This window comes from Beta vulgaris, chromosome 1, assembly GCF_026745355.1.
Source record: "Beta vulgaris subsp. vulgaris cultivar EL10 chromosome 1, EL10.2, whole genome shotgun sequence".
In the NCBI taxonomy this organism is placed as follows: Eukaryota; Viridiplantae; Streptophyta; class Magnoliopsida; order Caryophyllales; family Amaranthaceae; genus Beta; species Beta vulgaris.
The window spans coordinates 6,069,887-6,130,834 of record NC_079202.1 but is presented as its reverse complement, the minus strand read 5'-3'; the positions used below and the strand labels follow the sequence as shown (position 1 = coordinate 6,130,834).

At 33.5% G+C, this 60,948-nt stretch overlaps 5 protein-coding genes across 5 annotated transcripts; 4 read left to right on the top strand and 1 right to left on the bottom strand.

The window, feature by feature from the left end:
* The first annotated feature begins 577 nt into the window (after positions 1-577).
* On the top strand, positions 578-3,920 carry LOC104905108 (gibberellin-regulated protein 1). Its single transcript, XM_010693554.4, has 3 exons — positions 578-739; positions 1,210-1,249; positions 3,502-3,920. Exons 1-3 carry the CDS (start codon positions 662-664, stop codon positions 3,681-3,683), a joined length of 300 nt encoding a protein of 99 aa, XP_010691856.1. The 5' UTR covers positions 578-661; the 3' UTR covers positions 3,684-3,920.
* A 1,937-nt stretch (positions 3,921-5,857) lies between these two features.
* On the top strand, positions 5,858-9,426 carry LOC125498749 (uncharacterized). Its single transcript, XM_048647020.2, has 2 exons — positions 5,858-6,307; positions 7,902-9,426. The coding sequence occupies exons 1-2, from the start codon at positions 6,166-6,168 to the stop codon at positions 8,711-8,713; spliced, it is 954 nt and encodes a 317-aa protein (XP_048502977.1). The 5' UTR covers positions 5,858-6,165; the 3' UTR covers positions 8,714-9,426.
* A 7,063-nt stretch (positions 9,427-16,489) lies between these two features.
* Positions 16,490-17,770, bottom strand: LOC104903473 (protein FAR1-RELATED SEQUENCE 9-like). Its single transcript, XM_057390865.1, has 2 exons — positions 17,178-17,770; positions 16,490-16,772 (listed from the first exon to the last, which is right to left on the bottom strand). The coding sequence occupies exons 1-2, from the start codon at positions 17,768-17,770 to the stop codon at positions 16,490-16,492; spliced, it is 876 nt and encodes a 291-aa protein (XP_057246848.1).
* Positions 17,771-24,995: 7,225 nt separating this feature from the next.
* LOC104905107 (gibberellin-regulated protein 1-like) lies at positions 24,996-29,233 on the top strand. Its single transcript, XM_048647029.2, has 3 exons — positions 24,996-25,203; positions 26,851-26,890; positions 28,852-29,233. The coding sequence occupies exons 1-3, from the start codon at positions 25,126-25,128 to the stop codon at positions 29,031-29,033; spliced, it is 300 nt and encodes a 99-aa protein (XP_048502986.1). The 5' UTR covers positions 24,996-25,125; the 3' UTR covers positions 29,034-29,233.
* Positions 29,234-50,426: 21,193 nt separating this feature from the next.
* On the top strand, positions 50,427-55,762 carry LOC104905106 (poly(ADP-ribose) glycohydrolase 1). The gene is made up of 9 exons (XM_010693552.4): positions 50,427-51,070; positions 51,715-51,818; positions 52,240-52,420; positions 52,545-52,649; positions 52,833-52,951; positions 53,279-53,422; positions 54,308-54,467; positions 54,842-54,904; positions 55,429-55,762. The coding sequence occupies exons 1-9, from the start codon at positions 50,603-50,605 to the stop codon at positions 55,585-55,587; spliced, it is 1,503 nt and encodes a 500-aa protein (XP_010691854.1). The 5' UTR covers positions 50,427-50,602; the 3' UTR covers positions 55,588-55,762.
* Positions 55,763-60,948: the final 5,186 nt, after the last annotated feature.

Genomic DNA, 60,948 nt, shown 5'->3' with positions numbered 1-60,948 from the left:
TAAAGCATCCCCAAAAAAAAAAAGTGCATTTGCATATATTTGCATGATTTATATTATTCATTTACTAAGATGAGGAGACTGTATCGAACTAGAACTCTGCATCCGCATGAATCACTTCGGTCCAACTATATTCTATATACGTAAGGCGTCTACAAGAATAAGAAAGAGGATAAAGAGAATAAATGAATACTAATCATCTTCAAAGTGTTTAGAGTGGAGTTTGCTTTCACATTCTCATGATTGTATTATAAAATATAAACTTATACCTGGCAAAGCAAATAATCACTCATGCCTTGACTCTTTTTTATGCCCACACTTATAGCTAAACACCAGAAGTTGGTAGAGCTAGGCTGCTTTCTTTCATTTAAGAACCTCCTAAAACCTATCTATCCAACCCCCAAAAGTTTTTTTTTTTCTTCAACACTCTAGCATATATGCCACTTCCTTTACTTTTCACCCACTAATATGCATTGTTTTTTCTTTTGTTTTATATATTATGGTGTGCTATCATATGGCAGCTGTATCCTTCCTTTGCATGAGAATAAGCATCTTTTTGTGCACTATAAATACACCCCGCCCAACATTTCTTTTCTTCACTGCAACTTAAACACACCAATTTAGAAGCTCTTAAACACAAAAACAATTTACTTAATTGCTAGCTATGGCCATTCCGAAGCTTTTCATTGCTACTCTTGTCGTCTCTTTTCTCCTCCTTCATGTGGCTGAAGCTCAAGAAGTGGTTAGTTACTAATTACTATAGTCCTAGTCTCCAATAATCTATAGAAGTACATATAAGTGACATGTTACGTACGTAGTTATTAGTTATTACATTAATGCTAACAAAATCTTGTATGAACTGATAGTACAATTAGATTAATCGTATTAAAGTTGTCAATTTATTTAACGACTAAACTTGGCTAAACACATGTAAGTATTGTTTTGTGAAAATTTGTCGTCCAAATCACATAAATTTTAGATGTTAGACAAAGCGAGTATTTTCTTCAACAATTGACATTTTTAATGGAACCAAAACGGCCAAAAGGAACAAAAACCTGCTAAAACTATATTTGATAGATATTATCATATTTTATTCATAGATTGCCTTTTAGTACAATTTAGACTCTGTATTCATTAACAACAATGTTAATTTATTATTTGAACTGAATTTGCTTAACTAAACCTGTTCTTTTTTCCCCCTTTGACATGCAGATCGAGAGCAGTGGCCCAAAGAGGTCTCTACTTGGTATAAGTAAGTTTTGGAATGCTAATAATTATATAATACTTTTTTCTTTCATATTTAATGTTTTTACTTGGAATATTTTATTAGAGAAATCAAACCATGAGTTTTGATCAATTTATATACAACAAAATATGCTCATCTCAAATTTTTTTTTTTTTAAGTAACATTAATTCATTGATTCAAAGTCATATGACATCTACAATAAAAGTCAAAACTAAAGAAATAGATATCAAATGAAATAAATACAATTCTAATATGATAAAACCACGATCGTTGAGTAGATCTAACACTTCTGAAAACCCTTGTCTTTCACATCGATGTCTGATGCAGCCTTCTGCAAGGGGGTCTATCGATCTTTTGTGGTTTTGAAGTAGAACCGGATTCAATTCAAGTGATTGTAAACGAAGTCTTGACATCTGTTGCAACTCCGCACAAATTTCGATCAACAAATCAACATCTTGAAATACACAAAAACCCCAAAAACAAATTCTCTAAGCTCTCACATGAAGAGAGATAAAACCCAATATATGGGTAGACATAACCCAATATATGGGTAGCAAAACTCTCCATTAGAGAGAGACTAAAATTTATTGGAAACATAAACATAAAAAACTAGTAATATATGCTCATCACAAATTGTATTAGATTCATTTCGACGTATATTTTTATAATATTAATTAAATACTTATAATATTTAATGATAATATCTTAAGATATTGTTGCTTAAATATGTGCCTTGAAAACTGTTAAAAAGCAAACAAAATTAACAATAAATAACATAAGGAGTATATAATATTGACAATGTCATATTTATTTATTTTCAATGAAATTGACACCTTTTTGTCTAAAACTAAATACTTTAGTAATGTATGTTTAAAATAATCTTCATATTACTCAAAATGGCCTTTACAATTATTTAAACTTGAGTATGTCTTGTAAGAGACCGTCTACTTTTAGATTAAATTAGGCATTGGTAAGTCCAATATTAAAAACAGAACTAGCTAGCTAGTCCAATAACGACTAAGTTAATTTTCTTTGGTCACTACTTTAATCCATTTAGTGACTAGGTCTAGTTTTATATTAAAATTAGACCGTCTTTTTTAATAATTTTTGTTTAAACTTTTATTTGAATACTACTTACAGTGAACTCAAATACTACTAGATAGCTAGACATGTTAGTGTAAGCTAATAAAGAAAAGCTAGTCCCGTTGTGATGTTAGATTTTATAACTAATCAATATATATATATATAAAAGAGGAACTTTTCGGGAGCATAGAGCGCGCCACCTAGGATTGCCACGTCATCTTATTAATTTAGAGATAATAAAATTTAGAGTTTGAGAGATAATAAAATTTAGAGTTTGAGAGATAAGAGTTTATTCACTCTACGGCTATGACAAAACCAAAAAAATTTATCTTTTAGGGATCTATTATAACTAGGAATCTATTATAAGTACTACTATACTATGTATTCACTCTACGGCTATGATTCACATATAAAATCACAAAATAAAATAAAAAAACCTGATTCTTGAGATTTGCCTAAACCATACGATAACATCTAATGAACTGCTGCAAATCTACTAAAGTAGCCAACATTTTCAATGACAACTTCTTTGCATTTGTGGCAACTCAATATCTACTTTATTTTATTTTTAAACTTTTATTATAGTGATATACTGATATGTTAGTTGACAATACCGGTCAATATGCGTTCACTTATTAGAGATTGAAACAACCATTGCAATACTAACTTTATATCAACTTTTTATAAATTTTATTAATAGATAATTAAAGATATTAAAGATAATCTAAAAATTAGGGTATAATGACAAATATTTTATCAATTCTTTTTCTACTATAATAATGGGTTTGGGCTGAAATTAAGAAAATGAAAAAAATGTGTAATTTAGCATAGAGGTACTCCTTTAATTAACAAGTGTAGGGAATAAGTAAATCCTTAATAAAATAAGCGTAATTTTATGAGGCAATTTGATGAATAATTAATGATGATTTTACTAACATAAAGTAAAGGTAATACAAAACCAATAATGTTAACAAAAAATTACAAAAAAAAAATATAAAAAACAACCCGTGCAACGCACGGGCTTCAAAACTAGTAAAAAATAAATTTCAAAAGTTTTTGTTAATTTTATACACGTGTTTCTCATTTGCGATAAATAAAAAGGTCGGGGTAATTTATATTATTAATAGAAGTTCCTGCAAAAAAAACTTATTAATAGAACAATATATAATGTGTAGATTGTGGAGCAGCATGCGTGGCCAGGTGTCGGTTAAGCCGTCGGCCAAATCTATGCCACAGGGCATGCGGGACCTGCTGTGCTCGTTGTGGTTGTGTTCCACCGGGTACTTCTGGTAACCAAGAACTATGCGCTTGCTACTACAACCAGACTACCCATGGAGGAAAACGCAAGTGCCCTTAAGTTGGTTATAAAATGTTACACAAATCTTATGTAATTTAATAGTAATATTACTTTCCGAAATTTGAATTTTGGTTATCTTTATACTGTGCTTTTATATTTGGTTGGGTGAATAACTATGTATGTACTTTAATTTTATTGTATATTCACTTTGTGAACTATAATAAAAAAAATGTGTTACATTTTGGCCTTCTCAAAATCCTAGGCTGATTTTATATGATTTTTATATTTTATATTGGAGGTGAAACATCTACATCTAATTGAGTTTCCTTAAATTTTCTAATTTTTCAATCTTAGCTTGATTTACCTTGTATGTATATATGATGGGCATAGTTCATTGGTCATTCAATGAAATAGCAGTGCTATAGCTACCAAATATTAGTCATTCATTCTCTTCAAAAAGAAGATTTAAGTTCTCATTTAGATCACTCACTTTGATATCTATCTAATAAAATTAGTATTTGCTTATATATATTTGACACAAAGATATAATGAACTCGTTTTTGACGGAGAGTGAAAAATAAATGTTCCCTTCATATAAAATGACATATAATTATGTAAGTAGCGAGGTAATTAACAACTAACAAACGACTGCAAAGTTGTGAAATCAAGGACGGGGAGGGTATATTTGGAATTTCGGATCCCTTACACCTAACAACAGGGTCAATTAGCCTTCCCCAGTTATCACTTATCCGTTACCACTTAAAGACGCTTCGAGAGGCTAGAATATTGAATTGAATGTTACTCGCAATATTAGTAGTGATGATGTTGAATTGAACGTTAATTGTAATGCTGGAAGTGATGCGATTAATTTGAATGTTAATCGAAATTCTGGAAGGAATGAGGTTGATTTGAATGTCCATTCTGGAAATGATGAGGTCAAGATCGATCTAGCTGATATACAAGAGGAGGTTGATTTTTGAAATTCCGTTGTTATGTGTTATGTGATTAGATCAAATCATCCAATTCAAGTAATGGAAGGATTTATCCGTAGAATTTGGAAGAATTCAAATGTTTATAAGGTAGCATTGCTTAAAAAGGGTATATACATAGTTCGATTTTTATCCATGGATATTATAGATAAAAAAAAGTGCAGGGACATTATTGTTTTGGTAGCAAGCCTTTGATGGTGAAGCCTTGGAATGCTGATATGGATGTAGAGAAGAAGGAATTTAAATCTCTACCAATATGGCCTAGGTTTAATTGAAGCTTGGATTCGAATATTGGGGAGAAAAATCTTTATTTAAGATTTTGGAGCCATTAAGAAGGCCTATGTAGAGAGATGAAGTAACTTCAAAGAGAGATAAGGTGCAATATGCAAGAGTGCTTGTGGAGTTTTAACTCTCACAAAGCTTCCCTGGTCATATTTTCTTTGTGAATGAGCATGGAGAAAATGAAAGACCTTAGTCTCTTAAGTTGTTTTATATATAGGTATTGGTGTCCCCGACGTGGCCATGATCTCTTTCTGTCACAGACCCGATATGTTGGAGAAATATTGGAACCAGCATGCATGTCAAATTGTAGTCCATCTCTCAGACCTGTTGATAACAACTCCAAACTCGTTGGCACGCGAGATGAACCATGTGATGAACCTGCTAAATACAGACAACTTCCAGGAGCTTTACATTATCTCACCTTCACTCGCCCTAACATTTCTTATGTCGTGCAAAACTTTTGTCTTCACATGCATGATCCACGGAATGCCCATATGCATGCTCTTGAACGCATCTTATGTTATATTCAGAGCACCATTGTGTTTGGTTTATATCTATACAAGGCTCCTATTAGCAAGTTAGTCTCTTATACTAATGTAGATTGGGGTGGATTCCCCGACACTCACCGCTCGACTTCAGGTTATTGTATATTCTCTGGTGACAACCTCATTTCACGGTCCTTGAAACGACAACCTACCTTGTCCAAATCCAGTGTCGAGGCTGAATGTAGGGGAGTAGCTAATGTTATCTTTGAGTCCTACTGGATTCACAACCTACTGCTCGAGCTTCATTATTATCCAATCAGTATCGCCAATCTTGTCTATTGCGACAATGTTAGTGCCATATACTTATCCGAGAATCCAGTTCAGCATCAATGTACCGAACATATTGAAATGGATATTCATTTCGTACGTGAGAAGGTTTCCCGTGGACAAGTTCGTGTCCTCCATGTTCCATCCAGGTACCAAATTGCCAATATTTTTACTAAAAAAACTAATATGAACCCGGTGCACACTAACTTAGTGTGCACCCGATCCATATCACGTGAGTTTATTGCCTTTTCAGTTTTTCGCGCGCATATCTTCTAATATTTTCTCTCTCCTCAGATTTGTTCAGAAACTGTCTTGTTTCATCTTTTCTCTTGTCATAACCTCCTCCCACTAACTTCTGCCCTAAGTTCTTCAGTTTCTCTCTCTTAAAGTTCAGTTTTGTGTAATCTCTCTCTGCCATAATTTTTTCATTTTGAGTTCTGGTAAAATTTGAATTTAGCGATGGGAAAGAAGACGCTTGGTAACGGAAATGCTGCAAAACGTAGAGGTTTGCGTTCATCGCTTGGTCTTGGCGATGGTGCAAAAGTTTCGGAGGTTACTGGTGCAAAAGTTCCGGAGGTTACTGGAACTTCTCACACTGATGGTAATTATGTTGTTGATTTTAGTTTTTACTATAATTTCTTATAATTTTTGTAGTTTTGATGTTTTGTAGTTCAATTACTCATCGTTGATTTTTTGTGCGATTTTTATTGTATGTTTGGATGATAAATTTCTGTTGATTTTTGTTCAATTTTGGAGTTATGCTTTTTTTTAGGTTTATTTTTAAATTAATATTTTGTGATATTTCTTTTACAGTGTATATTGACATCAGTTTATGTGTTTTTGATATTATATAGTGTATGTTAAAATGATATAGTGTATGTTAAAGTGATGTAGTGTATGCTACAATGATATAGTGTATGTTTAAGTGATGTAGTGTATGTCATAGTGTATGTTACAACGATATAGTGTATGTTTCAGTGATATAATGTATGTTTCAGTGATATAGTGTATGTTTGAGTGATATAGTGTGTATATGTTAAAATGATATAGTGTATATTGATATGATATAGTGTATGTTATAGTGATATAGTGTATGTTACAATGATATAGTGTATGTTTCAGTGATATATTGTATGTTATCTGTGATATAGTGATGTTAGAATGATATAGTGTATGTTTAAATGATATAGTGTATGCTTAAATGATATAGTGTATGTTTCAGTGATATAGTGTATGTTTCAGTGATATAGTCTATGTTATAGTGATATAGTGTATGTTTAAGTGATATAGTGTATGTTACAATGATATAGTGTATGTTTAAGTGATATAGTGTATTTTGATATGATATAGTGTATGTTATAGTGATATAGTTTATGTTTCAGTGATATAGTGTATGTTTCAGTGATATAGTGTTTGTTAAAGTGATATAGTGTATGGTATAATGATATAGTGTATGTTAAAATGCTAAAGTGTATGTCATAATGATATAGTGTATGTTAGAATGATATAGTGTATGTTAAAATGATATAGTGTATGCTTAAATGATATAGTGTATGTTTCAGTGATATAGTGTATGTTATAGTGATATAGTGTATGTTTCAGTGATATAGTCTATGTTATAGTGATATAGTGTATGTTTAAGTGATATAGTGTATGTTTCAATGATATAGTGTATGTTTAAGTGATATAGTGTATTTTGATATGATATAGTGTATGTTATAGTTATATAGTTTATGTTTCAGTGATATAGTGTATGTTTCAGTGATATAGTGTTTGTTAAAGTGATATAGTGTATGGTATAATGATATAGTGTATGTTAAAATGTTATTGTGTATGTCATAATGATATAGTGTATGTTAAAATGATATAGTGTATGTTATAATGATATAGTGTATGCTTAAATGATATAGTGTATGTTTCAGTGATATAGTGTATGTTACAATGATATAGTGTATGTTTAAGTGATATAGTGTATTTTGATATTATATAGTGTATGTTATAGTGATATAGCTTATGTTTCAGTGATATAGTGTATGTTTCAGTGATATAGTGTTTGTTAAAGTGATATAGTGTATGGTATAATGATGTAGTATATGTTAGAATGCTATAGTGTATGTCATAATGATATAGTGTATGTTAAAATGATATAGTGTATGTTATAATGATATAGTGTATGTTACAATTATTTATTGTAGAGCACATTGGAGAGCAGGATAGAAGAAGTGATCCTGGTGTTAGTGAAGGAACTAATGTTGGTAAAATGATTGTAATACGAGAAGTACCAAAAGTCATGAAGAGGGTAAGAGATGCAAGTCTGAATCAAACCTTGCTATCTATGAAGAAGAAGAAAATATCCAGTGTTCCTCAAGAAAATACATTAAACCCGTTCAGAACTAATTGCTGTGGTAAAAGGCTTTGTGAGTTGAATGAAGCTTTTACTTCTGAGCAGAAAAAAGCTGTTACTGAAATAGGTTTTGGTTCTTTGTTGCATTTGAAGATTACGAGGACTAACAATGCTTTGAGTGCATGGTTGGTGGATAGGTTCGATGGTGGTTCGGGGATGTTTAAGGTGGGTTATGGGAAAGAGTTCAAAGTGAACCAATATGATGTTTATGATGTCTTTCAGTTCCCTATGGTCGAAGGACAGGATGTGCTGGATGTCTCTAGGGGACCTAATGCGGATAATCCGCATTTTGATTTAAAAGCAAGTTGGAGGGAGTATTTTAAAGTTGATCGGGAGAAAGGTCAGATTGGTTTGAGTGCTGTATATTCTGAGCTAAAGAAGTTAGTGGATGGTGGGGAGGTGTTTAAAAAGCTTTATGTTTTATTTGCCTTTTCCTCTTTTTTAGCTCCAGTTACAAATAACACGCTTGATTTGCGACTTGTTCTAGCTGTACATGAGGTTCAGAAAATTCCTCATTACAATTGGTGTAAATATATTTTGGGTAGATTGATGTATGCAAATGTTCTGTTCAAGAACTCGATGTGGTCTAATGGTACGAAATAGGAGAGTACCAAGACTATTAAGGATGGCTAACATGATCATTCTTATTCTAGATGTAGTATCACCTATTCTACCTAACAAGATCCGTTGGATATGGCTTATATCTTGGTTTAGGATCAAGTGTTACAAGTTTTATTAAAGTACTAATCTTAATTACAACAAAGGAGAGCTTCATGGATTAAAGATTAGTGCTAGTTCGATCATGCTAAGTAACAAAGGAGGAGAAACTAAGTGAAGAAGCAAGCAGCTGCCCAAGGGTGTTGGTGAGGTGTGTGCTTGAGGTGCTTATGTTTAATTAGTGTTAGTTTAGTCCTAAACATGCTTTACTTGCACTAATTGTAATAGTTAAACACTTAGCTCCTAAAATCAGTTTTTGTAACACTTAACATGTATTTCGGTTTTCCTTTACTTAGCTTAGGATGTAATTGTGTGCCAAGTTGGTTGTCCAAGTGTATGCTGCAGCAATCATGAGTTTCCTTGAAGGGAGGAGTCTTTACTTAAAGGAAATCATCTTATTGGACCTCTAAAAGAAGCTACACATTCAAGGGAAGCTAGGAGGAGCTACGGCAGCCCCTTAGAGAAGCTTTGGCTTTCTTTTGCTTTGTTTAATCCCCTTAGTGTGTATTAGCTTAGTTTTTGCTATAGTAAGTGTTTTAGCTATGTACTATATATATGTAACTTGGAACATGAATGAAAAGAAGATTGGAATGTTGAAAAATGAGCTATGTGCTTATTGAAAATTTGGAAGGTTAAATCCAAAATTTCTTCTTGTGGTTAAGGAGTGAACTTAATCTCAAAACCCTTAAGTTAAGTGAGTGAAGCTTAATTTGAGAGAGAGTTAGGATAATTAGTGAGTGAAGCTAATTAAAATACTCTCAAATCCATCCTAAATCATGTTTAAGGTGAGTGAAGCCTTTAACTTGTTTTAGAACCCTTAAGCAATCATAAGTGAGTAAAGCTTGTGAAAACTTAAGCAAACTACTAGCTTTAAGAGTGGAGATTCTTTTAGCTTATATAGTTCATACTATCCTAAACACCATTCTTCATTGAGTTGTGTTTATCAAACAATTCTTTTAGTGTTAAGAGCTTTTCTTTCTACTAAAAGTCTATATCCATTGTTCGTTCGTTTTCCGCTGCTTTGTGTTATTGGTTCTTCTAATCACACACGTGAGAGGAGTTCAATTTCGCATCAAGTGGTATCAGAGCTAAGGCATCTGAGTCCTCTTGGCACTTAGACGTTCTTGGAGAAGAAGAAAAACAAAAAAAAAGAAGCAGAAGAAGCAACCCGTAAAAGACAGATTTTTGAGGTAACTTTGAACGCGAGGTTCTCACATCTCAGATCGAATTTTTGGGTGATTCTTTTTTTGAAAGTGGTTATTTTTATGTCTAGTTTGTGTCTGTAAAATTTCATAACTTTTGGTGATCATTTGATAGCAGAATCAGTGCGTTTTTCTTAAGTGGTCCAAAACCGGATTAATCTGGACCAGTTGTAAGAAAATTGAAACTGCAATCAATTGGCTTGAAATTTTCATGTGAAATTTTTGTATAAGGTTGGGGACATATATTTCTACGTTCTCACAAAATTTCATTCAATTTGAAGTTGATTTGATTAGGTTTTGAAATTCGAAGTTATAGTCCAATTCTGGGCAGTTTCTAGGCAGATTTTTTTTTCTTTCTTCCGTTTGTATTCATTGTCATAGTAGTTCATTGTGACCTTCTATAAGTTGTATTGTTGTTAATATGGATGCACTAGTTGAAGCTTTTGTACGAATGCAAGAAGCTACTCAAAAGGTGTCTCTATTAATGGAACAAATGCAAGAAGATAAGAAACAAAAACTTCACAAGGAGAAGGTGTCTCTATTAATAGAGAAGCTTCAATCAGAAGGAGAAAGTGAAGTTAGTGATGATCAAGAAGAAGAACACACAAGTGTGTGTGAATTGGATGCAAAAACAAATGAGGGGGTGGAGGTAGAAAATCTTGATTTGAGGGAAGTCTTCTTGGAGGTTGTTGTCATAGAACAACTACCACCAACCCTACCACCACAAAATGATGCAACACCAATTCTAAAGAGCATGGAGGTGAACAAGAAAGACTATGCACAACCTTCAAGCTCCAAGCACAGAATTCGAGGTCGAATTCTTTTGAAGAAAGGGAGAATGGTACGAAATAGGAGAGTACCAAGACTATTAAGGATGGCTAACATGATCATTCTTATTCTAGATGTAGTATCACCTATTCTACCTAACAAGATCCGTTGGATATGGCTTATATCTTGGTTTAGGATCAAGTGTTACAAGTTTTATTAAAGTACTAATCTTAATTACAACAAAGGAGAGCTTCATGGATTAAAGATTAGTGCTAGTTCGATCATGCTAAGTAACAAAGGAGGAGAAACTAAGTGAAGAAGCAAGCAGCTGCCCAAGGGTGTTGGTGAGGTGTGTGCTTGAGGTGCTTATGTTTAATTAGTGTTAGTTTAGTCCTAAACATGCTTTACTTGCACTAATTGTAATAGTTAAACACTTAGCTCCTAAAATCAGTTTTTGTAACACTTAACATGTATTTCGGTTTTCCTTTACTTAGCTTAGGATGTAATTGTGTGCCAAGTTGGTTGTCCAAGTGTATGCTGCAGCAATCATGAGTTTCCTTGAAGGGAGGAGTCTTTACTTAAAGGAAATCATCTTATTGGACCTCTAAAAGAAGCTACACATTCAAGGGAAGCTAGGAGGAGCTACGGCAGCCCCTTAGAGAAGCTTTGGCTTTCTTTTGCTTTGTTTAATCCCCTTAGTGTGTATTAGCTTAGTTTTTGCTATAGTAAGTGTTTTAGCTATGTACTATATATATGTAACTTGGAACATGAATGAAAAGAAGATTGGAATGTTGAAAAATGAGCTATGTGCTTATTGAAAATTTGGAAGGTTAAATCCAAAATTTCTTCTTGTGGTTAAGGAGTGAACTTAATCTCAAAACCCTTAAGTTAAGTGAGTGAAGCTTAATTTGAGAGAGAGTTAGGATAATTAGTGAGTGAAGCTAATTAAAATACTCTCAAATCCATCCTAAATCATGTTTAAGGTGAGTGAAGCCTTTAACTTGTTTTAGAACCCTTAAGCAATCATAAGTGAGTAAAGCTTGTGAAAACTTAAGCAAACTACTAGCTTTAAGAGTGGAGATTCTTTTAGCTTATAGTTCATACTATCCTAAACACCATTCTTCATTGAGTTGTGTTTATCAAACAATTCTTTTAGTGTTAAGAGCTTTTCTTTCTACTAAAAGTCTATATCCATTGTTCGTTCGTTTTCCGCTGCTTTGTGTTATTGGTTCTTCTAATCACACACGTGAGAGGAGTTCAATTTCGCATCATCTAAAGCTGGCCGTGCGCATTATAGTGGTTGTATAATATTGTTGCAGTTGATTTACTTCCATCACCTACAAATTGGTGATGGGGTGCCTCCAACTCAACTCCCTCTTTTGGCTCTTTGGGATAATGAGTCAATTTCAAAGAGAGTTCGTCGTGAAGTACTTTGTGATAAGTTTGGGAGTGGTTTACTCGATGAAACTTATCCAATCAGTGCAAAGTTTTACTTCACTGAAGATGGACAAATTGATTTCAACCGGATGAAGCCGGTTCAAAGGAAAATTGAAGTTCAGTATGTACCACGTCCTGTATTGAGTGATGATACAGGAAGTGGTGGAAGTAGTGGTGGTGATGCAACAAACAAGGCTGCGCCCAAGAGGAAGGTGAAGGGCAAGCTTTATATTCAGTTTGAGCTTCCGCCAGGAAGTCAGACTGATGAAGAAATAACTGCTCAAGCTAGAGATGTAAGTTCAATTTTCTGATATAGTAGAGTTTTGACTGATATAGCCTGGTTATATGTGATATAGTGTATATTGGTATGATATAGTGTATGTTAATATCATATAGTGTATGTTAAAATGATATAGTGTATATTGATATGATATAGTATATGTTAAAATGATATAGTGTGTGTTAAAATGATATAGTGTATGTTAAAAAGATATAGTGTATGTTCAAATGATATAGTGTATGTTAGAGTGATATAGTGTATGTTACAGTGATATAGTGTATGTGAAAGTGATATAGTGTATGTTAAAATAATATAGTGTATATTGATATGATATAGTGTATGTTACAGTGATATAGTGTATTTTACAATGATATAGTGTATCTTTAAGTGATATAGTGTATGTTATAATGATATAGTGTATGTTAGAATGATATAGTGTATGTTTAAGTGATATAGTGTATATAGAAATGATATAGTGTATATTGAAATGATATAGTGTATGTTAAAATGATATAGTGTATGTTAAAGTAATATAGTGTATGTTAAAATGATATAGTGTATATATGTTAAAATGATATAGTGTATATATGTTAAAATGATATAGTGTATATATGTTAAAATGATATAGTGTATGGTGAAATGATATAGTGTATATTAAAATGATATAGTGTATGTTACAATAATATAGTGTATGTTACAATAATGTGCGTTTTGATATATTGTTTTTGGCTATGATTTTAACAGGAGCTTCATGCTATGTGGTTGCTGTGGAAGAGGGATCTGGATGCTGTCTCTCATTGTCATATAGATGCGTTGAAGAGTTGGAAGGCCTCTCATATGGTTGGCGATCCTCCTTCTGAAAATCCTTCCCAAGATGATTTGGACAAAATATTGTCAAGTTCAATTTATCAAAAGTACTTTGATGAGATTGTATCAATTGCAGAAGTTGTGAAGGATTTGCCAACTGGTTGGGAAGAAGTGTCTAATCCTTCTACTACTGCATTCCCTAGCTTTGTAGTCACTCAGGTGACTCAGAGAACTAATGATGTGATCAACAACGTTGTGAATAGTGTTTTTAATGAGGCAGCTGAAAATATAATTATTGAGGAAAACACATGGACTGCTTTCCAGAATGCTTTGTCTAGGGGTCCAGCCAAGTCAACTCTAAGGCTGGATGAATATGCAGTTGGGGGTCCATTCACTCATCTTTCTAAGATGATGAAAGATTTTGAACATGTGATGCAAGATCTTCCAATATTTTTAAGGGAGGCTGTTGATTACTGTTCTGAAAATCAACATCCTTTAGATGGGAGGTAAATTATTAACTGAAATTTGTTTAATGTATTGTTTTTATTGAAAATATTCTTACAATTTGTGTTGCTTGTTGCAGTGAAGAGATCTTTAAGCTGGATGAGTCTTCTTCTCTATACCTAGGAGTGAGATTTGGACGATTGGTACTGAGACTGAGATGTTCGAATCAGTTTTAGACAATTGGTCAAGAATGTTGAATATTAATGAACCCTGTCCTCGAAAAAAGTTTTACTTTACTTCTTCTCAGAGTGTAAGAACTTTATTGTAATATATTTTATGTTGTTTATTTGTTTATCTTTGCATGCATTATTCATCATGATATGAGTTCTTATGTTGCAGGCTGCATTATTCAATGTGTTTGAAGATGAAAATGATGCTAAACGCATTGATGATTTGATCTCATGCTGGAAGTTTCAAATTCAAGAGTTGAATCACATAAAAAAATTGGATGCTACTGTTGAATTGGTGAGACAAATTCTGTTTTTGAAATTATGATATAGTGTATGTTAAAATGATATAGTGTATGTTAAAGTAATATAGTGTATGTCAAAATGATATAGTGTATGTTGATATGATATAGTGTATCTTTAAGTGATATAGTGTATATTGAAATGATATAGTGTATGTTAAAATGATATAGTGTATGTTAAAGTAATATAGTGTATGTCAAAATGATATAGTGTATGTTGATATGATATAGTGTATGTTAAAATGATATAGTGTACATTGATATGATATAGTGTTATGTTAAAATGATATAGTGTATATTGATATGATATAGTGTATGTTTAAATGATATAGTGTATATTGATATGATATAGTGTATATTAAAAAGATATAGTGTATGTTTGTATATGATATAGTGTAGTTTATACTTGTTTTAATTTTGTAGGTTTTTTTCCCTGTTTTGGTGAAAGGAGGTAATCATTTTGTCCTGTTTGTGCTGGACACAAAGAAAAAGACTGTTTTCTATGTTGATAATAAGATTTGGGATGATGATGAAAAATATAAGAAAAGGATGGAGACTCTCCGTTCAATCATTGCTGATGGAGTTTCAAGTCTTTTCCAATGTTATAAAATCCCACAATCTCAAGGTGATGATATGGGTTTATGGAGTATGACAGAAGTGAAAGGAAGCTGGAAAAAAGGTGCATATGATTTGGATTGTGGTGTCTACATACTTGTCCTTATGCTACTTTTTGAAGGCTCTGAAGAGTTTGAATGCCCATATTTGAATGATGTAAGTTTAATATAATTATTTTTTAGTGAGTTATCTAATCTTTTTCTTATATATTGTTTCTTACTTATTTAATTTATTTTCAGGAGAATATTAGGAAAGCAACAAGAGTCTCTTTGTGTGGTTGCATGATTTTTTCTGATCTGAATAAGAATAGAAGTCAGCTTGTGGAAAACGTGATATCATTCAGATCAAAGAGATCAGAGACTGTTGCTTTAATTGAAAACAATGAAAGAAGAAAGCTGAAGAGAGTGAGAGGATAGAACAGGATTTGAGAAATGCAATGCAGGAGGAGAAGAAGAAGAAACAAGTTGAGGATGCAAAGAAGAAGAAGGCATCAAAGAAAAAGATAACTGTCAAATTAGGAAAGTAAAACTATATTGATGTATTTCACTAATTTTACAAACAATGTTACTAATCTAGTACTAGGTTGGTGTTGATATAATAGGTTTACAAACAATGTAATTATGTAGTCTTGAATGATTTTAGAAATAGTGTTAGTAATCTAACAGTAGTTTGTAGTGAATAGTGTGGTTTTCAATGATATAGTGTTATTCTACATGATATAGTGTATATTTTATATACAGTGTTATTCTATACATATCATTCTATATGATACTGTGCGTGAAAATGATATAGTGTATGTTAAAATGATATAGTGTATGTTAGAATGATATAGTGTATGTTACAATGATATAGTGTATCTTAGAATGATAGTGTATGTTAAAATGATATAGTGTATGTCAAAATGATATAGTGTATGTTACAGTGATATAGTGATATAGTGTATGTTCAGTGATACAGTGAATGTTGAGTGATATAGTGTATATTAATATGATATAGTGTATATTGATATGATATAGTGTATGTTATAGTGATATAGTGTATGTTACAATGATATAGTGTATAATGATATGATTAGTGTATGTTACAGTGATATAGTGTAATTAAAATATATAGTGATATGTTAAAGTGATATATTGTATGTTGATATGATATAGTGTATGTTAAAATGATATAGTGTACATTGATATGATATAGTGTATGTTAAAATGATATAGTGTATGTTTAAATGATATAGTGTATGTTTAAATGATATAGTGTATAAGAAAATGATATAGTGTATGTTACAGTGATATAGTGTATGTTAAAATGATATAGTGTATGTTATAGTGATATAGCGTATGTTACAGTGATATAGTGTATGTTAAAGTGATATATGTGTGTTATAATCATATAGTGTTTGTTAAAATGATATAGTGTATGTTACAGTATAATTCATAAATATATCAAATGATTGAAAACATTGTATAGTTCTCTTGGTAAAGTGTTTTAGAACAGATGTTCTTTAGGAGTTATACTTCCAAACTCCTTGTGTCTTTTTTTCCCTTTTTTTGAGGCCTTCTTGTATAAATCATAGTGTCCCTTTATTCGCTTGTTGTCTCTTCCTTTTGTGACTGCTCTATCTGGATCCAAGACTGTTGGTATTGGTGGTGATTCTTGTGCGTTGTTTCTTGATTCTCATTAGCTTGTAATGCTGCAGCTGCTTCTTGTAATGCTTTCTCATGAGCTTTAGCTTTTTCTGCTGATGCTTTTGCTTCTTCTATCTTTATTAATTCTTCAACTCTTGAATTTGTTTTCTTGAAACTTTCCTCTATCACTGCTCTAGCTGGTTCTATTCTGTGGCTCTTTAATATGAGGTTATAGTACCTTATGAATTAATGTGTTAGTATATAGAGAACATATACTGTATTTCTATGTAATATAGTGTATGTTGCAATGATATAGTGTATGTTACAAGTGATATAGTGTATGTTACAGTGATTAGTGTATGTTAAAATGATATAGTGTATGTTTAAATGATATAGTTATGTTAAAATGATATAGTGTATGTTAAAATGATATAGTGTATGTTAGAATGATATAGTGTATGTTAAAATGATATAGTGTATAATAAAATGATATAGTGTATATTAAAATGATACATTGTATAGCGTGTTTACATACCTCCTTATCATGTGCAGCCTCCATGGTGTGAAGCTGTTTATTTCTCCTTTTTCTCTCAATTGATTATCAAATTTCTCCCAAACTTCTTTTTTTGCAAATCTTGTCCACCTTGATGATATGTATTTCTCTGGAATTTTTTGGACATAATGTAAGTGTAGAACTCTTATGGCATGAAAGCACAACCAACCTGATTCTTGAAAATTTCTGCATCCACACTCAATTGTCATCTCTGGGTAATTGAACGAGACTTGTTGAGAAGAACCATCAATGCCATTGAGGAAAACTCTGTATGTCAGAGTGTTCCCTTGTGTACCAACTAGTTCAATTGAACTTGCCATTGCATGTTTGAATTCATCCTCAAAATCTCTGAAAAGAGTATGTGTGTACACTAAAGCAGCATGTTTTAATAGTGGACTCATGCAGAGATCTGATTTTGGTATTCCTTTTGTACAGTCAAAATCATCCCTTTCTTCTTGTCTTCTCCATCTTATTACTGTCTGTTGGAATATTGAAAAGAAGTCACTTAAGCTAGTGGTTTTGCTTGCCTTAAACCCAATAGCATGGTTTGCGCTTTCACTTCTCTGTGAAGATAGTATTCCAGCAGAGAAGAAGTCTTTGCTAAATGCTGTACACCATTTTTCTTTCAAACTATACAATCTGTTGAACCAGCGATCATCTTCTAGTTTGTATTTTGTTGTCATTGTGGTCCAAGTTTGTTCAAATTCTGTTGTTGTAATGCAACCACTGAGACATTGTGAAAAATGTTCTTGAATTCCTTATCAGCTTTCATCAATCCAAATTGTTGATTTGCATTTTGACTCAAATGCCATAAACATAGCCTGTGTCTTGATGTTGGGAAAGCCTGTCAATGAGTTTATTTAGTTAGTCTTTGCTCTTTCAATAGTACATAACAGAAGTTGTGCAAATGTCACATAAACATGAGTACCTTTTTTATTGCTCCTGCAATTGCTGCATCTTGGTCACTGAATATAGTTATTGGACATTTACCTTTCATTGACTTCTTGAATGTTTCAAAAAGCCATTCAAATGATGGTATTGTCTCATCGCGCAAGAAATGCACATGCAAACATTGTGTTTTTCCAATGGTTATTAATTCCTACAAATGGTGCACAAATAAGATTATACTTATTTGTCCTATATGTAGTATCAAAACCATAACATCTCCAAAGATTGTATAGTCCTCAAGCATCATAGAGTCTCTCCAAAACAAGCAGCAAACCTTTCCTTCATCATTCAATCTTACTCTAAAGAAGAAGTTACTATCTGTTTGCATCTGCTCATAAAGGTTATCAACAACTTTTTGTGAATCCTTTCCCTCAATTGGTTTTATTTTGAGTTTATAACAGCAGTTGAAGTGGTCCTTCATGGAATGACCCAATACATCTTCACCACCTGCTTCTGTACTCATATATCGGAATGAATCTATCGGCCTCAGCCACACTCTTGCATAGCTTTATGGTTTGTTTCTTTGGATCACTCATCTGACGCTCAGATCTATGAAGGTAATTTAATGGTTCTCTAGTAAGTGGATGATTGTGTTTTATAACATGCTGCACAATTTCATAATGTCCTTCAGTGTTCATCTTGCTCTAATCAGTGCAGGACATTCAGTTCTTGTGATCATAACTCTTCGTGTCCTTTGTTTCTTTGATTTGCTGTCTTGTATTATTATATCTGTATTATTCTCTACCTGTTTTTCTTTGATTTTGGTATTTCTTTTCCCTTGAGCAGAGCAGACATAGTACTTTTATGCACAACTGATGTCCCTTCTTTTTTTCTGTTTTTGGATTTTCTAACACTGAAACCTTATAGCAGCATGCTGACAATATAGCTCATGTATATCATCCAATGTTGATCTTACTTGACCAAGTAAAACTCCTCCAATTTCATGTTTATTCAGTGATTGGCCAATTGAACCTGTTATAAAAGAATGAAATTATTTTTGTCACTTTTATTATATGTATGTAAATGATATAGTGTATGTTTAAGTGAATAGTGTATGTTAGACTGATATAGTGTATGTTAAAATGATATAGTGTATATAAAATGAATATGTATGTTACAGTGATATATGTATGTTAAGTGATATAGTGTATGTTAAATGATATAGTGTATGTTAAATGATATAGTGTATGTTATAATGATATAGTGTATGTTACAATGTGATATGTATATTTAAGTGATATAGTGTGTTAAAATGTATTAGTGTATATTATATGATATAGTGTATGTTATAGTGATATAGTGTATGTTACATGATATAGTGTATGTTACAGTGATATAGTGTATGTTAAAGATATAGTGTTATGTAAATGTGATATATGTGTATGTAAAGTGATATAGTGTATTTAATATGATATAGTGTATGTTAAGTGATATAGTGTATTGTTAAAATGATATAGTGTATATGATATGATATAGTGTATGTTAATGATAATGTGTATTTATATATATAGTGTATGTTAAAATTATATAGTGTAATTAAAATGATATAGTGTATGTAATGTGATATAGTGTATTTACAATAATATGTTTTTATATAGTGTTTTTGGCTATGATTTCAATAAAATGATATAGTGTATATGGATATATATAGTGTATGTATATATTATATAGTGTATTAAATATAATGTAACTATCTATTAATATATTGTATGAACCTTATAGTGTATGTGATATAGTGTATTTATATTTTATATAGTTTATTTATGTATGATATAGTGTACGTAAGGTTTTATTTATAATATAGTGAATTAAAATTTGGTATTTTAGAACTTTATGTACGTAACGCTTTATTAGTATGGCCATAGTTAAATAAAACTAAGCCAACTGTAGTTAAGCTATGGTTTATTAACAAAAAGTAATAATTACTTGTGTTGGGTACTGCGCATAATCTTCTGATGATTTACTGAGCTGCAGTCACTTCATTTAAAAAGAATGGCACCCTTTCATTTCTTCTCAGCTATTTCCACTAAGAAACCCACCATACTAAGCAAGGCGATTTTGAAAGAGATTTTTAAGGCATTTGAAAGAGATTTTTGAACTCATTTTCTTACTTTAGCAAGGTACATTCATAATTCTGTTTTTTTGTTGTTTATGTTAAATTTTATGTGAATTTTTTTTTGGGTTATCATACAGTTTAGGTTTTTGTGATAATTATTTTAATTTTTTTAGCGAATTGTTATTAATTGTTAGTAAACAAGTATAGTTTAGGTTTCCTTTGAAATGATGAAGTTAAAATCAACAAGTTAAAATTAAAAGAAGATGTAAAACAGAGGGTAAAAGAAGGGGTAGTGTAGTGTTGGTTTGATATTTGTTTTATGCTGATTTTTTGTATTTTTTCGAAGGTTAAATGGCTTCACTTGATCAACTTCATCCAGTCCTCTCAATGCATGAGATTCTACGTTTCCATATTTTCCCTCGACTTTCTGACCCAAAGGACAGAGAGTGTGTGGAAAGTGTGTGCATAGAGTGGAGGACCATTGCAAGGTATGGTTTAGAAGATGCCCACGAACTGTTGGGTATGGAACAAATTATGGCCTTTCATGTGTTCTCTAAAGTATCATGTTGGTATTCTGAAGATGTGATGAATGTCTGTAAAACATGGAGGAAGTTGTGGAAAATAAAGGATTCAGTTCATTGGACGCCTGAGTGGGAGGACACCTCCATGAAGGCCTGGGCTCTCAAGTCCATAATTTTTGAAGATGGTGTTGATTTTTGGGCTCACATTAGTGGTGAGTGGTGGGCTTACTGTGATGGGTTCCCAATTTTATTTGGTGAAGAATAAAGCATTAATTAGAGTTAGTTAGGGCTAGGTGTTTTTTTGTGTTTTTTTTAGCTGGGACTGTTATTAATGTAAGCAACTCCTTTTTTGGAAGATAGAATCTTTAAACTATTATTATTTGTCACTAAATAATGACATTGTTATGTCATATTAGTGACAAATGTTTTGTAATTAATTGATGAATGCTAAATATATATATGAAGTTGGTTAATGTTTTTTTCTGTTATGTATATATGAATTATTGTGTTCTATTTCATATATGTTTTTTAGATTGGTATAGTGTTGGAATTTTTGATATAGTGTAGTTTTGAATGATATAGTGTATGTGCTTCTGTTCTAATATAGTGTATATTAATATTATATAGTGTATGTTAAAATCATATAGTGTATGTTAAAATGATATAGTGTATATTGATAATGTATGTTATAGTGATATAGTTTATGTTTCAGTAATATAGTGGAAGTTACAATGATATAGTGTATGTTGTAGTGATATAGTGTATGTTAAATGATATAGTGTATGTTATAATGATATAGTGTATGTTTCAGTGATATAGTGTATGTTACAGTGATATAGTGATATAGTGTATGTTAAAATGATATAGTGTATATTAATATGATATAGTTTATGTTTCAGTGATATAGTGTATGTTAAATGATATAGTGTATGTTTAAATGATATAGTGTATATATAGATTATATAGTGTACTTATTGATATAGTGTATGTTAGAATGATATAGTGTATGTTACAATGATATAGTGTATGTTACAATGATATAGTGTATGTTATAATGATATAGTGTACTTATTGATATAGTGTATATTACAATGATATAGTGTATGTTACAATGATATAGTGTATAATAAAATGATAATAGTGTATAACAAAATGATATAGTGTATATTACAATGATATAGTGTATGTTAGAATGATATAGTGTATATTATAATGATATAGTGTATGTTAAAATGATATAGTGTATGTTATAATGATATAGTGTATGTTTCAGTGATATAGTGTATGTTACAATGATATAGTGTATGTTATAATGATATAGTGTACTTATTGATATAGTGTATATTACAATGATATAGTGTATGTTACAATGATATAGTGTATAATAAAATGATAATAGTGTATAACAAAATGATATAGTGTATATTACAATGATATAGTGTATGTTAGAATGATATAGTGTATATTATAGTGATATAGTGTATGTTAAAATGATATAGTGTATGTTATAATGATATAGTGTATGTTTCAGTGATATAGTGTAATGTTAAAATGATATAGTTTATGTTATAGTGATATAGTGTATATTAAAATGATATAGTGTATGTTAGAGTGATATAGTGTATGTTACAATGATATAGTGTATGTTACAATGATATAGTGTATAATAAAATGATATAGTGTATAACAAAATGATATAGTGTATGTTTCTGTAATGCATGTAAGTAAATAACTTCTATATTTCCTATTGTTTTCCTATAGAATATAATGTATCTCTGTATGATATAGTGTATCTCTGTATCATATGTGTATCTATTTTTAATATAGTGTAAGTACTTACCTGAAATGACAGCTGAATTAGATTCATCACTTGAAACAAATGAAGTAGGATATTGATTTTCTATCTCATCATGAAACAGAACCACATTACCTACATAAAGTTATAGTGTTACTCTTTTGCTTAATTAAAGAAATGAAACTATTGATTTGGATGCTGTTACCTTCAACAGTTGGTGTATTATTGAGATCTATTATCAGTGAATCTTGATGCTCATTTTGGATTGAATTGTGATGATTTTCGTCGTCGATTGCTTCAATGTTGTTCGCCGTCGTCGAGTGATATAGATTGTCTATACTATATGGTTCAATACTCTGATTGAGATCTATTTGATCAATTAAACCTGATTTTTCCATGAATTTTTCGCAATTGTTCAATTCGAAAGGAAATTGTTGAAGAATCGATTTAGTTTGTAGGTAATTTCAATGGAGAGAAACAATAATTTGCAGAAATTTAATAGCGATTGAATCTATGGTTTTTGGAAATATTGAAGAGAGAGAAAGTGGCGGATTTTGGAAGTATTGAAGAGAGAGAAAATCGCGCATTTTTGGTAATTAAAAGTTTAGTAATGTTTAATGGGTCACGTGCGTGGGCCTGGTCCACACTATTTTTAGTGTGAACCGGGTCCACGCAAGTCGGATTGTATTTTTACTTAAGGACTTCTACGCGTTCTCTTTGATGATTTTTGAGACAGTGTTAGCATCACAACCTTTCGCTTTGATTGCATGAGTGTGTTATAATATTAGGATATGGAATATTCTGTAAATATTTTTCTACTCTTCTATTTTTGTTTAGATTAGTTTATATTGAATCAGTTATATGCTTTCCTAATATCTTGCGTTAGTCCACGCTTGTATACTGTGTATATTAACCAAATTCATGAATGTGAATACTTAAGGATTAATCTCTAATAATGGGTATCAGCAAAGCAACCTAATAGCAGCATTCATGGCGGTTAGTGAGCTTTCCCTTTTTGGCTTTTTCAAGTGTTTGGAGAGTGGTCGCCCTGATAATTTATATGTGAAGTGGTGGTGCTTTGAGGGAGGGGAGAGGGTGGGAAAGTGAATAAGAAGAATAAGGGAGTAGAGAGGAAAATACAGGTGGAACTTTTTGCAGTGAAGAAGGGTGAGTTGTTACCGGAGAGCTTATGATGCTTTCAGGGCAGCAATGGGGTAGGGAGGGGATATGTGTTTAGGTGGCTTCGGGATTAAGCATGGTGATTTCAGGGGAGAACGAAGGCAGAGATGGGGGAAGGAGAAAGAAAATTGAGGAAAGTAGGAGGGAAAAAAAGAAAAGAAAGAAAGTTCATTTTTTTTTTCTAAAGTTTAAATAAAAAGTAAAAAAAACCAACCAACCAAATAATGACACATATCAACATAAGTGGCACGTCAGCTAGTTTAACTCCTACAACAAGTTCACAACCGGTAATGACCACCTGTGAGAATTTTTTTGAAAGTTTGATATATTAAATAATAATCCAAAGTTTGTATTAATTATTGCGGGAGAATCGGCAGAGTTTGTATTATTCTAGCTAAATCATTCTTCGTTTTACTAAATCACTCATTATCCTAACTTGCTTTCAACCTGTTTAAATATAAAAACTTACCCAACTTGTTAATTGTTATTAAACTGACCTGATCCAATACAAGATTTTATTGATCTTAACTTATTTCTACTCAATCAGCTGAAAGAATATAAAGTTCTGTAAAAAAGAATTCGCTACTATTCTACACTTGTGAAATACTTGTACTAGTATTAATTATAGTAATTTTCAACATTTATAAATTACAATAATTATTCTAAATATAAGATATACTAAATGTTTACTCTTTCAAGCGACCAAAAATTCAAGATTGAACAAAGCCAAGACAATATAACCGACCCCAAAAGACAAAATTACTTTTATGCATGTCTAAGAAAACATACACTAGAAGATATTAAAATCGATCAAAATGAAAATAAATGATTATGTTTCGAGTTGTTGGCATTAATATTTAAGTCGATTTCAAGTTGAGTCAATTTAATCAATTAGATTTGAGTAGAGTTAGTCTATTTATTGAGGACGTTTTGAAGTACCTGAATTCGTGACTTATTAAATTTTGGAGTAAATTAACTTCAAAGTTCGGATCTTTATTATCAAATAGAATAATATTGTATATAAATAATCTTTTTATCCTTTTATATACAATATTACACTAATAATTTAATATTATCGAGTCCAAGTCGAATTTTAGAGTTAAAATTTTCAGTTTGGTTTAACTTTATTAGGTTGAGACTCTAATGCGTTGACTCCTTTCCACCAACATGTAGGTAGCTAAAGACCAGACGTTGGTAGGAGCTAGGCTGCTTCTATCATTTAAGAACAACCTCAAACTTATCTATCCAACCCCCAAATTTATTTATTTATTTGAAAAGAAGTATTACAAAAAATACACTCTAGCATATGCCACTTCCTTTGCTTTTCACCCACTAAAATGCACTCTTTTTTTTATTATCTTTTGATTCGTATATTATGGTGTGCTATCATATGGCAGCTGTATCCTTTCTTGCATGAACATAAGCATCTTTTTGTGCACTATAAATACACCACGCTCAACATTTCTCTTCATCACTAGAACTTAAACACATCCAAATTAGACGCTCTTAAGCACAACAAATTTTACATTATTGCTAGCTATGGCAATTTCTAAGCTTATCATTGCTACTTTAGTTCTCTCTTTTCTCCTCCTTCATGTGGTTGAAGCTCAAGAAGTGGTTAGTTACTAATTACTATAGTCCTATAAACTAGAAGTATATTCGTGACATGCTATGTAGTCATGAATTATAAAGAATGACTAAATCTTGTGTATACGAACGGTCCGTTTGGTAGTTGGTCATAAATGATGGTAATGGGAATGAATTTGTGTGTAAATTTGTGAAAAATATCATTGTCCATTCCCATGGTAATGATAATTTATCCTAAAGTACTGTCCAATTTCCTTCTTGAATTTTCATTCCCATCTAATACCACCTTGTAGGTGGTAATGAGTGGTAATGAAAATTGTTTCCTCTTGGAGATAAAAACATAAGTTTAGGGGTGAGGTTGCTTGTCCATGGAGAAAAAATGTCTTCCCATTGAGATTTTGAGGGTACTTCCCTAATAAAATTACACTTAAAATTCATTCCCATTACCACAATTTATTAATGACTACCAAATAGGCCGGAATTGATACGATTTTTAAGGAGGTATTTGTTTAGTTAGGATAATTTTTCAAGTATTTAATTAAATAAGTTTGCTCAAAACATCTCAATCAAGCATTTTGCATTTATATTTATCCTTTCTAGTAACGAATAAATTAAATTTATTTTGTACAAATTTCATATGTTCGGTAATCTTTCACTTATTATAAAAACATGAACTTTTGGTAACATATACTCATACGTTCTTTTATTGTCTTAATATTTTTTTTTTCCTCCTTTCGAAAACTTGTAGTAAAATAAATTTTCTCTGTATTGTCCTCGCACATGTCATTCACCTAGAAGCCCAAGCCCTAAATCCCCTTTCTCCAACAATATTGAAGTTTGCTTGAATTGCTTATACCAAGATTTGAACATTAATCGCCACATAGGAAATAGAAAAGCATACCATTATTGGACCCAAAAATCTTTGATTATTTGTCTTAATAAATGGGTAATGTACAAATAAGCAGAGACAAGGGCGAAACATCTCCAATAATATACTAAAAGTCTGACATATGATGATTAATACCACACTTTGTTAAGTGAAAATTTCAGTTCATTATAACAAGAAAAAGGATGAATTATATATTATGTTTCTTAGCAACGACTATATGACATGATTCGACAGAATACTAATATTCCCTTGGTTCCTTTTGTTCATTTTTGTATATTATTGATACGAGTTATACATGTCTTATTTGTAACAGCATAAAAGAAAACGAGTGATATATGTCTTCTAAGATCAGTATATATCAATTATGTCTTATTATCTCTGTGTCTCACTCCTTTGTTTTTTCTGTTGGTCCTGAAAGCACATGTGTATTATTCTTTCGTACCTCCCAGGACCATCAGTAGTCAGTACTCAGTAGATGACAGAAAATGTTTATTATATTTGTTTTTTTTTATAAAGACTTATTATTACCTTTGTTTTATTTGATTTTTTGTTTAAAATTCTTTTTGGAAGAAGTTTTAGATATAATAAAGCATTTATAATGATATTATATACTCTTCCGTTCCGAATTAAATATAACAAATTCACTTTTACACATGTCGAGAAATTGTAGTCCAAACTCACAAGATCTTGCTAAAGGTCAATCAAGGAATTTCGACTCTATAATCATCAACAAAATTTACTCATTTGTGAACCCTAAAAGGCTAAAACTACATTCTTTTGACGTGCAGATTGAGAGCAACGGTCCAAAGAGGTCTCTACTTGGCATAAGTAAGTGTTGGAATGCTAATATTCAAGCATATGATGTTGACGATGTTATATTTACTCCCTTTAATAATTAGATGTACACTTACTACCTTAGTATGTAATTTTTAGTAGGAATAATTGTCATCAACTTTTGTCTCATACGCTAAATATAAATTATCTTTTGATCATTTTTTGAATGAGTCTATTTTTAAAACATATCAATTTTAAACATGTTAAATTACAAAAAGTATGACTTTTTTCTTCTTTTTTTCATTATTAATTTTTTTTTTTGTTTTATTTTCATCCATTTGAAGAGTTACATGTATCATATTTAAGCGGTTAGATTAGTTGACAACAGTCAAGAACTTGTTAAAAATAAATTAGTATTAAAGGTTGACTTGTTCAAGGATAATCAAAATGTTAGACTTGTTTTTAGAAGATGGCTTAAAGGTTTACTTATTCTTGACAATTTTTCCTTTTTAATATAGGAAAAATTGTCAAGAATAAGTCAACCTTTGCGTTGACCGCTTTTAACAAGTCAACCTTCATTTATTCCAGTAGCAAGTAAAGCTTGTACATGAATTAACTTTTAACAAGTTTTTTTACTTGTGACCGGAACAACCCCTACAATTTTCTTCAATTTTAACAGGTGTGTATTCTAGAACTCATTAAATTGTTCTCTAGACAATTTGCACTGCTTGAATTTTATAAAAGTTCCGTGAGAAACTTAAAACTGAACAAAATTGTAGGGTTGTTCAGGTCATAAGTAAAAAACTCGTTAAAAGTTAATTCATGTACAAGCTTTACTTGCTACTGGAATAAATGAAGGTTGACTTGTCAAAAGCGGTCAACGCAAAGGTTGACTTATTCTTGACAATTTTTCCTTTAATATAATCATTTACTCTTTTGAATTTACAAATTAATAACTTCAAATCCATTCGATACTATTATCAAGTTTCAGTTTTTGGTTCCAAAGATTCTAATATGACATGAGTTATATACTAAACCAAACTTAAGTTAGTAGTCACTAGTCATGTTAGAATTGAAAATTTGATAGAAAAAATTTTAAACTTCTTCTAATTTAAAATGAGTTTCTCATTTTCCAGAAAACAGAAAACCTAAACATAACGATGTTAATAACTAATAAACAAGTCCTTTCATACTAAGCTTAAGAAGTAAGAACCAACGAGAGAAGAATCTTAGTTTGTGTATTTATTAATTAATATGAAATATTATTAAAATTAAATCTCTACAAATATATTAAAAGGCATGACCTTTAAAATGAAATGTGAGTGTTTATTCACTAGTCTATTACAATTCCAATGCTTAATGATTTAAAATAAAACATAATAAAATCTTATAATTATATGTAATTATAAAGACATATAGACAAGTTTTTTGATCTCTAATACTTCTATTAAGTAATCTACCCTAATTCCATTGAAATTATTATTGTATCTCCAATTCCCTATAAGTTTTTTTAAAAAACTACTTATCATGTTATAACGTCCATTTTCCAATTTCGCAGTAGACAAAATATTACGAAAAGATAATCAAATCAAGTATGAGATTTATGATAAATAATATATTTCATAATTGTAACTTACTCGGGGCATCACTCAGACTCAAATACTACTTCCTTCGTCCCAAAATATAATTCCTATTTCATTTTATAGTCTCTAAGACGTACCTTTGACCTAGGATATATTCTATTTCTTATTAGTAAAAAATATAAAAAGTTAATATTACGAATTTACATATTGAGACGAATCTAACAATATCCCTCATGAATATGTTTTTTTTGTATATATTAGTAAGAATATTTGGTCAAAGTTTTTGAAGTTTGATTCTAAAATAGAAACGGAAACTATATTTTGGATCGGAGAGAGTAGTATTATTTAAAAAAATGATTGACTTTATAAGATGGTTAAAGTTAAATATTTTCTATAACATTATTAACAAAATTAGATGTGATTTTTGTGCAGATTGTGGAGCATCATGCGTGGCCAGGTGTCGGTTAAGCCGTAGGCCAAAGCTGTGCCACAGGGCATGCGGGACCTGCTGTGCTCGTTGTGGTTGTGTTCCACCGGGTACTTCCGGTAACCAAGAACAATGCGCCTGCTACTACAACCAGACTACCCATGGAGGAAAACGCAAGTGCCCTTAAGTTGGTTATATAATGCTACTCAAATCTTATGTAATTTAAAAGTAGTATTACTTCCCCAAAATTGAGCTTTGAATGTTCTGTACCTTTATACTGTGTTTTTATTTGTTTGGGTGATTACATTTATATGGTACTTGCTTTTAATTTATTGTATATTCACTTTGTGAATAAAATAGCCACGTGTTACGTTTTGGTCTTTCTAATTTTCTACTTATATCTAATCTGAGCTTCTATTCGTTGTCCATAAAGTACTTAAAATGGTCCCAATAATTCCCACGTGAATAGACTATTATACCCTTAGCTCCTTTTTTTACCATCTTAGTTTCCTTTGGCATTTGAATATTTTTACTTCATTTCAAATCTTTACTTCAACTCACACTTTTCTCTAAAATTACTACCACCCATCGCCACCATCGACCTCCAACCAACTGCCAGCACGAACGGCATTACCACCGGAAATAATGTCGTCTGCTACCAGAACATTCGCCCCATGGATGCAACATCATGGCAAGACGTTGCATCCGTGGTTGTAACGTTCTGCCAGAACGTTCGCCCCATGGATGCAACGTTTTGGCATAACGTTAGCTTATTGTTTTTACGTAAACTTTATTTTATATTACGTGATGTTAAATTCAATTACATATTTAATATTTTATTAAAAAATTAAAATAAGATTAATTTGGTCAAAATAATGTGTGAATATTCTGATCTTTTGTAATTAACGATAATTTGTTTTTTTTGGAGCGTGTTGGTGATGAAATTAATTATAACCAATATTTCGGCAATTGTCTTGAATTTGATACTCGTGATGATGCTGTCGAGCGGTGTAGGAAGATTGTTGTTGGTTTAGGTTTTTTCTTGACGATTACCAGTCACACAAAGAAGTATCAACTTCTAAATTGTGATCGTGGCAAGAAGAAAGAACTTCATGATTTCAGTTCAGCAATCAGGAGCGAAACAAAGGGAAAACCATGTGGCAGTGATTTCGGTTGTCCCTTGTCCCAATGAACAACGATGTCTATTGGGTAGTCGAGACTAGGGCGGAACATGGGTTTCATAATTACCCAATGATGTTATACCCAGAGGGTCATCGACAGTTTAGCGGTCTCAATCCCGGTGCGAAGAAGTTAGTTGGAAAACTATTGCAGCCCATGTGAAACCATGGCACATCATGAAAGTCGTTGAAGATGCATTTTCGTCTTTGAAGCATAACATGAGGCACATCTACAATTGTAGAGATGTATTAAGAAGGGTGAGATCAGAAGGCAGAAATGCAGCTCAGCAGTTTCTTATCAGGCTGTTCAAAGCAAGTATCTGTTTTGGCTCCATTCGGACGAGATGGGGAGGGTGACACATACATTCATTGCAACGTACAAGACAAACATGTACTTGTATCCTTTGGTAGAGATTGTTGGTGTCACATCAACCAACACGAATTTTCTTGTTGCATGGGCTTTGTTGCAGCATGAGTATACTGAGAGCTATCGCTAGATGTTGTTGACACTAAAAAACCTCATTGGCAATGTGGCTCCAAATGCCATTGTGACTGATCGAGATCTAGCTTTGTGCAAATATATCTCAGCGGTTTTTCCCACTTTTGCTCATCTACTTTGCACGTGGCATATTAACCATGATGTGGAGGCATGGGTAGCGAAGAAATGTGGCGGGAAAAAGAAGATCGGGGTTCAGTTCGGATGAGGATGTTGGGCTAGGGTTATGAATTCCAAAATCGAGGCTGAGTATGAAATAAATGTAGCCAATATGATGGAGGAGTGGGGTGCACTTGGGAAAACCACATCCACTAATTTTCGTACCTACATCCATGGGACTTGGCTTGTGCACAAGGAGAAGTTTATGCAATGTTCCAATCTTGAATGAGTTGCTCAACAGTCTGACATGTTTCTGTTAGACATTCATTGGGATCCCTATGTCCCATCATTGGACGAGTTGCATGTATCCACCTATTCATCCACTAAAAAAAAAAATACTGGGTCGTCAATATATTTAATACAGATACATTGATCCAAATTCCAAAATCATTCAAAAAAATATTACCTGCTCAGTCGCCGTATGATCTAGTATGAATCAAGCACCATTACCTCCATTCAATAGATATGGATGTGAATAATGTCGTTCATACCAAGACTAGTAATTAGTGCAGTAAGCCAACGATTCTGAACCCTTCTCAAACAGCTCTAAGTATATACAATTACCTGTTGTACACAAAATAATATTTGTTTAATTACCTGTCGGCAACGAGAACCACCCGGACTCACAATCGACAGCAGAAGATTGCACAACATACTTTCCCTTGCTAGGCCTAGATGCAGACTCTGGAGCAATAACATGAACAAGTATAATCTACATACGACCTAACTGCCGCAAACATCGATCAGGCATATAGGGCTCGATAACTCCCCGATACCGAATGGTGCCCCTGTATAATGTTCTCCGGATGGTGGTCAGATCAAAATCATGACTATAAGGCAACCAATCAACCTAGTTTACAAACATCAACAACCTTATTTAATGAAATGCAAGTATAGAACAAACTCATAATAATAGTACATAAAAGTTAACTTACATCCTCTGCTGTTAGTGTGTGTCCAACTGTCTCCTGATAGAACAAAGACGGTCATGAGACCTCTTCTCCGGGAACACAATCCAACACTGCGCTCGTGGACCTCCCCCACCACTGCTATGCGTGTGGCCTGAAGCATGGAAAGTACTCATAAATCCATGCTTGGAGTAAAGTCAAACAGCCGCTGATCCCGATTGTGGAGGTCCGACTAGCCTCACTCAGCTGACGATACAAGTACGCAAGTGTAGCCGACCCCTAGGAGAATGTGTGAATGATATCTGGAGACCTGGCCTTAACAAGGTCAAATGGTCTCAAGCTCAATCCACTCTTATCTGTGAACAAACCACAACCTAGAATCAACCATATAATACTCGTCAGCTGTCTCTCCAATGGAGCAGGTAGCTGTGCGTCTGACAGAATTTTAGCAACCCCTTGTGCAGCAATGGCACCATTTTCCCAAAATGGACTCCCGAGGTATGCAACTGTCCTACCGATCGAGTCAGCAACAAAACCCATAAGTGTACCACTCAAAGTGGTGTCATGAACCAGGCACCCCTCAACTGGAATATGCAATATATGCCACACATCATGCATCATGATCGTCATCTCCCCACATGGTAGGTGAAAAGAACTCGTATCAGGCTACCACCGCTCGACAAATGCTGAAATCAATGGCGCATCAATGTCCCTGAACATAGTAAAAGGGATATGGTACAGAGACGTTCTACGAAGACAAGCTTGTATCGGTGGAGGCAATGCCCTAACCCACGTCCTCAAACGTGCACAAATCCTCTCTCGGGTCTGACACCTCAGGGGAATTCTACCTCCCCCCCCCCCAAATCTCCATAGCTACATGTCCACCAAAACTAGGGATAACAGACCCAACCATAGGTCCTTCTTCAACTGGATCTGTGACCTTCCAGCTAAGGTCATCGACATCTTTCCCCTTTCCCTTTCGACTCTCAACAGCCGATGAACTCCCCTCGCCCCAAATAAACCGCCAACCCTACCCTTACGAACATTCCAACGATCACCAAATGTAGGGTCTGGATCTCTCTCAAACTCCTGCATAACTGCATCGTGAACATCATCATCGTAAAGAACATCATAACCCGCCTGACGTGAACCCGGGTCATTTCCCCCCCCCCCCTTATCCATCTCCAAATGCTCCATTGCATTGTACGACCCACCAACCCCCTCATCGTGTAACTGAAGCTAACGTCGCGGACTAGTCGGGTTCATCCGCGTCCTCCTAACTGAAGTAGAAACACCATGTGAGTGCGGATGACGCGACCCCAAATCCTCGTAGTGCACACCGCGAAATTAGAGAAGTGTCTTCCCGGCAAATTGTCGAAACCCGGATGGCTAATTCATCAACAAATACGCAAAAAATAATAAAATTATAAATCAATACATTAACCATTAAAAATCCTACAACAATAAATCAATGCTACAATAATAATTATAATTAAATTAAAACACAATAAATAATATTTTATGAATTAATTTAATAAAATATTCCAATAATACTAATGATAATAATAATAATAATAATAATAATAATAATAATAAATATGATAAAAATAATAATTACAACAACAACAACAATAGTAATAATAATAACAACATCAAAAACAATAATAATTAATGATCATAATAATAATAATAATAATACTAATAATAATAATTATAAAAATAATAATAATAATAATACAATAAAAATAACAATTATTATAATAACAATAATAATAATAATAGCAACAACAATAATAATAACAATAATAATAATAAATGTAAAAAGGTGGGCGGCAGATTCCTAGGAACATGCGAAAGTTTCTTGAAAACAGAACATTGGGCAGTGCGAAAATCCCGAGGGAAAAAACAATTGACGCCTTGCCAGTTCGTTCCTTTCATGGGGCGAACATTTCCCTTGAACGTTCCTTCCATGGAAGGAACGTCTAGCCCTCCTTGATGAATAGAAATCTTATCCCTAGCATCCTTGTATCCGGCCCTCTTGTACTTAGCTTAATTTTCTTTCTCTATAGCTTAGATTGTAATCCTCTTTAGACTTTTTATAGTAGAATCTTTTCTTTCAATCATTGCCTCCTGTTTTCAAATTTCCAAATTTCTCATCAAGTATTACACTGTCTTGGACGAAATGAACTATCACTTTAACTGTTTAACAATGGATGAATTTAATCCAAGCATTACTTGAGCACCAACTGCCAAAGTTATTCGGCCTAAAATATGGACGCTCCAATCATGGATGATATTAATCCAAGGATATTTAATCCAAGCATTATTTGAACACCAAGTGCCAAAGTTATTTATCTTAAAATCTAGACGCTCCAATCATGAACGAATTTAATCCAAGGATATTTAATCCAAGCATTATTTGAACACCAAGTGCCAAAGTTATTCGTCAAAACTTACACAAGTGTTTCTTGATGCTTACTCTGGACAATTTGCTACTTGCTTTCTATTTTGTATATTCATTATGCATTGGTTCTCCCCCCCCCCCTTCTATCGACGAAGAGAGTTTAGCAAACTCTTTGTCCTGACACTAGTGGAAAAAAACCCTACCTGATGCGGTCAAAACTGACCTTTCAGATGCGGTTTTGGTCCGCATCAGGTGGGCTCGCAGCAGGTGTATAACACATTCTGATACGATCCAAAAATGCATTAGAAAACCATAATCTGATGCGGTTTATGGGAAAACCGCATCAGATTAGCTTAAAATCCGATGCGGAGTTCCCCATAAACCGCATCAGATTTTGGTCTTGGCGCCAAGGTTTTGGACCTCTGGTGGGAACAATCTGATGCGATTTTCTCCATAACTGCATCAGGTTTTTAATATATATATATATATATATATATATATATATATATATTATATAAAGCTTGTTTCTAAACCTGCCTTATTTAGAAAACATCCCACGCACGCGTCGTATAAAGTACTCAAAATGGTATAATTATTTATAATATTGATAATGTACTACAAAAGAAGTTATAAATAAGTACTAAAATAAAAAATAAACATATGAAGTGAGTGTAGCTAGTAACATAATCCTAACAAAGAAGCTCAAAGCCGCGACATCATCCTCACATGCAAATGTCGGTAAGGTAGCGTGCTAGCAAATCTCGAACCTCGTTTATCTCGGAGGTGGTGAAAGAATCCTATCTTGGCTTTACCTTGATGAACACCTTAAAAAAACAATCATAATGAAACACACATAAGAAGTCAATAATGAGACTAAGTGCGGTTAGGTTAATAAAAGCTGAGCTAAGAAGTAAAAAATCGGCCCGAAATGGCCTTTACTTACCCAATTTGGGTTTCAAAGTATGAAAAATGATTTAACTTGACTCTAATGGTTAAATATGTGTTCTTAGTACTATATATGTCCTAACATGTGACTAAATGCGAGAATTTAAGGAAAATGAGCATGAAAAGCAAAAATCGGCCCGAAATGGCCTTTACTTACCCAATTTGGGTTTCAAAGTATGAAAAATGATTTAACTTGACTCTAATGGTTAAATATGTTGTTATTAGTACTATATATGTCCTAACATGTGACTAAATGTGAGAATTTAAGGAAAATGAGCATGAAAGTCTAATATTGGCCCTAAATGACCTTCATTAACCCAAATTGGGTTTAAAAGCATGAGAAATGGTTTTACTTGACTCTAATGGTTATATATTTAGCTATTAGGACTATATATGTCTTGACATGTGGCTAAATGTGATAATTTAAGAAAAATGAACATGAAAGTCTAGTATCGGCCCTAAATGACCTTCATTTACCCAAATTGGGTTTCAAAGCATGATAAATGGTCTTTCTTGACTCTAATGGTTATATATGTAGCTATTAATACTATATATGTCTTAACATGTGGCTAAATGTGAGAATTTAAGGAAAATGAACATGAAAGTCTAATATCGGCCCTAAATGACCTTCATTTACCCAAATTGGATTTCAAACATGAGAAATAGTTTTTCTGGACTCTAATGGTTATATATGTTGTTATTAGTACTATATATGTCTTAGTATGTGGCTAAATGTGGAAAAATATGTAAATTGAACTTGAAAGGCCAAAATAGGTCCAAAAAGGCGAAAATGGGTTGTCATGTATAATACCTTCTCAATATCCTCGATTTCCTTGCAATTTGAGGCTATATCGTACATGAACCTCAAGACATAGTAGTCACACTTGGTTCCCTTGGGTAGTTGAGCACATTAATTATAGAATTACATTAAGAAATCATGTAAGAAACATACATGTTTGTTTTTTGTAAAAGAAAGAAGTAGAAAATAATATGAGTTACCTTAATTGCTTTCGACTGACGAACTCTTCCTGTTCTCCCAACCTTCTTCAAGCAGCTGTAGTTATTTTAATTTCACGTGAGAAGCGGACAAAGGAAGAAATTAGTGAAACGTGTTGGAGCTAATAATAAACATACCTATTTATGCATGATTTGAGGAGTAAGGATCGTGGTGGATGTTGAGCTGCAGAATCAAACTGATATACTGTGTTGTTTGAAGGAGAAATCACAAGAAGCGACCAATGGGCATTAAAATCACAAAATCAAGTTAGGAAGCAATCATGTGAGTTAATACTTGTATTGTATAATAATACATAGCATAAAAAATGATAAAAACGCTGCATTACAGAACCAAAAGTAAAAATAACGAAAAAATACATACATAATTCCAATTCAACAATCAAAAAAACGAACTAAAAACAAAATAAAGAAAAGTAACAAAAATTCCAGAACCAAAAGTAAAAATAACGAAAAAAAACTAGATGTAACTAAAAAACATAAATTACAGAAATTGAACGAAATTTTTTTAAAAAAAACGAACTAAATCTAACTAAAAACATAAATTACAGAAAATAAACGAAAATTTAAAAAAATGAACTAAAACTAACTTAAAACATAAATTATAGAAAATAGCCGACAAATCAAAAAAAAAAATTAGATCTAACTAAAAACGACGCTGCATTCCTCGTTGCATTTGGCAGCGGGAAACGACAGCAAGCCAGACGAGCGTAAGTTACGGTTCCTCTCTTCATTTGTTGGTGCGGTTCATCGTTAAGGAGGTGTTGTTGTTCGTCGTTGAGGAGGCGTTGTGGTTCGTTGTTGTGTTTCGTCGTTGAGGAGGGGTGGTTCATTGTTGTGGTTCGTCGTTGAGGAGGGAGGAGGGAAGAGGAAGGAGAGAGGAGGGGGTCAGATTGAGAGATGAGGGGCGTCGTGGGTTTGAGTTGAGTGAGGAGAAAGGGGAGAGTAATGGGATTAGGGTTGAGTTGAGTGAGGAGAGAGAGGAGAGGAATGAGTTGAGTTGAGTGAGAGATGAGGGGCCGCGTATTTGTGGGGTTGATGGGATAAACGAATTGCGCCGTATTTGTTGGGCCGCGTTGGGACCCTCGTTTCTATAGACTGAAATCTGATGCGGTCCATAAAGAACCGCATCAGTTTCTAAAATCTGATGCGGTCCATCAAACGACCGCATCAGATTGTCCTCTCATCTTTTCCCTCTCATTTTTTGGTTGCTTTTCGGATGCAGTTTTTGTAAAACCACATATGCTTCTAAGTGACATATAAGTTTTTTTTCACTAATGTTTAAAGAAGTTTATGCATTGATCTTGGTGTTTTGAGACCTTAGGATAGATATTGAGCACATTTATACTTTGGTATTTTGAATTCAAATGTTCTTAAATCAAATTTTGAACTCTTTTATCATCCCCAAGAATCAACTTAATTTCTAGGCCAAGATATTGGGTAGAAATTAAGGGGATCCTTTATTAGGGATTTTCCGAATTTATCGAATCTCTTAATCAATTGACTAAAGACCATTCAAGAGAGGATTTAGTTGATTGATTAAGTGATTAATCTTGAGGACCATTCGAGAGAGGACTCGAGTATTTTAGAGGAAACTAAACCCACATAATCGTCTCCGTTACTTCACAATCACATTAACATTCATTGTGCACTCTTATTCATACTAGTAACCTTAACTCTAGTGTGTTCCTATTTGATATTTAAACTCGTGTTATTTGCTAGTTCTTGTTATTAGCTAGTCAGAGTTGTTACCAAATATTTTCAAACCCCAAATACCCTTCAATTAGGTAGTCTAGACTTAATAGACTTTAATTAGTCCCTTTTTTCCTGTGGATCGACACTTGACTTGCCTTTGCTAAGTTCTTAGTAATTGCTTGTTAGGATTTATAAATATTGTTTAGAAAGTGATTTTTGGTGTCTTAACAACACACTAAAAGCCTCTTATCAAATTGCAGCTTTGTTCCAAATAGTGATTTTTTAAAAATTCATTACTCCCAGCACTTTCTTTCAGCACTTTCTTTGGGAGCAAGAATAGCCTGAATTTCTTTCAGCACTTTCTTTGGGAGCAAGAATATCTGGCACTAGTATGCTTGGATTCCCTAAAGAACTGAGGTTATCAATGAAAGCTTTTTAGCTATCCAAATTTTTACCCTAGCCACAATTTTTGCAATAAGTGGCTTTTTCTCATTATAAAACAACTTCCTACAGTGCAAGGGCATCCCTAAATATCTAAAGGGGAATCTCCCAACTGGCAACTGAAGCATCTCTTGCAGAGTTTGGATTTCTTCTTCCTGAAGCCCAGCAAAATAAACATTGCTCTTGTCAAGATTGGAAACAAGCCCTGAAGCAGCAGAGAATATATGGAAAGCTTGCATAAGGAGAGTGAGTGAACTTTGGTCAGATCTTGCAAAGAGAAGCAAGTCATCAGCATACATTAAGTGTGTGATACCAAGTCTTTCACATCTGGGATGAAAGTTGAAGTCTGGATTAGGCTTCAAGAGATCTAAGCACCTTGATAAATACTCCATACATATAGCAAAGAGAAAGGGAGACATAGGGTCCCCTTGCCTAGACCTTTCTTAGCAGGAAAAGGAGGGCTAGGAGTTTCATTTATAAGGATGGTGTAATTTACAGATGTAACACACACCATAATCCACTATACAAATTTTGAGGGAACCCTATTTGATCAGATAGCATTATTTGAAAAAAAAAGGCCATTCTACAAAATCATATGCTTTCTTCAGATCAATTTTGACCATACATCTAGGACTGACTTGCTTGGTAGTGTACCCTTTAATAAGTTCAATTGCCAAAAAAATATTGTCAGAATAGATCTATTAGGTATAAAGCCAGCTTGAGCAAGATCTACAACATCACTAATGACCTTCTGCAGTCTCAAAGTGATAATTTTAGCAATTATCTTATAGATTAAAGAGCAACAAGCAATAGTTCTTAGGTCCTTAACATAAGAAGGATTGGGGACTTTAGGAACAAGAGTTACAACAGTATCATTTATCTCACTAGGCATAACTGCATTATCAAAGAAATCCCATATAGCCATACACATTTGTGGTTTAATAGTATGCCATATTTTCTTAAAAAATAAGCTATTTAAACCATCAATGTTAGGGGTTTAGAATCATCAATGCACTTTAGAGCATAATAAATTTCTTCAGTTGTAACAAGGGCAATAAGATTATTATATGCATCTATACCAACCTGTCTACCTGCTCTAACTATTGTGATATCAACTCCAGGAAGGTTGCTTGTTGCTGAGCCTAACAAACCTTTATAGAAGTTTAACACTTCTGCTTGAATGTCTGCATTCAGAGTGAGTCTGTTGCCCTAAGCATCATATAAGACATCAATGTTATTTCTAGCATATCTGTCTTTCATTGCCTGAAAGAAGTAGTGATTGTTCCCATCACCTAGCTGAAGCCATTGTATTCTAGACTTCTGCTGATATGCACTCTCTTCCACTGCCAAGAACTTCTTTAACATCATAATACAATCACTCTCTTGTGATTGTAAGGAACTGTCAGCTACATTATTTTTAAGAGCTGATTGTATAGTGTTCAGTTGCTCTCTAATATGAGTGATCCTTTTATCAAGGTTTGCAAAATTTTTCTTGTGAAGATGTTTCAGCTTATCTTTCATTGTTTTAAGCTTCTTCCAGATTTGCTTCATCCAGTTTGAATTCTCAAAGGTGCCACATCAGTCATGGATAATTTGATCAAAATTTGCATGATTGGCTATGTAGTTAAAGAACTTAAAAGGCCTCCCTCCCGAGTTTATGCTATTTGTGCATTTAACCAACAAAGGATTATGGTCAGAAAGCCCTGGGTTTAAATGATCAACTGTAACCCCTGTATATTTGCCCATCCATATAGAATTGACAATGCACCTATCAATTCTACTAAGAATCCTATTATCCCCCTGACTTTTATTAGTCCATGAGTAATAATGACCACAGCTCCTGAGCTCTAATTGATCACTGTTTTCTAAACAACAAGCAAAATATTGGATTTCATAGGTAGAAACTGGCCTACCTTGAAATCTATCAGCATAATCTAGTAAAGCATTAAAATCCCCATAAGACACCATTCCCTCTGAGTAGAGCTATCCAACCTAATAATGTCAGCCCACAAACTCTTCCTTGTTTCTACAGTTTGTAGACCATAGACAGCAGTAAATTGTATGATATCCCCTGTTTTCTTATCAGTGAGCACTCCATGAATCTATTGCTCTTGTGTGTGAGTAAGTTGGAAAGTAACACTAGCAAGGTTCCACCCAATCCATATTCTATCTCTATGGGAGTCATTAGAGTTATCTTCCCATCTCCAGTTTCCCCCAACTTCTTCATGACTCTTTCTTTGTTACTACTTCTTACTTTAGTTTCTAACAGGCCAACAAAGTTAACCTTATTATTTCCTAGATATTTTTTCACTTCTACAATAGAAGAGGGATTATTCATTCCCCTCACATTCCAGGTGCTAATAATCATGTGGGGGAATCGTGAAATGAGCTGGCACCTCCCTCATCTACTGTGTACCACTGAACCTGGACCTTCATACTCCACCTGTTTGTCTTTATTCCCTTTTGATGGAACTACAGTCCACACAATCTCACCTATTTTTACTTGGGATTGCTGCTTCTCCTCTATATTTGGTGTAACTTGAGCTGGTGTAACTGCTTCAGTATGTATATCACATTCCCTTGTGTCCGCTAAAATGGAGTCCCCACTGCTACCACATTAACTGCTTCAATGCCTGATGCACTAGTTTCTTCTTTTCGAATCTCAGCAACATTAACTAGTGCCTTAGCAACCCATTTTTGAGTAACCTTGGGCTCAGGCCTAGCCCCAGGGTTAGCCTTCTTCCTTGCAAAATCATGGCCAACAGCTTGACATTTATGGCAGAAAGGTGGGATCCAATCATAGTGAACCTTCTGCTCTATAGTGTGGCCATTAACATCTTCAATATATACCAACTTTGGCAGTTCTTTGTCACATCGACTTTAATAAGTACCCTAGCAAAAGTGTAACGCCCCGAAAATTCATAACCTTAATTAAACACAATTACTCATACTTAGCAGCGGAAATGGAACTTAAGCCTGTGGGATATGGCCCACTAATACAATGCAACCTTAAATTGTCCTTGATAACTATACATAAATACTCGACCAAATAATAATAATAATTTCTCTAACACCAGATACCGCACACTTTCCCTTGAACATGTTCCTTATTAACAGCGCACTTGCAATGGCTATGCTCATACCTAAAACAGAAAACAAAACATCATGAGCCGAAGCTCAGTAATATACTACCCTAACAGCGTAAATTCATTTCAATTCATTTTATTTGCAAACAGGGAGAAGAGAATATAGTAAAACATATTTCAAATTCGTAATGAAGTAATAGCAAAGTAAATATTTATGAATAGCATCTCGATACTTCATAAGTTCCCATTATCTTTTCATCTTTTAGCTTGGTAACTGGCGAGTATAGACATGTGATGACCCTCAAGGAGCCCAGCTCCCTTTTTGGGTACACCACCATGTGATGATCCTCAAGGAGCCCAGCTCCCTTTTTGGATACATCACCATGCGGTAATCCTCAAGGAGCCCCGCTCCCTTTTTGGATACACCGCTCGCACCAAAATAGCATGCGGTACCCCTCAAGGAGCCCAGCTCCCTTTTCGGGTGTACGGCGGGTGCGAAGGTACGTGCACGACCATAAAGTAGATAAGCGTAACATTATACTGCCAGAACCTCTTTCACTTTTATTTATCATGTTTCGTTCGTTTAGCATTCATCGGCATAAGCCATAGATCTTTCATGAATCATAGTTGAGCATCAATAAGTCATAAGATCATCATTTACGAAACTCATTCGAAAACAATTTTATCCCACAATCCATATAGAATTCACATCGCAAAATCCTTTACATAATTATAAACATCATTTCATAAACACATTTCGAAGGGGATCGTGGGTGTTAGCAATAGATGTTACCTGGATTCCTACTTAATAACCTTGAAAGCCGGGGGAGGCTGTAATATCCTTTCCGTTTAATCTAATCAATTAAGGGATTAATAAAAAGACTTGTTAATATTTTATTCTAAATTCGAGTTTGTTGATCTGTTTCCACCAGGTGTCCAATTTAGGAGGTGTGTAGGAGTTTTATATATTAACTTCTTTGGTGGTTGATATAAAGTCATAGGCTCCCTTTTCACTTAACAACTTAGCGCCTAAGTCGTAATTCATTATCTGTGAGCATGAACGTCTTGTTATAACCATTTTGTATTTTATAAATTGAACATTAAGATCATGTTATACTCTTATTAACCTTTAGTTCGAAACTTCGTTCCACTAGTCATAGGGTCCCTTTTAAACATATTCGTCATTTTATAAATTAAATCAGTGGTCGTTGGTGATGTTACAAAGATTTATTATTTCAACTTTTATAATTAACTTTACTTTCATTACTATAATTAATAGAATTATAATTTAACTTATCATATGTTTATACTACTAGGTACCTTATTCAATTTAATAAGTAATTATTAGCTTCAACAAGTTCTATAATAATTTAAGTTATCGTAGCCTAACTAATCATAAATTACTAATATTCGTTTATTATTATTTTCAGATTACAAGAGTAAATTGATAATTACTAAGTGACGTTATTGCTAAGTTTTCTTGTCAATTCGTAATATTATAAATATTTGTCGTAAATTTATAATTTAATATACTAACTTAAGTAAGTCTAACAGCAAAAATAAGGTGAATCATGGGTGATAATTAACTCAATTAGTTTAGGTCTTATCGCTTGATTAGAAAAATTGATTAAAGAAGTAACCTAATTAATTAGTTCATTAGACTTAATCAATATTAATTACATGGATTTTATTGGTTAGTTCAACTAAAATCAAAACCAAATTTAGGCCCATATTATGATTAACTAAAGATGGGTATATTTGGGCTCAAACTACAAAACAACCAAGTGTTTAAAACAACAGATGTGAAGAGGAGGTATTTTCATACCTCTGCTCATTTGAGCAGGCACGAAAACAGGGCAGAGGAGGGAGAATGGCCGGCGGTGGGGGTCAAGGCTCCGACAGCTCGGTGGCACGGTGGTGCTCGTCGGCTTCCGTCGAGCAACGAAGCATGGTGCAGCAGTGGCAGCGTGAAGACGACGGAGGTGAGGCGCGAGAGAGAGGAGAAAGAGAAAGGAGGGGCGAGCGAGTGAGGGTGTAGGCGAGGTGGTGTGGTGGTGGCGCGGCGACGGTCTGGTGTGGCAGGTACTGCGGCGGCGCCATGGTGGGTATGAGGGAGGTGGGCAGGTGATTTGGTTCGAAACAGAGGAGAGAGGGTGTGGGTTGCGAAAAACAGATGTTTTTGGGGTGGTTTTAGGAGGCTTTTTTCCGGAGAAGCAGTGGAATGGTGGTGGTTTTCCGGCGAGGATTTAATTGGAGTTGTGAGTGAGTGATAATGGTGGAGAAACCATGGCTATTTATAGCCTTATTGGAGGTTGAATTTTCTGATTTTGGGTGGGTTGATTTGATGAAGAAATTAGATTTTTGGATTGGTTTGGTTTGAATTGTGGTTTTTAATTGAAGAAGAGTTTGTTTGTGAAAAAAAATTCTGTCCTGAATTACCATTCCTTTGTCGGGTTGCTTGTGAAGGAAAAATGGAAAATGGGTTGAATGTTGATGAAAACAGTTTCTACTGTTTTCTTGAGTTTTCTTTTTCCTTCTTCTTTTCTTTTCTCTTTTTCTTTTCCTTTTTATTTCAAATACTAACAAAGTTGTTCCAATATTACAGGATTAGTAGTGCTTGCAAAATTTATTGGTTAATTTGATTATTGTTTCATTTCTTGATTTAACTAATATAATTATTTAATCTAACATAACTTGTTATTATTTGCAATATATATTTATTTAATGAATTAATTGTTACTTTACTTGGATATAAAATAAAAATTTCAATAATAACTTATGATTAAAGGAGAATACTAACCACTAATTATTATCAATTAATTTAGGAAAGTTTAAATTTTCGGGATATTACAAAAAGATACTCTCATCTGCCTAGTAGTGCATTGATCTGCAAACAAGGGCACTCCTATCATGTTGTCAACCTACTTAGGGTTTCAGGGCCCCAGCAATTGAGTGGTAAGTTAGGAAATCTAACCCACAGTGGCACCACCCTCATGATTTCTTCATGAAAATTGAAGTTAGGAGTCCAGGCTTTAACAATCATTGGCCTATTATTCAATGTATAAGGGCCAGCATATAAAATTTCATTCCTATCCTCCATGCTCTCAAATTTAACAAGGAAATACCCATCATCACGCAAAAAACCTTAGGTTTACTCACATTACTCCATTCAAGTGCAATAAACCTTATACTAGTTCCAAGTGTAGGTGTTTGACCCACAACATATAAAACTACAACATTAGCCCATACCTGAGAAAGATGAGCAACTTCATGTTTGTCTATTTGAACAACAGACTTACCATTCTTGATATTAGAGGAAAAAAACTTGAGGGACATTCCTTTGGCAGTAATTCGCTTTTCCGCCGTCAATGTTGACTAGGTTTTCGGAGTAGGATTCAAATCTGGAGGTGGGTTCTCCTTCGTTTATAATTCGTCAACAGGTTCATAAGTAAATTCATGGTCTCCTACAGCCTCTGCAATCACCTTCATATTTCTAGATGAACTTACTATATTCCCCCTTTCCACCATTGATGCTTACCTTTGAGTTATCCTATTCTGCTCAAAAGTGGATTTCATCACCTCGAACACATTGTGTACTGCCAATGACTCAGTTCCAGTAGTAGTCACTAGAGTAACAACACCATCAACATTAGAAATCTCATTATTTCCTACCAAAGATCCTTGCTTTGACACCAACATTTGTGCTTGACGAGTTATTGGAGGATTAGGAGTTTGGTGTTTCTTCTTTCGACCCATAATAAGCAAGAAAAAATGTAGCTTACACCATACGTAATCCCGAGCTTACCAATGGAGGAGGAGAGAAACACTAGCTCCAATAACGGCAATTGGCTTACAGTGCGAACTTGTGCCCACTCTGTTGCAATTTAATTAATGATCAAACCATGACAAATTAATTTCAGACGAAAAGCAATATATAGAGCAAACAATAATTTTTCAATTAACGCGTATAATTCTCACACATGCCACAAACTTATAGACGGGTTTTACGACACACAGGGGATAGACCAGGTTGGACAATTAAAGAGGAGACATAAAGGTTATTGCCTCCATGGTTCCTTGCTTCAATCGGAGAATTGGAGATCTTGTCTAACGACGTCAGAACATGCTTATATGCCAAAGCTAATTATATAGAACTAAAATATAACCCTAGAAGAGGATTGGTTATGCTAACGCTAAGTTACGCTAAGGAATTAAGAAATGTATTGTTGATGATTGTTCTTCCTTTTGTTTGATGATTGTTTCTCTATTTATAGAGAAACATAACATATAACCTCCATGCATGTTAAGGAGAGAAAATATTTCAATCATATTTGATTCACACCTCAACTCCTTTATGGCGCTGAATAATTGTCACCCTACAATGCGCGTTCTTCTTCATATTGAATTGTCTTATGATTACCTTCTGATTGCTCGTTCTTTTACTGCCCTTGACTTTCATATCTTGGTAGTCTTGGTGGTCTTCCTTTGCTGATCTTGACCTCTATTGACTTCGCTTAATAAACATTATATTTATGTTGGGCCCTTATGTTAAAGCAAAATATAACCTTTTTGAGGTTTGATTTAATGTACCACAATAAATGATACTAGGCATCCGAGAATGGTAGTAACAATAACAATCTAGCTCTATATGTTTAGTTCTTTCATGAAATACATGATTTTTGCCAATATGAATGGCCCTTTGATTATCACAATTCAAAGTTATAGGCTTGAGATTAATAACATGAAGTTCATTAAGCAATCTCATAATCCATGTGATTTTAGAAGTTGCAGCCACCATAGCCCTATACTCAGCTTCACTAGAGGACATATATATGGTGTCTTGCTTATTGGATTTCCTAGAAATAGGAGAGTTTCCTATCAACAACACATAATCAGTTACACATCTTCTTGTATTGGCACAAGAGCCCTCAAATAAATCTGAATAAGCCTAAAGAGTGAGAGTATATGTAGCCTTCAATATAATACTTTGGCCACTTGTGTGAGTTATGTACCTCAGTACATGAGTAAGGGCTTGTCAGTGAAAGAGTCTAAGCTCATGCATAAACTGGCTCAAGGTTTATACAACAAAGCAAATGTTAGGCTTGGTAGTTGGACGAATCTTTCTTCTTATTGTTATTTAAGAATTTTCCTTGTAATACCACAAGCACAACAACTACATATGGAAACAAGAATAGGTTTTATTGCACTTATTTCATCCAAAATGCTCCTGATTTTTTAGTAGTAGATAAATCTTGTGAAAGATCATTAAGAGATTGTTGTAGAGAGTATAATTGTGGACCATAACTTTGAGAAAATCATACTTCAAAGTCATGCCATATTTATCTTGTTGTTGTACAATAAATCACACTTCTTAAAATACTAGTGTTAAGGGACCTCAGAATATATGAAATAATGACATTGTTACGTCTCTCCGAGACAGTGAAGAACTTGTCATTTTCAAGCGGTTTTTTAGAGCGTTGTCCACAAATGTCCTTTTATTTTTAGTAGATAGAGTTATTATCATGCTCCTCTTCTGTTCACCATATCCTACTTCATTGAAACATTCAAGAACTAGTGGAAGAGTAGGATTCTCAGATGGATGGATAATATACAAACTTGTTGGATCTTTTGTAGAAGGTAACGTAAAAGTGTTTGTGATATTATCAGAATTTCACTCATCTTTGGAGTGAAACAGATGAACTAAAAGGCATTTAAACAAAGAGAAAAGAGGCGGTGATCATAAGAAATTCTCAATGAAATTTGTGACCAAATTCAAGCAATTTAGAGAAGCTAACTGAATTGAACTTCAAAATCAAGGCTCTACAACCTAGAAAAAGAAAATAAGAATTGAGTGAATAGAAGAATAAGAACTAATCAGTATCAAATTAATGCGGAATTTTAAATTTTGAAGTCAATAGCACTTGAAAAATAGGAATCAAACATATACAAGTGAATACCACTTGAGAAATCCAGAATCAAACACATTCAAGTCAATACCATTTGAAAAATTTCAAAAATAAGCAATTTCAATTCAATACCACTTGAAATTTCTAAAACAAACAATTTAATAAAAACTTGAATTAAGAAAGAAGATTATGCTGCAATGAAAAGCAACATATATAAGAATTGAGGTGAATATAAGAATCGAGGTGATTTAGGTGAAAATCAAACTTAAATTGACGCAAATTTCATCAGAAACCTCACTTGAAAACCTCAAGAAGAAATCTGAAACTTCACCAAAAAACTTCGTCGGAGAATTTTAGCAACAATGCGGGACTAGCTCTGATACCATAATGAAGTTCATCAACTAATTGAATATATTTATTTCAGTTTGTAATAATGAAGTAGAATTTCAAGATAAAACTTGAACCATTTCTCATAAAACTGAGAAATGAGAAAGAGAGAGAATCAAGACGAGGTAAAGAAGATTTTGATTGTAATAAATTAATTGAAATCTCGATTACAACGTACAACATCCTTTATAGAAGCACAACCGATCTATATTACAAAACAGAGAGTAAAAACATAATGTTAACAACATCTAACAACCTTGCAACTAACTGATTTAAGGTTGTGCCCAGTTGGGCTTTGGACTAGGCTTGTGAGAGACTTGAGCCAGGAGACTGAGACTGTATGCAACATTTATGTAGTATAGATTATAATCTTAATAGTTGTAGTTTTCATATTTAAAGAATTAAACTGTAGGAGGTTTATAAAGTGTTAAATTTTGAGTTTTTATAAGATTTTGAAGGAGTTAAGCATACGTTTTCCCCCTAAAGTTTAGGATTTTTTACAATTTGCCCACTAACGTTTAAAAGATAAACATTCACCTCCTAAGGTTTGCTTAACTCAACCTTAGGTAAAAATGTATTGCTTGACAACTAATTACATCATTGAAAAAATAATAATTTTAATTGTTAATTACTCTAGGAAGGATTTTGCGTCTTTTTCACCCAAAACGATTGGCATCTTTTCCTCTTCCCATTTTCACACAAACTTTTAGCATTAAGAACTTTTACTAAGCAGTGAGAGGAAGAGAGCACACAAACACAACCCTTTGTTGCTACAAAGTACGAACGGCATCCTTGATGTCATTACTGAACTAGAGACAAAAGGTACTCTTGTTCTCAAAATAAATCTTGTTTTCTCCTTTCTAATTGACTATTATTAAGAAATCTAGCGTTTTAGGTCATAGTTTTTTTTTTCAAAATAATGAAAATTTTGGTAAATTTTGTCATAGTTTGGTTGAATTATGGTTGTTGATATTGTTGTTGTGTATGTTCTGATTGTTCTTTTATATTGATTCATCATCTTTTGACTAGGGTTTTAATTTATTTTTTTGGCAAATGTAATAAAACAGGGGTTGTTTCAAAATCAAATTGTGGTATTTGTATTTGGCCATGATTCTTCTTAGAATTATATTCATAGTTTATAGTATGATTTATCTTCTGTAATTAGTATTTAACAAGGATAATGAGAAGATTTATTTTTTTGAAGGGAATTCGGGGTGTAGGCATAAAGTGAAGAGTTATCTCTCTCCCCTCTCTATATGTTATTGTGCTTTTCTTGGCTAGTAATGATACTTAGCTCCAGGGTGGCATAAGGTATATGAAGAAGTTTGTTGGGATGGACGTTGTATATCAATACAATAACCAGAAGCAAACAGGCCAATGCACAATAGAGGAGTTGGTGTGTATACCTATGAAAACTGATATCAGAGACAAGATGTGGTAAATTCAACTACACACCTAATTTTTTGAATAATCAATTTGAGTGTATGCAAATAACTTTGTTTTGTTTTTGTTGCAGTTGGCGAGTAATACTACTATCACAACAACACAAAGTAGAAGAACAAACAATCCTTTTGAGCTCAATCTGTTGCTAAATATGTCGTAAACTTATCTAGAAAAAATTGCAAAATTATTACACACAATAATGTAAATAGAACTACTTTTCGAAAATAAACCCTTGATAATCAGTAGCTACTTATGATTTTTTTTTAATATTGCAGGGCTTTAATGGTGGATTATGGTTTTTTTTTGGCATTATGAATAGAATGATTAAAAGAGTAATGGTGGCTCTTGGATTTTGATAGACTGATTGTTGTTTTGTGGAGTAGTTATTTTAATGGAAGGAAATGCATTTTTATTTTATTTTTGGATAAGAACAACGGTTTATATATACATATTTTTTTTTGTGTGTGTTTGATTAAGGGATGAAATTGAAATGGATGGAAGTGATTTTATTTCGAATGAAATAATAAATGATCATGAGTACAATTATATTTTATTAGTTATCAAGTATTGAAAAGTTAATCAGGGTTAGCAAAAGCAAACGCTAAGGGGTGAATGTTTATCTTTTAAACGTTAGGGGGGCAAACGTATGCTTAACTCGAGTAAAACTTTACTAGTATAGTATTGAAGGTTGAAGATTTAATGTTAACAGAATGATATTGAAAGGTTCTAGAGAGCTTTAAAATATTATTATACTTATTAGAAATTTATTATTATTGTAGTGCTTAATTATTATTATTACTTATGGGAGAATAATACTCCTTGAGTTATTTATAAGACACCAAAGTGGCACTAAAGATAGTCTATATAAGGTATGTGAATGTCTAAGAGTTTTGGACATAGTATCATGTAATAGGATCGGTTTTTGAACTAAGTATCATACTTAGAGAACTTTGATAATTCTTAGGCAAGATTTATTTTCGACGAAATATCATGTCTCTGAGATTATTGTATGAGAATATGTGATTGTTATTTAATATATATCATTTACTCCCATTCGTGTGTCTATGATAAAATTTGATTTTAAAAATTCCTCTTTATTTTAATTTTTGCCATTATGCTGAGCACTCTTTATTTGACAGAATCTGAAACTCGAGGAGTTTCAATATATGGAGAATCATGTGGGAGCCTAATGTTTGCAGCTCACACCTTCCAACCTTATGATCGATAGTTCCATTCTTATCAATACCGAATTTGGGAAGTTTGTGTGAATATTTGTTTCTGAGTATACATCTCATTTTTCAATCTCTAGAAGGTTTCTTATGGGTTGGTTGGCATTCCCTCCCCCCTACTCATGAATGCTGAACCTACTTAGACCAATAAATTACCGAATCCAAAAAAAAAAAATTTCAATTTATCGTTTTTTGCCCGTAATCAAAAGTCAACAACTAAAAGTCAAACAACCAAAAGTCCATACCTCTTGAGCCATCATCTCGTCTAAACCCTGAAACGGTAAACCAACTCACGTTCATACCCCCCGCAGTGACCCAAAGCTCCTTCAATAAACTTATAAATTTTTTATATTTTTGGTGTAACCCAGCAACCCTAATTTGTGCTTTTATAAATTCATCCCCACATTATTCTGAACTAACATTACAACAATCTCAAAAAGCTCATACAATCACCAATCACCAACAATGGCGGCAAAACAGCTGGTAAACCGCGCCGATTTCAAGTCAATTCTCCCATTCCTTCCTCCATTAAAACTCCAATCATCATCTAATACACTAGTATGGCCGAACAACAAGGTGATCGAGATCCTCCAATCTCTCTCCAAAGGACCGAGTCAAAGCCGTGTCGACTCAGGAGAACGTTTCTTCGAAACGGTATCAGAGTTGCGCGACTCGCTCGCTCTCTCGTATCGAAACCGTTTGGCGCGCCACACTGGTGAAGGATTCGCGCGATTCTTCGACGAGTGTTTGTCGAGCGAAGAGAAGGATAAGTGGTTTAAGGATATTGTTCCTGTTATGGCCAAGGTATTGCTCAAGTTTCCGTATATTGTTCAGACACATTACAAAAATTCGCACTCTGTTTTTCCTGGAGTTGCTGATACTGCTCTTCGATTGCTGGAATCTCAACAATCTGGCGTTGTTTTCCTCGCGCGGGTAATACTATTTCACAATCATTACTAATACTACTCTGTTTTATCTGCGTATTTTGCTGAAATTTGCGTTGATCACAACTATATCCTTGTAATATTTATGGCAAATAAAAAGTATACTACTCCAAATACATGAAACTTTTCTCTCAAAAAAAAAACTATTACATACCTAATAAAGTAAGAGGAACGGATGAAATATTAGATTTGTGTTAGAAAATAACTATAATTATAAGTATTATTTTCTTATAAATTATTTACCAACATGAATGGAGAATAATGACAATCAAAGTTTAATCATGTGTCCTTTACATTTTGAAACCAAGGACTTTGTATTGTTTATACATCCTCCGTTTCGAATTACTTGTTATACTTTAATAATTCTACTATTTATCTATGAGGTTTAGCAATGCATTATTTATTAAAATATGATAATTTCTATACTTTACTCTAATACTCCCTTCGATCACTGGTCTCATTCCAAAAATAGAAATAAAAGAGCCAAGGATGTCTTGGCCTAGTGGTTAAGATTGAGGTGCTAAATTGTTGTTGTTTCTATAGATACCATCCGTACAAACATTTTAATTGCTTTTTGCACGACGTTGAAGATACATGTTTCATGTTCGTATATTATATTATGTTGACGTATAGGACCTTATTGCTGCTCTCTTGGCATGTTCTTTCTTTTGCTTGTTTCCAAGTGCAAATAGAAGGGCCAAAGATCTACAGGGGATCAATTTTGATACTTTGTTCACGTAAGTTTGTCTATTTTTGCACCTTATTCTTATAGTTCATCTTCGAGATGAATGGAACATTATATATCTCAAACTTTTGATTGCATATTTAAATTGTACGGCTGTATATACTATATATTTAAGAACAATGGCTTAAATTAAAATCTGTCACAAATCTCCAAGATAAACGGAAACATAAATGACATCAAATCTTTGACGGTTCAGCATATGTATGATTGTACTACTGTATGTATCTAAGATTTTACTTCTATAAGGTAAATCAAACTGTATATTTATCTTTTACGACCATAGTAACAAAAAATGTCATTTGTTCATGTTGAAGATGAACTGGCAAAGTCTCTACTTCTTTCGTAATGTGATCTGTACACTTCAGACATAGCCTATGATTGCTTTGAGAGTTTCTCTATATAAATGTTCTCAGGAGTATTTATGAGAAGAATGAAGAATATCAGAAGCACAAGATCAAGTTCATCATGCATTATTTCGAGAGAATATGTTCAAAGAGACCTGATGGTTATGTTTCATTTGAAAGAAAAGCTCTTTCCCCATGTCCCACTTCTCAACTCTGGGCCAATTCTGCATTCCCGCTCTGCCGTTTTGAGGTAATAATTATATGGACTAGGTATTTTTTGCATCTTTAGCCATTGCAGAAGCTGATCTAGAACTGTCTCTGAAGTTTGAGCGTTATATAAAGTACTTAACTGACGTATATGCTCCTTTTGAAAGGTTCGTTCTTCAGGCTCGATAGAAGACCATTCTGGAGGGTCTCTAGAAGTTGATTTTGCAGACAGGTATCTTGGTGGCCGCGTTATGACCTATGGGTGTGTCCAGGTGTGCTCAACAACTGTGATCTTGTATATAAGCTCTCATATGTCTTTAAATCTGTATGTTGACTTAGGAGAATATATTTTACTCAATTACACAGCCTCATGTTTTTAAAATTATGCAAATGCTTAATATAATCTTATACTGGATGGAAACATCCCAATTTATTGCTTGGAAAACTTTTTGCAGGAGGAAATCCGTTTCTTGATCAACCCTGAATTAATAGTGGGTATGCTCTTTTTGCCTTCCATGTCAGATAATGAGGCAATAGAAATGGTTGGTGCAGAAAGGTTCTCAAAGTACACAGGGTTAGTTTTGCATAATCTGATGTTATTATGTTTTCGTTTTTGTGATGAGAAACATGTTTCACAATATAGTCCTCGTATTAAACAGGCTTGATATCGGCATGACCTGAAAAAGAAATCCTTTTTTGGGAATATATCGTTGTTATCTGTCTTGCTTGAGTTTGTTTAGATTACAAGATTCAACCTAGGTTGAAGTCATTTAGTTCACTGAGGATATAGTGGGTCTTTGCTTGGCTGTGCTATATCTATTTTATGTAGTCGTAGTTCTGCAGGCTTTTATTTCACTTGTCGCATGACATAAGTCTTGGGCTACAATGTTTTGACTTACAGGTATAAAACCAAATTGCAATATTCTGGTGATTATGTGGACAGAAGGGAAGTAGACTCTGTGGGAAGACGTATGTCAAGAGTGATTGCAATAGATGCATTGCCCAAGGCAGGGACAAGACAGTATAGACTTGAATTTCTCTTGAGGTTTGTTGTCTTTCGATATATTGATAGGTCACCTCCAATAACAGACATGTCAAGCCTTAATGATCCGCTGTACACAATAGATTAGTCTCTTTTAAGAATTTGTCTATATCTAAAAGTTGTCAAGAAATTGGCATACACTATGGATTTTTTTTTGGTGAGTCTATAAGAATTTTTCTTTTACAATGATATATTAGTAACTAGTATATCATCCGCTAAAACGTGTTCCAGATGATACTCCTCTGTGACAGTGCTGAAAAACATCTCATGTTGACTTAATGCTACTTTAGGCTTCTCTGCATGAGCTACCTTGATGACTTGATGTGGTTGAGTAACTTGTGTCAATACTTGAATGCTTCCCTCGTTTTTCCTTGAGTTGTCTTTGTTTCATCCAAGGCTAGACTATCATTTTAGATGATGATTATTCGTGCTTTCTTTGTTTTTTGTGTGTGGTCACTCTCCGACTGGATAAGAAAGGAAAATGTTGTTGATGGAGGATATTTGGGCTTTTCTGGGCAAGAGATTAAAGCGAAAATAATTTCATTAATCAAGTTGCATTACTTATCTTCCACTTTTCTTCATTTTCGTGATTTTTTGGTTATTTTTTTCATGATAGTAGAATTTTTGAAGTTGTCTCTAATGGGTTTTTGGGGTTTGTCTTTGATTTGGTAAACTCAAGATTATTAGATAGCTAAAGCACACTTGTATTGTTCAACGTTGATACTGTCATGATCGTTTTTTGTTAGACAATGGTTATTTTTATCACTTAGGAAAGGTTCTGTTTGCAGACAAGGATTTGCAAATTGGTTGTTTCACAAAGCAGAGAAGATCTACTATTATGTTTTTTTGCAACTATAGTGACCTGATGTAACAATTTGGTTTTGGTAGGGAGGCTAACAAAGCATTTTGTGGCTTTTTGGACCAAGATAAAAGTCAGCAGCAGATGCTTCCACATGATGTGGGGGTAATTACTGGAAACTGGGGTTGTGGTGTTTTTGGCGGAGATCCTGAAGTTAAGACAGTGTTACAGTGGCTTGCTGTGTCTCAGGTGAGTCTTATTGTAGTCTCTATCACCATTTAATCTGCTTTGCATGGTTTAGGATAGGTAGCATGGTTGTTATATTATATAACAACCATGCTACCTATCCTAAACCATGCAAAGCAGATTAAATATTCCCAATTTCTCATTAACGACAATAATGGTAGATTGGGATAACCACTAATTCTAAATTTGGTTACATCTTATTGCTCAAAAAATCTGCTTGGATAAGCCCTACTTATGTTGCCATTCTTGTTTGAGTTTTCTGTTTCTGAAATGTGCCCTAAACCATGGGAGAGAATGTCTTGTCCCTTTTGAGTGTTTGTGTCTTTCCTTCTTGTAATAATGTTAGATTTTCTCTTGTTAATCTTCAACCTTTTCAGGCGTCAAGACCTTTCATTTCTTATTATACATTCGGATTGGAGAAATTGCAAAATTTGGATCAGGTATATTTTCTTCTGGGGTACTTCTGCAGAATGGCTGAAGAAATGTAGCTAACTATATTGTGATCTTGTTTTTTTTCTTTTTTCTAATATATATATTGGTAATGGTCCCTTTCAATCTGCACTTGTTTGAATTATAGATAATGGTACTGAAGTTCTTTTTAGTGATCATGGTACTCTAATATCAGTTACTCTTTGCAATGGATCTCAATGTTCCTGCATTCATGGAAACTTTTGTTATTGTTTTGAACTCATTCGCCTCAGAAATATTGAGGACTTATTCTGCATGTTATTGGTGCTTTGGTTGGTGTAATGTTGGACGCTGGACCAAGAAAGTTTGCTTCTAATATTGAATTGTAGGATGCCATGAATGAGGGCAGTTCCTGAAATCGATCTCTCTTTAGTGTCTGGCATATATGTATGGAGTTATCTGCTACAATTGTCATTGCAATTAGCTGCTTCAGATTTGATGTAATTGGGCATTGTTAGTTGTTTACTTCATGTTGCTTGACAATGTGATGGTGCAGGTTTGTGAATGGATCTTATCACAGAAGTGGTCTGTTGGCGATCTATGGAAGAGGTTGGTCGAATATTCTTCCAAACGGGCAAATAAAGAGACGAAACGTGGTTTCTTTCATTATTTGATCCCAACCAGTGAACAGAGTACCAGCAAGTATTGCAAATAAGTGTATTGTGTAAATGGCACATTCTGAAATCGATGCATATATTCTTAGTAGAGTTCTTGTACAGCATGGATACCAAGTTCACTTTGTGCTTGTACATATCATGGAGAGATAAATTTCAAATATCTAGTATGAATTTATATGTGGTGGCTATAGTTTGGCTTCCTCGATTTCTCAACCCACATCTCCTCGCATTACTTTGGTTTAGAGTTTTAGACCTGCCAAATGTAAGTATGTATCGTTACAGGCTGGTAGGAGTGAGATTGCAATGGCTAAAAGGCCAGAAAGTGGAAAGTCATTGTGACGCTGACCTTGTCTTGTCCAGTTGTCTGGACATTCCCATAGTTGACAGTCTCAAGCTTTAATCATTGTAAAAATGTGGGCGGTAAGACTCGAACCCACGACTTCTCCTTTGAGATGCAAGTACACTAACCAACTTATTTACAAGTTCATATTGATTTGTTATCGTAAGTAGAAGTAATTATGCTTCTTAAGTTGATACACCAATGCAACTCCTACATTAATTGGTTTATCAAGTAAATGAGTAAATAAATAATATACTACTATATCCACTTGTTACAAGTTATATTACCTATCAAGTTTCCGTTTATTATAATAGTGATAATAAAACATCAAATCAACTTTGCTACATTACAAAAATCTATAATGAGCTCACCAAACCTTAATTTATGCTTAACCTTTTGCAAGATAGGAAACACAAATCTCTATTACATAAGCCAACGGGGGAGCAATGGTGTTCTCCTTTGAATTCACAAATTCACCCTTCCACAACATAAAACCATTACACACCTAAATTTACCCCCAAAAAAAAATCAACCAAATCTCTATTAAACCCAATCAACTCATATAATTGTCAATCACATAATCTTGCCAATAAAAAAATATTCAATCAAATAAAATTTAGATCCAATCAACTAAAAAAATCGTAATCAAGAACTTACCAAAAATATAATCACAGACAATAAAAAAAAATGGCATTCTCATTACAAAGACAACTCATGTACAAAATTAATCACAAATAAAAACTCCAAAAAAATTCAGTTTTTTTTATTAGTTGGATATGCAATTTTATCACTTATAGTTACATTAAAAATGCTTTTAGATACTATTTGTAAGTATTTAAATACTTTTAAAAAAACTACTTATTACTCACCAGATGTAGTTGAACGTAGATACGTATTTTCATAATTTTATTTTCCATTTCTTTTAATACCGAGTAATAATTATGCCTAAAATGTCAATGCACGCATAGCGTGCAGAAAAAGCTAGTATTTCCTATCTAAAGGGGAAATTTGAGAAAATATATTGTACTTAATCTCAATCAATGTATAAATAGGAACGGAAAGAAACGTGTTTTCATGACCCCAAAAATGACATTACAAACTTTGTCGTGTTGAATTAACTAATTTAAAGGATGGATCTATTGTATGATATGAGTTTGTGAGACGTGGCTGACTATTTGTTTTACATAGTCACTTATAAATTTATATATGAGTGGTCTATTTAAGATGAAAAACTACCCTTTAGACCCACATAACCTTTTTGTCCTAAATGGGTCACTTTTACTTATATTCAAGTGACTCATCTAAGATAAGCAAATGTTCGTTGTTTATAAATAACTCATTTTTTAGTTAAAAGAGTCACCCATTTTGTGAATAGTGAATGATATCATAATAAATCTAGTATGCACCCGGTACACAATACTAATTGAATGTCATAAAGCATTATTGGAGGTAGTTACGTGTCATCTAAATGCATATGTTGATATGGAGGCATGTATTTCAATAATTTCATAAAAAATAATAAACAAATTATATGCAGTGATGCAAGACACCGCCTGGGGCAACAACTAGTTTAATATTAAAAATTAAAAGATCATTTTCTAAACCTAATATATTCACTTATTCACAAATTTTTCCCTCCTCGCTCACTTCAACTTTGAACGAACTCACACTCACCCACGCAGTGTCGCAGCCAATCCAGCCACTGTGCCACAACCCACGCGCCACCCACCGCCTATGCCGGGAACTAGCAAACAACCACTAGGCAACTACCGCTATTCGACCTATTATCCGCGTCGTCGTCCGGATTTGAAAAAAAAATCATTTTTTTTTACATTATGAATTTTCTATGTTGTATATTAAAAATCTTATTTATATCAATTGGGACATTTGCATAATGGTTTGAATTTGCGAATTTGTAATTGATGTACTTTGTTGTTAAGTTTTAGAATTGAAATAAGAGTATGAATTTTGGTGTTGGTTTGGGTAATTTATCAAATTAATTATATGATGTAATATCTGATTTATCAAATAATATAATGGTAATTTAAATGAAAGTATAAAATTATGTATTGTCAATTAATCTATATGATGATTTTACTAATGTGCTTTTTATTTATTAGTTATGTAATTCTTTCTTTAGTTTGAGATGTATGACAATTATTATTAAATAACATTTTCTGCAGTTGTAAACTTTGAATATTGAATATCTTTTATCTTTGTTGTGCACCCCCGAATTTGAAATCCTGGTAGAATGTACATTGATAAAAATTGCTAGCTCACAAAAGAAAGTAATCAAGGCACTAGCTTATAATGAAGATATTTTTTGACAAGAACTCTAGATATGTATCTACTTCCTCCGTAACATAATAATTGCATTAATGGGCTTTAGCATAAACTCCTAAGGAGAATGTCCAATGAAGTAGTAAGAGTATGGTTAGGGCATTCATGTAAGAATTTTTTGCGGGGATATACTAGGATAATAGAGCATTTCTAGGGATATACCTCACTAAATTATTTTTTTGGGAATATACCAACCTAAATTTAAGTTTTATTAAAAGGTACCAAAAATACTATTTCCGGCTTTCTCGCTGGAAATAGTGTTTTTGGTACCTTTTAACAAAACTTAAATTTAGGTTGGTACATTCCCACAAAAACATTTAGTGAGGTATATCCCCACAAAATGCCTATTACCCTGAGAGATGGCAGTGAGTAATGGACCCTACCTGGATCTGTGGATCTAAATCCATTTTTTACGAATCTGAATCCTCAAAATTTGGACCTTATGGATCCGGATAGGATCTGGATCCTCCTTGGAAAAAACGGATCTGGACCGGGTACTAAATTATTACCTGGATCCAGATCCGTTTACCCGTTTTCATAATAATATTATAATATTAGTTATTACAATAATAACGGATTTTTGATTGGGTTTCGAATTATTATTCTAATTAATGTGCGAATTTAGTGGATTATTGAGTTCGAAAAATCGGTTGATACTTATAAATCTTTCAGAAATTAAATGTAATTTTTGGTTGATATTAGATGACTTTATTGTTTAAAATATTTTAATTATTGGGAAAATTAGGGTAGCTTGAACAAAATAGGCAAGGATCCGCTTCGGATCAGTTTAGGACCCGAAACTGTAGGATCCATACGGATATGGATTTGGATCCGGGTAGGATCTGGATCATTGCCTAAAAAAGGATCGAAATCTGGATCTTAGAGGACCCTGTCTAGATCCTATCCATTGTCATCTTATATACTCGCAAAAAACTCATGTAATGAAAGAGAACAAATGAGGACATATTAACCACCATTGAGCACCACCTTCACCTACTGTCTATCAGGCCACCACTACCTCAGTACCCACCTCCACCTTCACCACCCTTGAATCAAAAACAATAGCAGCCTCCTTGAATCACACCACCCTTGAATCGAACTACCATGGAATCGAACACCACCTACTGCCCAATGCAACCCCCACGAAATCCCCCCCCCCCAACAACTCGTACCACATTCAACAACCCAGAATACGAAAGCCAGAGTTTCAAAACCACCACGAAATTCGTCCACACTACCATGAATTTCAACCCAAAATTTCAACAACCCGGAATTTCAACAACCCGGAACCCATTTTGAACCCTAAAACACCACAATTTCTCTAACTTCGATTTCGGGTGAATTCGGCGTAATTTGATGATTGTAGTGGTGGATTTGGGCACGCTTTGGTGGTTTTGGTGGTTTTGGTGGTGGAAATAGGGTTGGCAATTTTGAGAGTGATGGTGAATTGGTGGTTGATGTTAAATTAGGATGGAAATTATTAACTTTAATTGATTTGTGGTTAAACTATTATGATAATTTGGGATGTTCTAATTGGATTGTTATATGATTAAATAATGACATTTGTGTAATTCTAGCCAAAAAAAACTTACCTAAAATGGAAAGTTTTCTATTGTTGCATTTTTTGTATTACGACCCTAATTATAAATTGTTTCATTTTTTCGTTACGGAGGAAGTATATAATTTGAGATACTACAATTTATTTTAAAATCATACATGATAACATATTTGTAAGAACCTAAATTATATTACAATATCTTCTACGTCCACTTATTAAGAGAAGGATTAATATCTAAGGAGTAGTCGAAAAGTCCCCTTCTCTCTCTAAGATAGGGTTTTCATCCCAATGAGTTTGGCCCTTGTCGTTGCGAGTGCAGCCATTGGATCTCAATAACTATGGCAGACGACATCATTGAAAGGTGCTCAGGGCTCAATATAGACGATGAGGAGAACGAGATTGCTGATTTAGGAGGGGTGCAATCCATTGACACAAAGACGAAATCCTCGTTGATGTTGGTGGTAAGAGTAGTTTCGAACTTGGATGCACTAAAAGAATGCACTATCAATCAGATTTGGTCTCTTAATAGGAATATGATTGTTAGGGCTATACTTTTGTTTTCTAATTTTTCCATTGGAAAGATAAGTAAAAAATTCTTGCGGGGGAGGCCTTGGTGTTTTGATCAAAAGTTACTAGTTCTAAACGAAATTAAGGGGGAGGCCTTCGCAAGTGGTCCTTGACTCATCTCCATTTTGTGTCCGCCTTTATAAATTACCTGTTAATTGTCGTTCGAAGGGGGAGGTTGAAGTGATTGCAACGTGTTTAATCCCAGTATTGGAGGTCGACTTGGAGGATCTAGGACTTGAGCGTTTTTGTAGGGTTAAGGTGATGCTGAATATTCATAAACCTTTGCGTCGAAAACAGAAGATCAAGCGCAAAGATGGTTCGTTGGCAATAATTGAATACAAATACGAACAACTTCAGTATTTTTGTTTTCAATGTGGTGTGCTTGGTCATAGTGATAAAGATTGTCACTTGGAGTTACCGTAGGAATGTGATACTGAGTTAGGGTGGGGGCATGGCTGAAAGCTTCCCCACTTAAAGGAAGGGCACGGAATATTGAAGAGATTAACTCTCTAAGGGTTCGCAAGAAGATCTCTTTTGTAATGAAAGGGGTGGGAAAAATAAGCACTCCCCAAGTGCACATATTTCGAGTGTGAG

Bases quoted from the DNA above. Each gene is read 5' to 3' on its own strand.
- LOC104905108 (XM_010693554.4), top strand. From the start codon at position 662: ATGGCCATTCCGAAGCTTTTCATTGCTACTCTTGTCGTCTCTTTTCTC. The intron at 740-1,209 runs GTTAGTTACTAA...TTTGACATGCAG, and splicing joins TGGCTGAAGCTCAAGAAGTG to ATCGAGAGCAGTGGCCCAAA. The intron at 1,250-3,501 runs GTAAGTTTTGGA...TATAATGTGTAG, and splicing joins GAGGTCTCTACTTGGTATAA to ATTGTGGAGCAGCATGCGTG.
- LOC125498749 (XM_048647020.2), top strand. From the start codon at position 6,166: ATGGGAAAGAAGACGCTTGGTAACGGAAATGCTGCAAAACGTAGAGGT. The intron at 6,308-7,901 runs GTAATTATGTTG...TATTTATTGTAG, and splicing joins TGGAACTTCTCACACTGATG to AGCACATTGGAGAGCAGGAT.
- LOC104903473 (XM_057390865.1), bottom strand. From the start codon at position 17,770: ATGACAACAAAATACAAACTAGAAGATGATCGCTGGTTCAACAGATTG. The intron at 16,773-17,177 runs GTGGACAAGATT...TTAATTCATAAG, and splicing joins GAGAAATACATATCATCAAG to GTACTATAACCTCATATTAA.
- LOC104905107 (XM_048647029.2), top strand. From the start codon at position 25,126: ATGGCAATTTCTAAGCTTATCATTGCTACTTTAGTTCTCTCTTTTCTC. The intron at 25,204-26,850 runs GTTAGTTACTAA...TTTGACGTGCAG, and splicing joins TGGTTGAAGCTCAAGAAGTG to ATTGAGAGCAACGGTCCAAA. The intron at 26,891-28,851 runs GTAAGTGTTGGA...ATTTTTGTGCAG, and splicing joins GAGGTCTCTACTTGGCATAA to ATTGTGGAGCATCATGCGTG.
- LOC104905106 (XM_010693552.4), top strand. From the start codon at position 50,603: ATGGCGGCAAAACAGCTGGTAAACCGCGCCGATTTCAAGTCAATTCTC. The intron at 52,952-53,278 runs GTTAGTTTTGCA...TTTGACTTACAG, and splicing joins AGGTTCTCAAAGTACACAGG to GTATAAAACCAAATTGCAAT. The intron at 54,468-54,841 runs GTGAGTCTTATT...CAACCTTTTCAG, and splicing joins AGTGGCTTGCTGTGTCTCAG to GCGTCAAGACCTTTCATTTC.